We start from the raw sequence: 72,089 nt of genomic DNA, 5'->3' as shown, positions 1-72,089 counted from the left end.
ATTAACTTGAACTAATGTAATTTACCATTATTTAATCTAATTTAATCATTCTAAATCACATTCCAATCAAATCTACCATAAAATCATGTAAATTCTAATTAGCATAAAACATTAATCAATCTCTGAATCGGTCACCGATAAGGCTTTTAATTCGCAGTTCAAAGTCAAAACATGAATAGATCATTTTATGGCAAACAGATAAAAACACAAAGATAATGCAATACATATGCAATTAATTCCGGATTCCTTCTAAATTACTGTTAGGCATAATTAATCATGGTTTAGCATTAATCGAAGGTCGGGGTTATTACAGGGGTTCTTGCCGAAGTTGCAGAAGAGAAATGAAGGGAAAAAGTTGTAAAAAGGTTGGAGATCGAGGTAAAGAATGTGGTGGTTGAAGGAATGGTGAATCTGGTTGGATGGCCATGGCAGCAATGACGTGCAAGGTTGGGGCTTTGAGGGGACACTGGTGTCAGTGTTGGGTTGGTCGGTATTGGGAGAAACGACAAAAAGAGGGGAAGAGAACATAGGAAGGATAATTGTGTAATTTGACAAAAATTCCCACATCTTCTCAATTATTTTTTAAATTTTCATTTATACTCTTATTACTTTTTTCATTTATTAAATTACACTTCTTTTAACTTCTTACCATTTATCTATAATTTGAAGTTCTATTGTTTCAAAAAAAAAAAAAAAAAAAACTCCAAAAAAATATATTAAATAATTGAGACTAATTTTATCTCTAGACTCCACTATACTAAAAACACTTCAACCTTACACTACTTTTGTGATTTAATATCTGATTTGTGTTTCACTTTCTAAAAAATAATATCAAACTTGTGTCTAAAGTCATGAAAGCATGGGAAATTCTATAGGATCTTGTTATACACTTTTGTGGTGTGTGTTAAAATATAAAATAATATTATAAAATATATAATATTATTAAAAAATATTTAATTTTATTTTTTAATTACAAATTATTATAAATTATATTAAAAAATAACATAATATTTATCATAAAAATATATAATAGATACATAGGAAGGAATGTGTATATAATGGTGTTCTGAGAAGTTGATAAAAAATTAATTTTTTGACTTTTTGATTTTTTTTAACAAAAAAATGAATTATTTTGGATTAAAAAAAAAACTGACTTTTTTTATTAAAAAAAATTAAAAAATCAAAAAATTAATTTTTTACCAATCTTCCCAAAGTGTCCGTTTTCCTCAAAGGTTTGGATGGATGTGGTCCCCCCCCCCCCACATGATGGGATGGACGTATATGTCATGTTGGTGTACCTGAGATGAGAGGACTTTATTGGACGTATATATCATGTAGTCTGGAAAGAGACAGATGCAATAATTTTGCTGTGTACTATGATTCGATTCGTTCTATCCAATCTCTTTTCATTGCTTGCCTACCAAGTTCTTTCTTAATAGTATTATTAAATTGGGTGAGTGTTTGAAATTTGCTTCTTCTTTTTTTCTTTTTTCTTTTTTTGTTAGTTTTTTTGAAAAAAAAATTTATCAAAGATAAAAAAAATTTAAAAAAAGTTATGGCTTTTTCTTTGTTCCCGAACAGCGATTTTTCTTAAATTTTTTTTAAAAAAAATACGTTCAATTTCATAAGTTTAATATAATTAGAACAAAATTCATTTTACCTCTATCATATAACCCGATAACATTTTGCCCCAATTTTTTAAAAATAACCAATGTCCCCATGAGTTTTACATTTTCATACATCCTCTATTATTTGTCTCTAATCAAAAATTATTAAGCACATAATTTTTTCTTTAAATGAGTAGATATACAAAAATACTTTATACACCGATTTCATTTTTTATTTAAGCAAATTAATTTGAAACAAATAGTAAACATAAATTAGACTTTCTCAACTTATATTACAATGTTCATATTAGATATATGTCTAACACTTTATTTGATCTAAATGTATATAAATCTCTTTATATAAAAAAATTAATTATTTCGTGATTAACTTTTTCTATTTGAATATTCATGTTTTTGTAGTTGAATGCATTTAATAAGGTAAATTGGCATACTACTTAGTTTTCAAATTTGATTTAAACAATTTTAATCTAAAAAAACGGTACCTAATTGATAAATATTAAATAAATGTAATTTTAGATTTTAATAAAGAATTCTAATATGAACATAAATCAATCTAAAATTTATGTTATGAAACAATTTTGTTTTTCAAGTTTTGGTGTGTACACAGGTTCAATGTGAGAGTCATACATTATTAATAACAAAAACTTTAAAAACTGTCTAAAATGCTAGACTCCAATGTGAGAGTCTAAAACGTGAGTCTAAAATGCTTGGATTGTGACAATTCTTACTCAATGTGAGAGTCTAAAATGCTTGGATTGTGACAATTCTTACTCAAGCCTTGACTAAATTTAATTTGAGTTGGTAAATTGTCCCCTTAGTCTTGACCAAATTTAAAAAGGTTCTAAGGACATTGTGGGAGGCAAAAATAAAAGAGTTTCATTCTAAACAGAAAATATGCAAAATTTGAGTAGGATACACTCTAACGAGCAAACTAGCTGGTCTATAAGACCAGAGGACCAAATCCAAAGGTCCAGGATCAAAAGAGTCCAAGTCCAGACCGGCAGGTCTAGAACCAAAAGATCAGGTCCAGAGGTCCAAAACCAGAGGGCCAGGACTAGAGGTTCAGAAGGCATGGCTATCAAGGGTAGACTTGGCCATAGCTTGGCCTTACTTTATGGGCCAATTGCTCTTAAAAATCCGCACTAGTGGAACATGATCCCACAAAAAGTAGACTAAACATGAGAAGTGGTAGGGAGAGTAGAACTAACTCCAACAGTCACTTTGAAAGTTATATAAAGCCATACCAAGTAAGGAAAAATGTAGACAATTAATGACCACAACTTTGGGCTGCTCTTATTCTTATATTTTCTTAGTCCATAACTTTCAAGTTTACTAACTTAAGTATCGGAAAGTCCCTTGGCTGCCCACCAGTCGAGTTCTTCATATATTTTTTGAGTGTTTCAGGTAAGGTTCAATCATGTTCATACCAAAGCGCCACCGCAGTTAAGGTGATTCAATTTTTCGCCACCATAGACATAATATTTTACAAGCTTAAATTACTCAAGTTGAGCACTCAAGTTCTACCTTTGCTAGGTCATAGTGTAAAATAAATTTTGTTCTAAATTTTATGATCTATAAATTTGTACAATGTTAATTAATATCCTTATCATATATCTCAAAATTTAAAAATAAAAATAATTTTATAATCTAAAAAATTATAAAATATTAATATATGTCATTATCATATATATTTAGCCGTGCATAGGCTGGGTTGAATGCTACTATAATTATATTGAATTTCATTAAACTTCTAATTCATATAACACTTACTCATTTTTATTTAAAAATTGTTTATTCATATTGAAGGCAAATACTATCATCTCTTTTATAAATAATGTTTATTTTTATATTTTCATACCATTAGTTCTTGTTCCCATAACCTTACTAAAATGGAGATCAATATAATTATTATGAACTTGTATTTTTTTCCCAAATCTCAATGTAGCTTACCTAAGGCTGGGCTAATCTGTCACAACGAAATGATCCGAATCAATCCATCATAGAATAGACAATTTCAATATTCCGAATGAACGAATGTAGATGCATTTTTCCCAATCCATTTAAGTTAGGACGGATGGAAAATGGGAGGCCATCCCACCTAACTTGATCAGCCAACACCTCTAAGAAAATGATTTTTGGCTTTTATGTTGTGTTAGAAAAAAAAAAAAAAACTTTTTATTTATTAATTATATTTGTTATTTATGAAATATGAAATTTGGCCTTTTTTTAATTATAAAAAAATGAAGAATAAAAATTTTTGGTCCAAAATAGTAAAAAAATACTAAAAAATAATTTTTAAAAATCATTCAAAATAGTAAAAACCAAACTGCCAGACCAATCTGTATCCATTCGCCAACCAGCATGGAGCACTCAATCTGCATCTACAAACTAATTGGACAAATGTAGATTAATTTTTTCCAATTCGCCTAATTTTGAATGAATAATAGGTAAGAAGCCACTCAATCCAATCCAATTCAAGAGCATCCTAAGCTTACCTTCTCAAATTTATTGTAGAATTACTGATAGTGTAATAAAAAATTTAAACAGATAGTCAAAAACTTAAACGGATAAAATATTTGAACAGATAGTTAAAAAAATAAACATATAGCTTAAGGGGTTAAATTAAAAAAAAAAAATGTCCTTCAAAATAATAAATGGATTTCTCATCAAACTATTTCACAAAAGTTGGACCTCTCACCGACAAAAAATTATCCCCTGTACCTAATGCCTTAGACAATTGCTAGATTGTTTTTCCATCAATTTTCTCTTTTATTTATTTATTTTAATCACACAGCAATGGATAAAACTTATCAATTAAATTCTGAATACATGATTTTTTTTAATTCTTCATATATCAAATAATTACTGGACATAAAACTTAAATTTAAATTCAAGAGAGTGGAGAATGAACCCAACTTAATAGTCTCCTAGCCAATTGGCACTGAATCAATCCATCCCAAAACCCCTAAAATGTAAAATAAAGAAGAAAAAAAATAAAAATAAAGCACGTTAATTGAAAATTAAAAATAAAACAAAAAAACAAAGTTTTAAAACCAATTAATTTACAACAAAAGTCAGGACTATCTTGTAATATAGTGAAAGTAAAATAAAATAATTTTTTAATCTATTCATCCATTTTTAGGGGTTATTTGGGATAGTTGGAGCTTGTCTCCAATCCACTTTATAGTAATTTTATATATGAAATTATACATCATTTCTTACATTATTTTATATAATCACAACTCACAAGAAAAAAAACATGCACAATAATGATATTCTCGAGGAACCTCTAAAGTTTAGATTTATTACTTGAATTATTTTTTCAATTGTTGAACAGTAAGTTCTTTTATATTTCGATATCATATTACAAATGATTAATCACTTCACACACTGAGATGTATCTACCATTTGAATGTTTTTATTATTTTTTCTTTTTGGGTTTAGATGTTGTTATGCGATTCTTTTTTGGTTAGTCGTCGTTGAATTTCTTTTATATAGTTGATATTTTAATTTAATTAAGAGTGTTTATTTTACAATCTTATAATTTAATATATATATATATATATATATATCATATAAAATCATTATATCATAATCTAATTATAACATATTTATATTTAATTTTTTTAATAAATTTCTATTTCTACATATTTTTATTTTCCAAGTGAATATAAAAGAAAATTAAATAGTTAGAATTACTTTTTATTTTATGCTACTATTCTTCTTATAATTTCACTATTATTTTTAATGTCAAAATGAGTATTTATTTTATTATTTTATAATTTAATATATATTATACAAAATTATTATATGATAATTATACTTTTATAATATGATAGAACTAAAATTATTAAAATACACAAATAATTTAACTAAATTTAATATATATATATATATATGTATTCAATAAACAAATTTATATAACGATAATGCCAATATTATTAAAATAAATAATTAAAATCATACTAATTAAAATATTTTTTTTATAACTCATATTGTAACATCAAATATTTATAAAAAAAATTAGTACATAGATTGCACGGTACTGCTAGTTTCAACAAAAGCAAAGCATCATCAAAATCCAGCACTTGTACTGTGGGGATATATTTTCTGAATACCAACACGTGGTATGGTGACGCCGACGTGTCAGCCGACGTGCCACGTGCCCTGGTAGTTAAGCCGAGGTAATCTCGGAGAAGCCGAGGTCATCTCCGAAGATATCGGAATCCGAGATAAGGGGCAAGAGTCCTAAGGCAAAGAGGGGACTTAACCAAGATAAGAATAAAGCTCTTAGAGAGTTTATCTTTATCTCTTAAAGAGTCCAGAGTAAACAGTAAATTGAAGTTCATAGAAGTCATACTTCTAGTGGGACTTGGATTGAGTATATTATAAAAGAGAGGCACCCCCGTGGGTCTAAGGTATGCAATTTATGTTTTGAGTATTCAGTTTAGTACTTGATTATCTTTGAGAGATATATTGACTTGATCGTCGGAGTGCCCCCGGGTGGAAGAACCACCGCCGGAGCTTTTTCTTTCTGTTACAGGTTGCTAAAGCCATCTATTCTGCCTGTGTTCTCCAGCTGATCACTAAACGGCAGTGTGGTCAGATTTTCACTCACACAATTTGGCGTCGTCTGTGGGAACGAAGGAAGAATAGATGGCCAGTAACGGACAGCAGGAAAATATTGGGGATAACGCTCCCACTGGGAGTGGCAGACCAATTGACCTTGACATTGAAGGAGACAACCACAATGCAGAAGCCCGTGACCAGGGTCACAGAGAGAACGACGTCATCCCAGAAGGCGACACGTCAAAAAGAGCAAACCAAGGAAAGTACTACAATGAAGATAACCTCCAGGTATGGAGGGACAGGTGCCTACGGAGGGATGAGGAAGTAAAAGAACTGGCGAACAAGTTGTCAGACCTTCAGTCAGTCGTCAACTTCATGATGCAGAATAATGTTATGCAGCCACCATACCCGCTGCAAGATACGCCGATCCCAGCAACCAACACCCAGAAGGGTGGAAGAAAAACAATCCCCGAGGTCCCTCAGCATACCAGGAGCGGAAGGCATTCTCATCGGCCTTCCAGGGAAGTCGAACGAGAAAAGCCGAGGCAAGAAGAGTCCCGAAGGACACACCACATGAAGAATCCAGACCCCAAAGAACATCGACATGTTCAGGGGCAAGTACTCCATTTTGACACAACCCATGAAGAAAGATCCAAACGGACCCACCACGAGGCCGAAAGCAGTGTACCAAAAAGACTAAAATCTAAAGACAGCCGAGCTCCAGGGAGGAGCAAAGAAGACTTAAGGGACTACCTCAAGAGGAGGCAGCAGAATGCAGAAGCCAAGGTAAACTCCCCAGTAAAACCGAAGACAGCCCTTCTCGGTGGAACTGGACAAATTCGAACCGCCCAAGAGATTCAGTATGCCGAGGTTCCAAATCTATGATAGTAAGTCAGATCCAAACTTTCATGTTGGGCTATACCTAAATTCAATGGCATTATATAGCGGGAACGAGCCGTTGCTCTGCAAAGTATTCCCCTCATCCTTTGGGGAAATTGCATCTGATTGGTTCCATAAGTTACCAAAAGGAAGCATAAAGACATGGGAAGGCTTGGCCGAGATGTTTGTGGCCAGGTTCGTAACCAACAAGCTGCAACCCCTGAGGGTTGATGCTTTGATGGCTCTAAGAATCACCAAGGAAGAAGGCCTTAGGGCCTATGCGAAGAGGTACTACGAGGTGTTCAATCGAATACCCGAATGCAACCAGGAAGTAGCAGTCGTGTCTTTCAAGAACAGCCTGAAAGATGACTGCCCACTACGGAAGTCTTTGGCAAAAACATTGCCAAAAAGCATGGAAGAACTCATGGCAAGAATTGAGAAATACGCCAGGGCCGAGGAAGATACGTCGGGAAACAAAGAGGTGAAACAAGAAAAGGGAAACGGCTCGCCAAAGCGAGGCCGAGTCAACAATGGGCTGACAAAACAAGAAATAGAATTAAGAAATAAACAGGCGGTAACAACGGTATTCCGGATCCCAATCCATAAAATCTTAGATCGGATTCGAAATCAACCTTATTTCAGGGCTCCGGCAAGAGCACCGGGGGAATTCATGGGAAGGAACGTTGGTAGACGTTGTGCCTACCACAATGAAGAAGGGCATCCAACTCAAGGTTGCAGAGCCTTAAAAGCACACTTGGAGGACCTAGTAAGACAAGGCCTTCTGAGGGACCTGGTCGATGAGGCCAGAACAAGGGAAGAGCAGGCAAAGTTGCCTTAAGCACCAGCAGCACCCCCTCCCCCAGCACAGCTACCACAAGCAGGAGAACCGAGGGTGGTTAATGTGATCCACTCAAGGGTCAACGAAAACAAAGTCAGAGGAGAAACCCAGAGGGTAAGACATTTACAGCATATCTACCAAGTAGGGGAAAAGAGACATCGGCCAGAAGAATGCCAAGGGCCAATGATAGCCTTTACTGAAGCCGACTTAGAACTGGTCCAACATCCGCATAATGATGCCTTGGTAGTATCCCTCCAGGTTGGGGAGTGCCAAGTAAAACGCATCCTAATAGATCAAGGCAGCTCCTGTGACATCATGTATGTCAGATGTTACAAAGAGCTAGGCCTTCACCCCGATGACCTAGAACAATCAAATGGCCCGATGGTCGGCTTTAATGGAACACCGACATGGCCACTAGGTGCAACAAGCTTAGAAGTACAAGCCGGCACTAAAAAGATCAGGACGGAATTCCTGGTAATTGACACGCCCTCACCATACAACATCATCTTGGGAAGGCTGTGGTTGCATGCAATGGGGGCAGTTCCCTCGACGTTGCATCAACTACTCCGGTTCCCAACAGAGCATGGGATTGAAGAAGTCAGAGGGGATCAACTACAAGCCAAAAATTGCTCCATGGCAGCAATAAAATCCACCTGTAGTATACGGGAGCCAAAGAAAGCAGAAGTTGAAGATGAGGACATGGAAGTCCTAGAAGACGTCGGGAAAGAACCAGCCGAGAAAAGCGAAGAGGCGCTAAAGAAAATCCTCGTCCAGGAGGGCGACGAAGAACGATTTTTTCTTCTCGGCTCAGGCTTAGCTAGAGAAGAGGAAAAAGAACTGGAAGATTTTTTAAGGGCAAATATAGAGGCGTTCGCCTGGACACCTTATGAAATGCCTGGCATTGACCCCGAGGTCACTTGCCACAGTCTGAATGTCGACAGATCGGCAAAGCCAGTGATTCAACGAGCTAGAAGGCCGACGTTAATGCACGTCGAAGCAGTGGAGGAAGAGGTAGACAGACTCCTTGAAGCCAGGGCCATCCGAGAAGTTCAGTACCCAACATGGCTGTCCAACACAGTAGTAGTAAAAAAGAAGAATGGCAAGTGGAGGGTTTGTGTAGACTTTACCAGCCTCAACAAAGCTTGCCCGAAAGACAGCTTCCCTCTGCCTAAAATCGACCAACTGGTAGACGCCACTTCGGGACATGAAAGGATGAGTTTTCTAGACGCATACAGAGGGTACCACCAGATTGCCATGTACCCTCCAGATGAGGAGAAGACCGCGTTCATCACCCCGAAAGGCCTGTACTGTTACAAGGTAATGCCTTTTGGGCTGAAAAATGCAGGAGCAACCTATCAGAGGTTAGTAACAAAGATGTTTAAACACCTGATTGGCAAAACAGTAGAAGTTTACATCGATGACATGGTCGTAAAGACCAAGGAATCAAAAGGTCATCTTGCCGACCTAAAAGAGGTCTTTGACATACTCAAAAGATATCGGCTCTGACTCAACGCCTCGAAGTGTGCCTTCGGAGTTGGGTCAGGTAAATTTCTAGGATATCTGGTAACAAGAAAGGGCATTGAGGCCAGCCCAGACCAAATCAAGGCCATCCTGGAACTACAGAGTCCGACATCGGCAAAGCAAGTTCAAGTGCTCACTGGAAGGGCCGCAGCCCTAAACCGATTCATCAGCAGAAGCTCAGACAAGTGCAGACCCTTCTTTAACCTGGTGAAAAAAGCCACAGACTTCCTATGGACAGAAGAATGTGAAGCTGCCTTAGCCGACCTAAAAAAGTACTTGACCACAACCCCGGTCCTTTCTAACCCAATTCCAGGGGAGGAATTGTTTTTGTACTTAGCAGTCTCTGAACATGCAGTCAGTGCAGTGCTAATCCGAGAGGAAAAAGGGGAGCAGAAGGCTGTCTATTAGGTACGTAAGACTTTGGCTGACGCAGAAACAAGATATCTACCACTGGAAAAATTAATGCTAGCCTTGGTAATGGCTTCAAAGAAATTGAGCCATTACTTTCAGGCACACAAGATTGTGGTCCTAACAAAGCACCCACTGAAGTCCTTATTACATCAAGGAGACTTAACAGGAAGGGTAGCAAAATGGGCAGTAACACTGGGCCAGTTTGACCTAGAATTTAGGCCAAGAACAGCAATAAAGGGCCAAGTTTTGGCCGACTTCGTCGCAGAACTCACACCTGAAGCCATCACACCTCGGGCTCCGTCAAGCCAAGATGAGCATCGCCCCAACAAGCAAAAAGAATCCCAGTCAAAGACAAAAAAGCAAGAGAAAGAAAAGCTCAGACCATGCAGCATCTACATCGGCGATTCATTCAGACTATTCGTCGATGGAAGTTCAAACCGCCAGGGAGCAGGAGCAGGAGCAGGAGTACTGCTGATATCTCCAGATGGAGAAATTGTGGAACAGTCCATCCGTCTGGGGTTCAAAGCCTCCAATAATGAAGCAGAATATGAAGCATTAATTGCAGGGCTAAAGCTAGCAGCAGCAGCAGAGGCAGACGAGGTAATTGTTTTTTGTGATTCACAACTGATTGTTAACCAGTCAACAGGAGAATTTGCAGCCAGAGACGAAAGAATGTCGGCATATGCAAAGGAAGTCATCCGACTGGCAGCCCTATTCCAGAACTGCAGATTACTCCAAGTTGGCCGAGATGACAACACCCACGCCGACGCGTTAGCCAACCTGGCCAGTTCAATTCAAACTGGAAAAGCAAGGACAATTATGATCGACTACATGTCGGCCCCGAGCATAGATAAACAGAGCACCGAACAAGAAGCAATGTGCGTGGGCTTTGGACCAAGCTGGATGGATGCAATCATTGCATTCCTAAAAGAGGGGAAGCTGCCAGAAGACCATAAAGAAGCACATAAAATTAGGCTGAAATCGGCCAGATTCAGTCTAACAGCGGAAGGCCATCTCTACAGGAGATCCTTCACTGGACCACTTTTAAGGTGCGTACACCCTTTGCAGGTTGAAGATTTTCTTTACGAGATTCATGAAGGAATTTGTGGAAGCCATGCTGGGGGCAGATCGTTAGCCCACAGGGCCATTACCCAGGGGTATTGGTGGCCCTACATGCAAAAGGATGCCGAAGCCTATGTAAAGAAGTGTGAACAATGTCAAAGGTTTGCACCTTTGATACATCAGCCAGCTGCCGACCTAAACCCAGTATCCAGCCCTTGGCCGTTTGCCCAATGGGGCATGGATCTGGTTGGACAACTTCCCCAGGCAACTGGGCAGAGAAAATACTTGCTGGTAGCAACAGACTACTTTACAAAATGGATAGAGGCAGAACCTCTTGCCAAAATCCGAGATGTGGACGTCAAGAATTTTATATGGAGAAACATTATCACAAGATTTGGGATTCCAAGAGCAATAGTTGCCGACAACGGAACACAGTTCGACAGCAAACTTATCAAAAACTTTTGTGCAAAATTCAAGATCAAGAATTACTTCTCAACACCGAGTTTTCCTCAAAGCAATGGGCAAGCAGAGGCACCCAACAAAGTAATCCTAGATGGAATAAATAAGAGGCTCCAGGCAGCAAAAGGAAAGTGGGTGGACGAGTTGCCCAACGTACTTTGGGCATACCGGACTACGCCGAGAAGATCAATAGGAGAATCCCCCTTTGCCATGGCCTATGGCACAGAAGCAGTCATCCCATTAGAGATCGGCATCCCAGGGATCAGAACCCAGGGAGTAGAGAATGGCACCAATGACATACTCTTAGCCCGAGACCTGGATTTATTGGAAGAATGAAGAGAGAAAACTGCAATTCAGCTCGCAGCATACCAGCAACAGCTTGCCAGAGCTTACAACAAGAAGGTTAATCCAAGAGATTTTCAAGTTGGCGACCTAGTCCTAAGAAAAGTCGTCGGGAACAAGAAGGATCCCAGGGAGGGCAAGCTTGGCCCAAACTGGGAAGGACCCTATAGAATTACTTCAGTATTAGGCAATGGAGCTTATCGGCTTGAGGACAATGAGGGCAAAGCATTGCCCAGACCTTGGAATACTTGTAATTTGAAATTTTTCTATCATTAGATAAACATCATTGTTTGGCCGATATCATCAATAAAGTCTTTTCAGAATCCTTTCAACGTGTATGATTGATAAAGTTATGCATGGATGTTTATTGAAGACATATCAAACTCAGGCAAAGCTAGGCCGAGATTATTCCTTAATTCACTTGTTGAAATTTGTAGCAATTTACAAGTTGGAATTAAGCTGATTCCTTATCTTCACTTGTTGAAATTTGTAGCAATTTACAAGTTGAAGTTAAGCCGAGATTATTCCTTAATTCACTTGTTGAAATTTGTAGCAATTTACAAGTTGGAATTAAGCTGATTCCTTATCTTCACTTGTTGAAATTTGTAGCAATTTACAAGTTGAAGTTAAGCCGAGATTATTCCTTAATTCACTTGTTGAAATTTGTAGCAATTTACAAGTTGGAATTAAGCTGATTCCTTATCTTCACTTGTTGAAATTTGTAGCAATTTACAAGTTGAAGTTAAGCCGAGATTATTCCTTAATTCACTTGTTGAAATTTGTAGCAATTTACAAGTTGGAATTAAGCTGATTCCTTATCTTCACTTGTTGAAATTTGTAGCAATTTACAAGTTGAAGTTAAGCCGAGGTTATTCCTTAATTCACTTGTTGAAATTTGTAGCAATTTACAAGTTGGAATTAAGCTGATTCCTTATCTTCACTTGTTGAAATTTGTAGCAATTTACAAGTTGAAGTTAAGCCGAGGTTATTCCTTAATTCACTTGTTGAAATTTGTAGCAATTTACAAGTTGGAATTAAGCTGATTCTTTATCTTCGCTTGTTGAAATTTGTAGCAATTTACAAGTCGAAGATAGGACCGAGGTTATTGCTTAAGTTCTCATAGCAATATGTGGGTTGTTTAAACCCCAGGGAAGATGCTTAACACTTGTTGAAATTTGTAGCAATTTACAAGTTCATGTTAAGCCGACATATGATCACCCACTGAGGTATACAGAAAGTTACAGGTTAAAGTAAAGGCTAAGTATATTGTTCACTACTTGTTGAAATTTGTAGCAATTTACAAGTAGGTAATACTAAGATTACCATTTAATGCTTGTTGAAACTTAAGAAGAAACATGCAAAGTTTACATTCCAAAATATATGTTCTAAACTTGTTGAAATTTATGAAAAGATTGCAGGACAGTATCTTGCCGAAGTAAAAGTTTTATGGTTATACCCAAGGTATGAAACCCCGAGAAGATTGCACAAAGGAAGCAACATGAAGAAGCATGCAAAAAATTTTCTAAGTACAAGACTATGCAGAAGCAGTCAACAGAATATCACAAGATTAAAACATCCAGAGGAAGAACTGTTGCAGTTACATATTGAAGAAACCACGTCGGCCAAAAGAAAGAGTTTTGCATTATCCAGAAAGTAAAAAAGTACAAAGCGCAAAAAACAGAAAGAGAAGGAAAAAAGTACAAAGGACAATTTTTTCAAAGATTCTTCAGTGTTAGCCACTGCAGGGACTGGGACCTCGGACGACTCTGGTGGTACCTCGTCGGCCACTTTTTCCGCTTGTATCTCGGCATCAATCTCTGCGATTGTTGACTCAACACTTCTTTCTACCAGGAGAAGATTGGACGATAGCTGCCCAGTGGCAGTCTCCTTGGGTGCCCCCTCTACCTCATCACCCTCCTCATCCAAAGTTAAGTCCATAACCTGCTCAGCAGGAGGAGGGGACTTGGCTTCGGCAGCATCCTTGGGTTTTCTCACCAAGGCCTCACCATCATCTTTTTCTTCATCTTCATCCACGGCATCGGCCTCAGACTCTGATTCACCTTCAGGAGGAGGTGGAGGAAATGGTAAAGGAATAGCGTCGGCCTGACGCAATGGCGAGTCAGCAGGAAGATCAAGCTTCTTTATCAAGGACATCCAACCAAGGGAAAATCCCCTGTTGCATGCCTGCCTGACTTGAAGCTTGTAGTCTTCTGCGACGTCGGCCATACCTTGAGCATAGGCCTTTTCATCGGCCTCTTTGACTTCGGCCTCTTTGTGGCCAGAGCCTGCTGGAGTTCTTTCTCCGCTTAGGCCTTCCTAGCCTCAGCCTCTCTTTTCTCGGCTTCAGCTACTTTTTTAACGGCTTCAGCAGCTTCGGCCTTCTCAAGAGCTAAAGTTTGGACTTTCGTTGCAGCCTCGGCCTGATCCTCCAGTTTTTTCATTTTTGCTTCAAGGGCCTTTATCTCTCTCTTCATTGAAGATGCTTCCCTCTTCATATCAACCAATCTTTGACGATTTTCAAAGGATTGCATTGAAAATGAATGGGCGTGTTGGATAGCCTGAATGAAAACAGAAGTGTCAGAAAATTTTCTCAGAAAGAAACAGAAGGAAAAAACACAAATACAAACAGAAATACTTACATGAACAGAATGTTGGAGCATGAGAGCATAATTCTCATACTCACTAAGCTTAGCATTTCGCTCCAAATCATTTGGAAGGAGGAGAGCAGTGCTAAGGGCGACACCAACGTTAATATCGTCGGCACTTTCACTGGCCATGATAGGCCTGTCCTCCAGGGTTAGTTCAGGAGCCCATGGAACATCGGGCTTCTTTGACGCCGAGGTCGTCGCAGACGATGACCTTGGCCTCTTTGATTGTGTAGACCCTGAGGGTTGGCCCTCAGCAGACCTCTTGGTTGAAGTAGAGGCTGATTTTTTGCTTTCTGCTAGTTTAGAAATCGGCAAAGCATCCTCAGCCTCGGCATTTGTAGCCTTGGCCTTAGGCTGAGCCTTTTTAACTCTCTTTGGTTTGGGTGGGAGCATTGATTGCATTGGTGCGGCTTCGGCGTCAGTTGGAAGATCGGCGAGAAGGTCTTGAACGACAGGCCTTGGACGAACCATTTCGGCAGTCTTTACAAGCCTTCGTCGATGTTTACGTTCAGGAATTGGTATTAAGTAGGGGGCCGAAGTTGATGGAAGATCGGCTGGGTCAGATGTGGACTCTTGATCTGTTCGGGATGTAGAAGCAGTTAAGGTTGTGGCTGTGGGTGGAGAAAGACTCTTCTTCCTTTTTCTTGGGACGTCGGGTAAAGTGGATTTGTATGTAGGGATGAAGTTTAGTAACAGTGGGGCCTTTCGTTTATGGATTGGAAGGTTAAGGAGTGTTTTTAGATCTGTTCCTGGGAAGAAGGATTGACGAAAATTTTTCGGTGGTTGATGAAGATCTGCAGGACAAAGAAACAGACGTCAGAAACAAAAAAGTATTAAGGACTTAAATAAAAACAACTAAGTGTTTACTCAGGGCTCTTACTCTTGCCCTCTGTAATTGTTCGAGGAAGAGGGTAGAGGTGGACATCTTCATCTAGACCAAATTCTCAATTTCCAGAAGCAATGAGAAAATCATCTCCAGCCCCCTTGTTGGAGTCTGGGAGGTCGACTACGATTTTGTACTGAGTAGATCTCGGTTTAAGGTAATAAACGAAACCCCTATCCTTCAGGTCAAGAGGGCACATGGTATAGCAGTATTGAAGGTCGGCCAGGGTAATTCTAAGGTTCTCTTGCCTAGCTAAAGCTATAATACCATTGATCACCCTATAGGAGTTAATAGTAAGTTGCATGGGGTTCAGCTTATAGAAATAAAAAACATGACGGAAAAGAGGATGAAGTGGAAGCCGAAGTCCACATTCGGTGAAAGCTACTATAGGGAAGGGCATCGTATGGACTGTGGGCATGATGGTATCACTGTCCCCAGCTAGTTTAAGGTAAACATCGGCTGGGATTGAGAATTCCTGCCTAAAGTATTCAAGTTTTGTTGGGGTATTTACCCTATGCCTCCACATACCCATTATGTCAATTTAAAATATGTTTCAGAAGATGGGCGTTTTTAAGAAGGGTTACAAGAACCTCGGTAAAGATCAAAGAAATGGCTGATAAGGCTTATTTCAATTTTCCCTAAATTTGAAGGTTCTACGTACAAATCCCAAACCTAAGAACTATGAAGATCAAGATTGAAGGCACAGATCTGGGGCAGATACAAAAAAGAGAAAACAAAGACGAAGTTTCAGAATCAAGAACAGTGGCAAAGAGAATGGTAAAAAAGTATAGAAGTTTAAGGTATAGCCACAAATTCAAGATACAAATAAATCCAAGGCTTCGAACAAGATCAGTAATGACAACAGGCAGACAAAAGCACATAAAGAGAAATCAACATTGAAGGGAATGAATCTTACCGGAACGAATGGAGCCGGGGCAATGTTCGCCGAGCTCAGAAACCGGTTGCAACAGCAAAAAAGGCTTCGTAAGAATGAGGGATTAAGAGCAGTTCCAGAAGAGAGATCGAAGCAATGGCAGATTCGAAGAAGAAAGAACTTTCAGAGAAAGAAAGAGCAAGAAGGCAGAATGAAAAAGTAAAGGAAAGATAGAGGCAAGGGAAAAGTTTTGTCAAAAATGTGAAACGGCGGCAAAACTAGGGCAATTATTACGCCTAGAGCAACGCACGCGTCAGACGGCGCAGACGAACGAACAGACAGCTTTCAGGCGCGTCACTGACACGCTCCAATGAATACAAAACACGTGAAAAGAACAGTTTGATATGCATGACAGCTCATGCGCGTGGGAGAGTACGACCAAAGCCTTGTTCTCCGAAGAGAACACGTCGGTTGAAAGTAGATAATCTTGGCTAAATCAATTTTTGAGCCATTACTCAGAAAAGAAGTGACAAAATATCGGAATAGGTTCCATCACCTCAAAATGCCGAGGTAATAGAACCTAGGGGGCAGTTGTGGGGATATATTTTCTGAATACCAACACGTGGTATGGTGACGCCGACGTGTCAGCCGACGTGCCACGTGCCCTGGTAGTTAAGCCGAGGTAATCTCGGAGAAGCCGATGTCATCTCCGAAGATATCGGAATCCGAGATAAGGGGCAAGAGTCCTAAGGCAAAGAGGGGACTTAACCAAGATAAGGATAAAGCTCTTAGGGAGTTTATCTTTATCTCTTAAAGAGTCCAGAGTAAACAGTAAATTGAAGTTCATAGAAGTCATACTTCTAGTGGGACTTGGATTGATTATATTATAAAAGAGAGGCACCCCCGTGGGTCTAAGGTATGCAATTTATGTTTTGAGTATTCAGTTTAGTGCTTGATTATCTTTGAGAGATATACTGACTTGATCGTCGGAGTGCCCCCGGGTGGAAGAACCACCGCCGGAGCTTTTTCTTTCTGTTACAGGTTGCTAAAGCCATCTATTCTGCCTGTGCTCTCCAGCTGATCACTAAACGGGCAGTGTGGTCAGATTTTCACTCACACATGTACTATTAAAGAATTGTGTTTGGTTGTGTTTTCAAATCATAGTTCTACATCTTGATTCAAGTATGATGTTTGGAACGTGGTCTGAAATTATGTTTTCAAAACTTTGCACAAAACACTCTGGCTCAAGCGCGGTTTTCGGAATTTTTTTTTTTCAAATTTGACCTAACCGGTCGTCCCACCGGTTGATCGAAACAGTGACTTTTTTTTTTGGGCAGTTGATATATTAATTTTTATATATTCGGAAAAAAAAATTCTGAATTTTTAAAATTTTTTTGTGTTTTAAAATAATTTTGAGTTATATGTTTGGTTATGAGTTGTAAGTTTTTGTATCAATATCATATGTTACATCAAAAATTCCCCACTCAATTCAAAACTCTTTTCAAAACTCTTCACCAAACAAATTTTCTACAGTCAAACCATAATTCTAAAACTCACAAACTCAAAATATAACTCATACTTTCAAATCATATTTACAAAATTCTACCAAACGCAATATTTTTTTGGAATGGATTAAATAGTGTGAGAGATACTACAACAAATCAATCACTAAACTTGCATTATGTCAATCACATAGTGGCCCAACTCAACAACCAAAACTAATAAAAGCTATTAACTCTGATTGGTTTGGAGTTTTCCAAAATAAAATTTTGAATTTGTATTTTTGTATTTTTAATATTTTTTAAAAATATATTAATATATTTTTTTTCAAGTGTTAGATCCACTTAATATTAATATACTAAAAAAGTAAAAAAAAAAAAAAAACAATTGTACAAAAACCTTTAACAAATTTATTGAATACAACAAAATACGAAAATATAGAGTTTTTATTTTTTATTTTTTATATTTTTTGTATTTAGTGAATTTTTTGAATTATTTTGCAAATATTTTATTTTTTAAGCGTATTTAGATTAGGTGTATCTAAAAAATAAAATAAAAAAATTGTGTAAAATATTTTTTAAAAAATCAATAAAAATATAAAAATATGAAAAACTTAGTATCAACTAAATTGCCTAATGCCTTAGACAATTGTTACATTAGACTTTTCATTAATTTTCTCTTTTATTTATTTATTTATTTTAATCACAACAATGGGTAAAACTTAGTATCTATAGCGATTCTAGTTTAAGACTCGACCCATTTGACATTCTGAATTCGGGTTTCATAGCTTTGTATTGTTGTTTTTGTCTTATTCCTCTTTTCTCTCCTTGAATTGGGATGTGTTGGTTGTGTGTGGAACAGATTGGTACCTTATTTTTCAAAAACCTTGATGTCTAGAATTTTGCCTCTACGCTCGAGCGTCACTTCTTGCGCTCGAGTAATCTTTGTGAATTCTCAGTACTTTTGCATATCTGCAAAACTACTCAGAGAGTGTATTCTACGTTCGAGTAGTGCTTCTTGCGCACGAGCGGTTGTGAGCTCGAACGACTCTTCTTGAGCTCGAGTGGTAGGCATCTATTTGTTAAACTATTAGGAGAGTGTATTCTACACTCAAGCGACACTTCTTGCGCTCGAACGATAACTATTTTTCTGTCTGGATGCTCGAGCGTTACTTCTTGTGCTCGAGTGGACTGTGCGTATATCAGTCCGTAATCACTTTTTACATCACTTTTTCATATCTCTCTCTCTCTCTCTCCAAACTTTCTAAAAACCCTAAGTTGAGACCACCTCTCTCTAAAACTCATATTCTATCTTCTAAAACACTTGGATCTATTGATTTCTCTACCCTACTTCCTTTGAGAAAAAGGTAAAGCTTATCCAGAGTTTCGTTTTCATCTTAATAGAGTTAGATTTCAACTTCTTTGAGGTTTATCCATTCCCTCATTGGTCTGCTAGCTTCGAGGTATGGATTCTCTACACTCTTTTATGATTTTTAACTTAACTATTTGTTTTTATAAAATAATCTTGTGATTTTGGAGGATTTTGAACAAACCTAAGGTTTTGGTTTAAAATCAAAAGAGGTGTTTTCAAATAGATGTATGGAAAATGGTTGTGAGATTGGAAATGAGGTTGGATTGTGATAGAATTGTTGATTTGATACTTAGAATGGATTTTAGAAGAAAAATGAGTTTTGCCCTAAATGTTGTAAATATTTATTTTGTATAAATAAATGGAATTGATGTTTGAAATGTGAAATTGGATATGTATTATAGCTCACATCTTGAATTTTGGAAAGTTTAATTGTATTGGAGATTTTATATCTGTTTTGAGCTATCGGTGGAAGATAACTATGATTATTGTAAAAATTGCATGAGGATTAGGTAAATTGAAACTAATTTCTCATTCATGTGCATTGAACATTGTTGCTCATTTAACACATTACAAATGTATATGATTTTGAGAAAAATGAGTGAATGTGAAAAAGAAGTGTGTATCACCAAATTAAGTTGGCCTGTGTATCTAGGGTAAAAGTCTCGAAAAACGTGCGTATACATGGGTGCCGATTTCCACGGACGAAATATTCGTAAAATGGCAATAGTAGCCCTTATGTAGCCTACGTTTACATGGGTGTCGTTCGATAGTTTCCCGCGGATGAAATATCCGTGAAAGGTTGTACCGGTTTGAAATTTCCCCCTTGTTTTCTATTGTAAATGACATGATTTGAAAATTGTGATATAAGTTGAGCATGGCATGGTCTTTGGGAAAGAAATATAAAACGTTTTGGCATGGGCATTGCATGTGCATTTTACGCTTATATCTTTGTTAAGATTTATATATTGTGTTGGATTATTTGTACTAGGTTTTGACTCACCCTATATGGGAAAACCATTTTCAAATGTTGGTGAGATGCCTCCGCAAAGGCAGTAGCTTGGGAGGATTAGAGCAAGAGTTTCATTTTGTTTACTTGTTGTTATTTTGTACAAGCCTAGGGCTTTGCTTGTATTAGATTTGAATCCATTTTGATGTAACCAAGTATAGTCTTGGAAAATTATAAGCCTTTAGGGCATATGATTATCTATTTAGCTTTCATTTCTTTCTCAATCTTGTAATACATGCTGTAAATTCAAGATGTACCGTTTATGAATATATATCGCATGTATCACCTTTTGTATATCAAGTTTTGATTAATGAAAGCATATCATTTCCCTTATGTTGCTATTTATTGGTTATTATGAGATGGGTAGGATATATTTATTTCGGGGCGTTACAATATCGATTAAATTCTGAATACATGATTTTTTAATTCTATATATATTAAATAATTACTAGACATAAAACTTAAATTTAAATTCAAGAGAGACTGGAGAATGGGGCCCACGTTAATAGTCTCTTAGCCAATTGGCACTGAATCAATCCATCTCAAAACCCCTAAAAAGTAAAATAAAAAAGAAAAAACAAATAAAAATAAAGCACGTTAATTGAAAATTAAAAATAAAACAAAAAAAAGGTTAAAAAAAAAGTTTTAAAACCAATTAATTTACAACAAAAGTCAGGACTATCTTGGTAATATAGTGAAAGTAAAATAAAATAATTTTTTAATATATTCATTCATTTTTAGGGGTTATTTGGGATTTACTTATTGTATATATTTTTAAACTTTTTATGAAAAAATATTTAAAAAAATAATAATAATATAACTCAAATAAGTAAACTTAGTAATAAAGCATTAAGGTTTGAAACATTGCACAAGTTTCATAAATATCACAATTACAAAGATAACCTTAGTTTGATTTAAAAAAGCAAAAATAAGAAAGATTGAAATGGGAGTTTTTTATTTTTATTTTTATTTTATAAAATAAAAAATGCTAAGAACACATGGGGCTATAGGCATAGAATAGAATGCACAACCCTTAACATTTTCCTTAAAAAAAAGTAGATAAGTCCAGTTTTAACTCTAGTTAGTGACCCACTCTTTTTCATCACAAATTAATTATAAAAAAAAAAAAAAAGAAGAAGAAGAAGAAGAAAGGTGAAAAGAGGGATAAGAATAGGACTTTGTGCTTTTGACCAACATTAGTTACATCTCAGCATCAAACTGAGGGAAACTTTGGAACGAGGCAATGAAATTTCAACTAAAGCAAAGCATCATCAAAATCCACTACTTGTACTATTATATTTCCCAAAACAGTTATGCTATATTTAGTTGGTGGATTTGGGAAGGGATTTGGAAAGAAAAATGAAAAAGGTAGGTGAAATGTGAATAAAATATGTATATATTTCACATAGTTTCACACACATTTTCCCTTTCCCTTTCTCTTTCCAAATCCCTCCCCAAATCCTCTAACCAAACACACCATTAGTGATTGTTTGGGATGATATAAATAAGTGTATTTTTTGTTTTTTTATGAAAAGATATGTAAAAAAGTAGAGAGATGATGCGATGAAAAAAATATAAAAAGATAAAAAGATGAATTATTTGAAATATGTCAAACTTAACCTTATTTTATTTTTTTGCAATAGATTAAATAGTGTGAGAGGTACTGCTACAAATCAATCTTATTGTAAGCTAAACTTGCATTGTGTCAATCACAGAGTGGCTCAACTCAACAGCCAAAAATAATAAAAGCTATTAACTCTTATTTGAGTTTTCAAAAATAAATTTTTAAAATTTTTAATTTATATTTTCATATTTTTAATATTTTTTTAAAATATTTTGATCCATTTTTTAATTGATAGATCCACTTAATATTAATATATTAAAATCGTAAGAAAAAATTGTACAAAAATTTTCAAAAAAATCATTGAATACAACAAAATATGAAAATATATTGAATTTTTATTTTTTTAATATATTTTTTGTATTTAGTGAATTTTTTGAAAATTTTTTCACAAATATTTTACTTTTTAAGCGTATTTAAATTAGGTGTATCTAAAAATAAAATAAAAAAATTGTGTAAAACATTTTTTAAAAAAAAATCAATAAACATAAAAAGAGACGAAAAATAAAAAATTCAATTTTCTCAAATGTGGATTCAATATTCTGGAACCAAATATGGTGATTTAAATCCCAAAAATAACAATTTGCCTATTCCAAGCAATCATATTGCTATAAATTGTTTTATTTGTACATAAATTTATTATAAAACTAGACATAATTTTTTCATATGAATATTTCACCTCATATTAAAGCGTTATGTCAGATTATATGATTGAATTATGTGTGTCTAAACTTTTTTTAATATTATACAAAATAATAAATTTTACAAATTTTGATATGTAATACAGAGCATCTTAATGACTTTGCCAAAATCCTTTTTTTAACTTGCCATAGTGTTAAAAAAAAAAAGGTAAATTATAAATACACCTCTTGAGATTTGATTAAAATACGAATCACTCTCTGTAATTTTGAAAATTACATTCCACCCCCTGAGGTTTATAATTTCATAACAAATCACTCATTTTATTGAATCATCAAGTCAATTAACATATTTTAATGATGTTAAAAATATGTTTCAATTAATAATTTAAGTAATTTTATTATTATATAGAAGAGCAATTATGAATTTTATTTTTTTAGTTAATTTTGTTAAATAAAAAATTCTAATAAGGGAGTATTTATAATTTTTCAAATCACAAGGAACAATTTGTATTTTAAGTAAATATCAGGAGATGTATTTGTAATGTACCCTTAAAATAAATAAATAATAAAAGTATTCTTTTAGCTATACCAGTATAATGGTGGCTCCCCATTGGCAAAACCAAGTGCTAAATTCAACCAATTTTTAAAATTTTCATTCATTGAAATGGTAGATCCAGTGAATTAAAGTTAATTTACGTAAGTGATGCAGTGAATTAAAGTTAATTACTTAGAGCATCTTCAATGCTGCATTAATTTTTTTTATTAAATTTGAGTAAAAACTTTTTTTGATATTAAGTGCTTCAACGGAAGATTTTGGAGCTTCATTAGAACACTAGTCGACCAGGCGAATGTCTGGCCAATGCAATTTTTTCATAAATTTTTGCCTTAAGGTTGTCATCTAGGAAGACATCTGGAGGGACATCTCGCAATGGCAATGGCAATGGCAATGAATAGTGATTTGATGAAAGACATATTTGTCCTCAGTTTGATAAAAGAAAAGTGAAATTCTCAATTTGATACCTACTTGATGCAACCGTTAGAGCAAAAAAATAACTCATTATTCATTAAATTTAAGATTTGAGTAACCATTGAAGATGGTCTTAAGCAATGCAATGAATGTTACTCCTGTGGAGTTGTAATTCTTGAGATGATGAATTATAAGTAATTAACCCATACAATTGTAATTATTATTTTTAATATTATTTACTCTGTTTGATTTTCATTTTCAGAATTCACTTTTAAAAAAATTCTATTTTTTCATTTTCTGTATTTTTTTATCTTTACTAAATTTTATTAATATTTTAAGCAACTTTTTAAAAAAAATTTAGACACATCTAACATAAATACACTTAAAAAATATAATATTTGTGAAAAAAATCTTTAAAACAATTCACTAAATACCAAAAATACAAAAAAAATAATTAAAATTTAGTATATTTTTTGTATTTATTAATTTAAAAAAATATTTTTCATAAATATTTTACTATTTAAATACATCTAAGTAAGGTGCATTTAAAAAAGTAAAAAAAATTTATTAAAAACAAAAAAATATGAAAAAAAAACTCAATTTTCAGAAAATTGAATTCCAAAAATTAAAATCAAACACACTGATTGGGTTTTGGTAATTTGTAAATTTTTTATAGTTTTAAAATTTTTGGTAGAGTTTTGATTTGTTAAAATTGTGAAAAATTTTGGTAAGAAATATGACGAGGGCAACAGAATGACCTTGCCAAACTTTGAGTGGCAATTAGTGTGTTTGTTTTTAATTTTCTAGGTTCAACTTTTTAGAAATTGAATTTTTTAATTTTCGTATTTTTTTATTTTTAGTGAATATTTTTAAAATTTTAAGTAATTTTTATATTTTTTTAAATACACATTACTTAAATGTATTTAAAAAGTAAAACATTTGTAAAAAAATATTTTAAAAAATCAACAAATATACAAGAATACAAAAAATGTACTAAATTCTCTTCTTCTTCTTCTTCTTTTTTTTTTTGTTATTTTTGATATTTAGTGAATTTTCTAAAGATTTTTTTTTCACAAATATTATACTTTTTAAGTATATTTATGTTAAGTATATCTAAAAAATAAAAAAAAAATCTTAGAATATTAAAAAATTTAGTAAAAATAAAAAAAAACACAAAAAATAAAAAAATTTAAATTTTTAAAAGGTGAATCTTGAAAATGTAAACCAAACAAACTGAATAGTTTTGACTTACCATTGGAGAATTATTTTGTGAAGTCTAATTTTTTTTTGGAATAATGCTTGGGACCCCCTTTTGGGGGTCATCCCCTCACCCCCCTTTGTCACGTGGCGGGTGGTGATTGGAGGAGTAGGAAAAAAAAGAAAAAGAAAAAGAAAAGGTAACCAATGAGAGAGAGGGGGGGTTAAAGGGGGTGGGGAGAAAAGGGGAATGAATCATTGTTGTTTTTTTTTACTTTGATAAGTCATTTGACTCCATCATTGGAGATGTTTACCATATTAGTGAGACTTTTTTTTAAAAAAAATTATATATTTTTATTGCATGCTATACCAATTAGTAAGAATATTTCCACTTTGAGACCTCTAAATACATGCACAATGATATGATAAGAAAGTAGAGTCTCACATAATTGAGTATGTGACAAATTAAAAATTAACACTCATCATTCTACACAATTGTGGGCGAAATTGTGGGGGGCTTTATTAGGGGGTCTCAAACATTTTTTTTATTTTTTTAATTGATCAGTAACAAAAATTTATGAATTTATATAACATTTTTCGATTAAGAAATCTGATTACGTATAATATTTTTTCTTAAGTAAGGTTAGAAATTCATATATTTATTCTTAAAAATTTACCCACAAAATGTGGTATGGGAGTTGGGCCCACCATCATTAAATGTGCAACAAATTAAAAGTTAAACACATATCATACTACATAATTGTAGGTAAAATTGTGAATACTTTTTAAGGGTCTCAAATACTTTTTATTTTTCTTATCCGTTAAGTCCATAAACCACTTAATTTTGTAGTATTTTAAATTTAAAAAGAATCACTAAATATCCTTGGATAATGAAATAAAAAAATTTCATTATAATTTTAAAATGGAGAGGATCACAATTTATTTGGTAATATCCCCTATTTATTAAAATGTGAGTTAATATTGCACATACCATTTTACTCGTTAAATGGTTTTAGCTTTTTTATTTCCAAAAATTTAAAATTCTAAAACTTTGGTAATATAGGCCATGGTTTCAATCTCTAAAATTGTTTTCAATTCTTTTTTAAGAAAACTAGAAACTAATTTGATAAAAGTAAATATCAAAAATGTATTTTTATTTTTTTACAAATTATTTTTCCATCTAAAAAGATAAAACTATATAAAAATTATAAGTGGTTTGATTGTAGCGCCCTCAAAATAATACATATACACCCAAACATTCATGACATCCATAGACATAAGAGAATAAAGCATATTTCTATTTATCAGAGTATTTAGTACAAAAAGAATTACATGTTGACAGCAAAAGTAAATGCCCTATGGGCTTACAACTTTCCAAGCCAACACTTGGGTTCAACAAAAGAAGAATTCTAATTCTGTATACAAAATAAGCCCCTGGCTTGATATACATGTAATACAAAAAAATAATCACAAAATAAGCCTTCAGCTTCTAAACCTCCCAAGCTACATCCTTGGAGGCAGTATATCACCTGTACCTGAAAATGATTTCCCATATAGGGTGAGCCAAAGCCCAGTAGAGATACGCTAAACCAAATATGAGCAATAACTAAAATATTAGCATTTGATAAATGTTTAACTCATATAAACAAACGTACATCTCTTTCATAACCAATCCATATTCACAAATATATTTCAATCTCTTTCCATTTCATTATCCAGACCAATTCATAGATATGGTTCTTTATTCATCCAAATAGTTTATACTGAGACTACAACTCATATTATCAACATTTCAATACTTCAATTCATCTATGTTATGCAAACGTAATTAGGATTTCGGGACTTTCACCCTGGACACTCCGGCCAACTTAGTTATCAATGGAGTCTATTCCCTATCTCCTCCCAAACAGGTTTGAGAGTACATCCCCTATCCCCTCCCAAACCATATACATATACAATGTATTTAAACACTTATCATATACAATGATCAATCCATACACATATTCAATGTATTATTCCAACTGTCATATTCAATGACATATTCCAGGTGATTAGTTTCAGTTTTCCCTAATCAACATACAGTGTCTACAACAATCAAGACTATCCTCCACTGATAGCCCAAAGTAGTTATTTCTAAACAGATAATAAATTCATCAACAGATAAATTATCAACAATTTCATAGGTGAGTGATTAACTAATCCAACTATACCATTCAATCTCATACTTTCCCAATTTCATGATTTTCATCTCAATTTCACATTTTCATGATTTTCCCAAATTAATTATACAAATTAATTAATTACATTACATTAGGGCTTTTCCCTTTTTTCCCAACTTTAGCCCTAAGGCTCAATTTCATCAATTCAACAACAATAATTTTATTTTCCAAGGTCTCACATACACATGGAGTTTAACAATCTAAAACCCCCTTTTTATAACTTCAAATCAAAACCCTAACTTCCCAAAATTCCCATAACTCATCATTTAATCAAAATGGCTAAAATTCATGTCATAACTCATAAGATAGAGTAGTTTATCCCTACTTTAAAAAAAGAGACTCAAAGGAGATGAAGGTGAAAACCCAAGATGCTCCAAACACCAACTTTTTCGGATCAAAGAGGAGCCCACGCCAAGCTCTACCTTTCTTACAAAGGGATTAGGGTAGAAGACTCCTAGAACTAGATGTATTTGTAGAGAGAAGGTGTATGTAGAGAGAGAGGAGCAGCCGGGGTTAGGGTTTGAGTAAAGAAGATGATGAAAAAGTAAAGAAGAAGCTGCTGTTGCAAACTGATATATTCGAACCTCGCTCGAGCGAAGGAGTGGTCGCTCGAACGACCAGACACAAAGAAACCTCGCTCGAGCGCAGAAAGCCTCGCTCGAGGCGCTCGAGCCAACAACACGAAGTTTCAAGTCTGCAACCCAGAAGCACGCACGAACGAAGAAAATCTCGCTCGAGCGAAGAAACTCAAAACATAGTCCTCGCTCGCTCGAGCCAAGAAACACAACCTTCAGGTCAAAAGAGAAGCAGACGCATGCTCGAGCGCATGACCTCTCGCTCGACGAAGAGACACACCAGACCAATCTTGCTCGAGCGAAGAAAAGCTCACTCGAGCCAAGGCTGCGTCTAAAAATAAAACTTGAAGACCCACAATACTCGCTCGAGTGTACAAACCTTCGCTCGAGCGAAGAAGCAAAAACACAAGGCTCGCTTGAGCGACAAAGTCCTAGCTCGAGCGAAGAGACAAAAAACTGGACAGCAATCATTTGTTTCAAAACACACCCAACCTGTTACAAACCTGCCCAACACATCCCAAAACTTAAATACAAAGAATTAAAGGACGGAAATGTAACATACACAACATTACTCAACCGAGGAACCCAAGCCCGGAATACAGTACATAAAGGGGAAAACCTGGGATTGCTATATTGATTTTTTCATTTTTTCAGGAAACTAATTTTTAATTTTTTTAACAAATAAATTGAAACAAGTTTCTTAAACGAAACCAAACACTCTGTTTGGTTATCTAGTTTCCAAAATCAGATTTTGAGATTTCAATTTGTGTTCTTTTATTTTTAGTGAATTTTTTTTAATATTTTGGTTAAGTTTTTTATTTTTATTTTAATCTAGTTATACTCAAAAAGTAAAATATTTAACAATGTTTTTTCAAACATTCAATAAATACTAAAAAATACAAAAAAAAATAACAATAATATAAAAATTCAGTACTTTTTTTTTTTGTTGAGAAATAATGGTCCTTTTAAAAAATATTTACAAATCCATGAAAAAAAATTGTAACTTTAATTATAAAATGGGAGTTTTTTTTCCAGCTCTGTCATTCTCAGTTTGTAGAAGAATAAGGGCAATGAACTTTCAATAGGAAAACGACTGGTAGCTTGAAATTGGTGGCTCGATTTTGGCTCGAATGGCAAAACGACGTCGTTTTGCCATTTTTTTTTTCCTTCTTTTTCTTCGTTTTCTTTCTCTTCCTTTTCTTTCTTTCTTTTCTTCTTCTTCTTCTTCGTTGAATACAGGCGAGAGAGAGCAGAGCAGAGGCGAGAGAGAGAGCTCGTCGGACACAGCTCGTCGGCGTCGTTGAACACAGCTCGTCGGCAGCTCGTCGCTCAGCCCCGTCTCCGCCCGCCGCCGCCTCCGCCTCCGCCTCCACCTCCACCTCCGATTTTGATGGCTCCCTCCAGTCCAGTTCTTCTTCTCCTTCTTCTCTTCTTCTTCTTCTTCCTTCTTCTTCTTCTCTTCTTCCTCTTCTCCGAATTCGGGCCAAATTTGAGCCTCCGAATTCGAGCTACGAATCAGAGCCGCTTTCAATATTAGTGTTCCAAAAATGCGCTGGACGAAAATTTTGTAGAAGAATAAGGGCAATGAACTTTCAATATTAGTGTTCCAAAAATGCGCTGGACGAAAATATCCCCAACAGGAACGTTTTTCACTCTTTAGGTGATTTGAAAACATTAAAATTTAATAACTTTTGATTTATACTTCCATTTTTTTTTTGGTGCAAAATTTATATTTTTATAATCATTTCATCGAGATCTGTTAAATAAGATCCATGAACAATGTAAAATCTTTATTTAAAAAAATCATAAAATTTTATTGGGAAAATTTTTGCTGACTTTTGTACAGTGAAAATTTCACTATCTATTCACCCAAAAAGAAAATTCACTATCCAAACTTCGTGAAATTTTTATTAAAAAATTAAAATCATAAACTTGAGAATCAATTACAAAAATTAAGTCCCTAATTTCAAATTTATATATAAAAAATTCAAATTCAATGTTCTAAAATGATGAATTTTAAGTACATTTTCACTTACTATCTTAATGAAATTCTCCAATACGGTGAGTTTTTATTGTGCGATACAGAGATAATAGAAAAAAAAAATGGAAGAAACAACTGAGAGAGAAATAGAAGAACAAGGGAGGGGGGGAAGAAATAATATACACAAATCAAAGGAGATTGTGCAAGGAATCTCGTTATTACAAATAAACTTGATGAATATATGAAAATAATGATAATTAAGAGATGGTGGCGGGGACAAATAGTGGTGATGGCGGTGGTAGATAGTGGCTATGATCAATGATGACCATAGTTGATGGTAGCAATGGTGGACAGTGACAATAGCAGTAGAAGATGATGTTGGGATTGATCATAGTAATAGTGATGGTGGTGGCAATGGTGAATAGAGCCGATAACAAACTTTCAAATATAAACCATGAGAGAGAGAGAGAGAGAAAAGTAAATAGAACATCGTAAAAAAGAAAGTGATATGGAAAAGAAGATTTAGGGTTGCAAGGTATTGTGAAATATTTTGTTATTCTTCTAAAGTTTGAAATCTTTATATCAAACAACTTTTATTCTACTTAAAACTCTTACACAAATTTGTGAGTAAAGGGCTGCCTTTTAAATTTTCCAATTAAAATTGGTAAAATGTATTTTTTTTTAAAAGAAAAAAAAAATTGAATAGCAACACTGTGTTTGGTTTCAATTTTTTAGATTCAATTTTTTGAAAATTAAGTTTTTTTGTTTTTCGTTTTTAGTGAATATTTTTAAGATTTTAAGTAATTTTTTTTTTTATTTTTTTTGATGCACTTTATTTAGATAAATCTAAAAATAAAATATTTGTAAAAAAATATTTTAAAAAATCAATAAATACACAAGAATATGAAAATGTATTGAATTTTTTATATTTTTGATATTTAGTGAATTTTTTAAAGATTTTTTTCACAAATATTATATTTTTTAAGTGTATTTATGTTAGGTGTATTTAAAAATTAAAAAAATTACTTAAAATATTAACAAAATTTAGTGAAAAAAAAATACGAAAAATAAAATTTTCAATTTTTTTGAAAAGTGAATCATGAAAATTGAAACCAAATATTATTCTGTGTGTTTGGTTTAAGTTTTTTGGATTAAGTTTTTTGAAAATTAAATTTTTTATTTTTCGTATTTTTTTTTATTTTTAGTGAATATTTTTAAAATTTTAAGTATTTTTTAAAACTTTTTTAGATGTACCTTACTTAGATGTATCTAAAAAGTAAAAAGTTTGTGAAAAAATATTTTAAAAAATTAATAAATACATAAAAATACGAAAAATATATTGAATTCTTATATTTTTTTTGTATTTTTGGTATTTAATGAATTTTTAAAAGATTTTTTCACAAAAATTATATTTTTTATGTGTATTTATGTTGGGTGTGTCTAAAAATTAAAAAAATTGCTAAAAATATTAAAAAAATTCAGTAATAGCAAAAAACACAGAAAACAAGAAAGTAGAATTTTCTGAAAAGTGTTTTTGGAAAACCAAAAACAAGCAAAGTGATTAAATTTTTTTTCTTAATTCTGAAATGATTTTATAAAAGTATTTCCGACGGTTTATCAAAATTTTCATCAAATTTAAGTAAAAAATTCATTTGATATCAAGTGCACCAACGGAGATTTTTAAAAATTCATCAGCACACCAGTCGACCGAGCGGATGACCAGGCGAATGTTCGGCTGGTCGAACAATCAGTATAAATTTTTTACAATTTTTTTTCTTGAGGTGGTCATCCGGGGTAGAACGGACGGACAACTAGGCAGATGTTCGGCTGGTCGACCGGCCAGTATAAATTTTTTAAAATTTTTTATCTTGAGGTAGCCATCCAAGGGATATCTGAAATAAAAATATAATGATAATGAATAGTAATTTGATGAAAAGTATATTAATTCTCAATTTGATTAAAAAAAAATTAAAATCTTAAATTTGATATATATTGGGTGAATCTGCTGATAAAATAAAATAAAAAAGTATATTAAAAAAGCAGGTAACATCAGCAGGGAATCACTCTTTTCCATATTTTGCGCCAAGGTTTTCTGAGAGAGAGAGAGAGAGAGAGGAGTGATTTTGATGGTCAATCCTAGTCCACTTTCTCTCACTTCTGTGGATGACTCTCTCTCCCTCTTCTCTCATATAGTTTATGTGTATTTATACAGAATGACCCATGAATGAATGAGTAGTGTGGTCATTCTGCAGTATATTTCTTTTCATCATGTGAATTTATTCAGGTTCTGCTTATGTGATAATCGAAGCAATTCAAGCCTCTGCATCATTGTGAGACTCTCTCTCTCCACCTTTATTAACTTTGATCATAAGAATTATGCTTGATTCTCACTATGGAACGCTTTTTTAGTTGCTGATTTTATTCTTTAAGCTTTTACTAATAGTTTGATTGTTTGGAGCCGTTTGGTTTCTCAGAAAATTCATGAGAAAGAAACTTAATTGAACAAAATTTCCACTGATAGAAAGCTTGTAAGCCACTATAAATACTGTGTAGATGCATTGCTTTGGATTGACATCAATTGAACCTCTTGTTGTGTACTTATTAACTTCTCAACCCAATCTGAAAATCCCTTTATAAATTGCCTACTGTACTGATATGATGAAAAGTTAAATCTATGCAATTTAGATGTGTTTAATTTTGTCCTCTTAATTCTGTTTTTAACTCTCATTTTCTAAGAGCCTGGAGTTAACGATCGGACAAATCTCTACTAACCCTTGGGTTGATTCGAACTCGAGGCTCGTGTCTTATCCTCGATTCTTTATCGCTTGGCTAACCCCTGGATTTGATCCATATGCATTTCTACAATAGGAATATTGCAATCTTTTGATTATCTTTTTGTTTTTGTTTTTGTTTTTTTTATCTTTGTTGATGAAATTATGTGTATTTCTAAATTGACCTATTTGCAGTTAGATTTTGGTGAACTAAAGTGAGTAGAAAAATCAAACTGCAATCACCACATCGCCCTTAATTACTTATTGATCAGCCAAATAGATAATTTGGTTGCATATATTTTAACCCGTTTTGCTACGTTTTTATATAGTATATGAGGTTTATCTTCTCTATCTATTGTACAATAATTAATGCCTTTACTGACCACAGCCTTCCAAGGTTTAATCCCTTTCTTGTTTTTGGGAATGCCTTTTGGCATTTTATTCTAAAATTGCTCTCTCTCTCTCACACACACACACTCTTATTTTCAATTTGATGTACAAAATGCCTTTTCAACAACATAATTCTTGCAATTTGTGACATTCCTTGCCATTACATTACCATTTTTTTTTTGTATTAATGTTGAGATTTTCATTATATGCATCTCATGTTACTCATCTATTTGCTAAGTTGGGTTTTTTTTTTTTCTCATTTTTTTTTGGGGTGGTTTTTTTTGTCTATTTAGGTGTTTTGGCTTTTTTAGTTAATGCATATTAAAAAAGTTGCTTTTCTGTGAGTGAAAAAATTGATGTCACATTTGATTTTTTTAGTTATTAATGACAAACAGCTTGGTGACTTTTTGACTTTTTGTTTTTTTAGCCAAATTGTAGCATTTTACTTGTGTCCCCATGCTGGAAATTTGTGTTAATGTATATAATAAGATAGTGGCATGTATATAATATGATAGTGGTGTTGGTGTAAGATAGTGACATGTATAGAATATGATAGTGGTGTTGGTGGTAGATAGTGACATGTATATAATATGATAGTGGTAGATAGTGGTAATATATAATATGCAAGTGGCATATAATGGGTTATAATGATGTTTGTAATATCTCCTATATAAGGAGTGTCATTTGGTCTTGTAAGATAAGAAGTTTTGAATATAACAGAAATATATTCATTCTTCCTCATATTTTCGGAGTTCTTCTTCCTCATATTTTCTAAGTTGGTATCAGAGCAACAAAAAACACAGCAGCCCTAAAACCGTCATAGCCATGTCGGAAGTCACATCCGAAACCACTTCAACCTCTGCCGCTGCCATTCCGGTGAAAACGTCCAACTCTCACTCTGTCCAAATCACTACCATCCGCCTAAATGGTGATAATTTTCTCCGCTGGTCACAATCTGTCCGGATGTATATCCGTGGGCAAGGAAAGATCGGTTACATCACTGGTGACAAGAAGGCTCCTGCTGTTAATGATCCGCTGTTCGACAGTTGGGACGCTGAAAACTCCATGGTTATGACATGGTTGGTCAATTCCATGGAGGAAGATATAAGCTCTAATTACATGTGCTATACTACTGCACAAGAATTGTGGGATAATGTTAGTCAGATGTATTCTGACCTAGGAAATCAATCTCAAGTTTTCGAATTAACTTTGAAGTTGGGAGAGATTCGTCAAGGAGATGATTCCGTCACCAAATATTTCAATTCGTTGAAAAGGTTGTGGCAAGATCTTGACATCTTCAACACATACGAATGGAAATCGGTTGACGACTGCAACCACCACAAGAAAACTGTGGAAGATAGCCGTATTTACAAGTTTCTTGCCGGCCTCAACATTGAGTTCGATGAAGTGCGAGGAAGAATTATTGGCAGACCTCCTCTCCCATCCATTGGCGAAGTATTTGCCGAAGTCAGAAGGGAAGAGAGCCGAAGGAGCGTCATGCTTAAGAAAAAATGTACTGGTGAATCAATTGAAATTTCTGCTTTAATTAGCGATGCTGCGGCCAACAAGGCTGCAAATTACCAGCGCAGGTTTGATGATAAGCCACGGGTCTGGTGTGATTTTTGCAACAAGCCTCGCCATACACGCGAAACGTGTTGGAAGATCTATGGCAAACCTGTCAACTGGAAAAGCAGCAAACAAGGAGAGAAGAATTGTGGCTTTCCTACCGCTAATGAAGCCGATTCAGGTCCCTTCAACAAAGAGCAGATTGATCAACTCTTAAAGTTGATAAAATCCAACTCCTCATCCGGTACTCCTAGTGTTTTGTTGGCACAAACAGGTAGAAATCCTAAAGCCTTCTCTTGCCTAAACTTCTCTCCGTGGATCATAGATTCCGGTGCCTCTGATCACATGACTAGTTTTTCCCATTTATTTAGTACCTATTTCCCTTGTTCTGGTCATGACAAAATCAGAATAGCCGATGGTAGTTTTTCACCTATTGCAGGAAAAGGATTTATTAAACTAACTGAGAAAATTAATCTCAATGCTGTTCTTCACGTCCCCAACTTAGCCTGTAACCTTTTGTCTGTCAGTAAACTATCTAAGGATTCTAATTGTCGTGTTACATTTTTTGAATCCCATTGTGAATTTCAGGACCAGAACTCGGGGATGATGATTGGGCGTGCTAGGATGCTTGAAGGTCTTTACTACTTTGATGAAGTACCTGTTAGTAATAAAAAAGCTCAGAGCTTTAATAGTACTAGTTCAATCTCTGTTCGAGAAAAAATAATGCTATGGCACTATAGGCTAGGACATCCTAGTTTTCTTTATCTGAAACATTTATTTCCAGAATTATTTAAAGGGATTGATTGTTCTTCTTTTCATTGTGAAAGTTGCATTTTTGCAAAATTTTATCGCTCTACTTATTTGCCAAAACCTTACCAGGCTTCCAAACCTTTTTATTTGATTCATAGCGATGTTTGGGGCCCTTCTAAAATCACTACTCTTTCTGGTAAAAGATGGTTTGTTACATTTATTGATGACCATACCCGCTTATGTTGGATTTATTTGATGAATAAAAAATCTGACGTGAAAAATTTATTCACAAATTTTTACAATATGATTGAAAACCAATTTCAAACCAAAATTGGTATTTTACATTCTGATAATGGAACAGAATATTTCAATGAGCAGTTGGGTGAGTTTTTGGAAAAAAAGGAGATTTTTCATCAATCTACATGTCGGGATACCCCTCAACAAAATGGCATTGCAGAACGAAAAAATAAACATCTACTTGAAGTAGCACGTGCTATAATGTTTTACATGCATGTTCCTAAATATTTATGGGGTGAAGCAATTTTAACAGCCTCTTATTTGATAAACAGGATGCCTACAAAGGTGTTAACATACAAAACACCTTTTGATTGTCTCAAAACTTTTTTTCCTGACACGAGGTTGTTTTCTGATTTTCCCGCCAAAGTTTTTGGATGTACTGCCTATGTTCATGTTCCCAGTCAATTTCGTTCAAAACTTGACCCCCGTGCTATAAAATGTGTTTTTTTGGGTTATTCCTCAAACAAAAAGGGGTATAAGTGTTTCGATCCTCAAACCAAGAAATTTCATGTGAGTATGGATGTGTCATTTGTGGAAACAAAATCCTATTTCCCCAACACTTCTCTTCAGGGAGAGACAAGTGGAGTAGAAGACCGTTTTTGGGATATTTCTATCCCGCTCCCCAATGTCATTTATCCTACACAAAAACCACATCTGTCTGATAATGATCACTTAGGAGAACCAAGTTCTATGGTGCCTAGTCAAGAAGATTCTTGTTTAGGGGGAAAAGTACTACAAAATGATCTAAATCCTGAGCTTCAGGTTTATACTAGGAAGCGATTTCATCTGAGAAATAATGACCCGAATGTCCATCCTAATGACCCGAATGTCCACCCGAGTTCTGGCATCGAAATTTTAGGTAATCCTCTTTCTTCTATTTCCGACCTTGATGTTCCTATAGCAATTAGGAAAGGTGTCCGAAATTGCATTAAACATCCTATTGCAAATTACCTCTCCTATCAAAGACTGTCTAAAAACCATAGAGCTTTCACATCTAGGATTTCACACTTGTTTGTTCCAAGGAATATACAGGAAGCATTGGATGATCCGAATTGGAAATTAGCAGTCATGGAGGAGATGAATGTTTTAAGGAGAAGTGGTACTTGGGAGATAGTTGATCTACCCAAAGACAAGAAAACAGTTGGGTGTAAATGGGTGTTTACGATAAAATGTAACGCAGATGGAAGCGTTGAGAGATACAAGGCGAGACTGGTGGCTAAAGGCTTCACTAAAACTTATGGGATCGACTATCAGGAGACGTTTGCTCCTGTTGCTAAAATAAATTCCATCAGAGTACTGTTATCTCTTGCAGTAAATTCAGATTGGCCTCTACATCAACTTGACATTAAAAATGCATTTCTCAATGGTGATCTTGAAGAGGAGGTGTTCATGAGCCTACTGCCGGGATTTGAGCAGAGACTTGGAAGCGACAGAGTATGCAGATTGAACAAGTCATTATACGGACTCAAACAATCACCAAGAGCGTGGTTTGAACGCTTTGGGAAGGCAGTTATCAGTTGTGGCTTCTCACAGAGTCAAGCAGATCACACAATATTTTATAAACATTCAAAAAACAGTAAAATTGCAATTTTGATTGTTTATGTTGATGACATCATTTTAACTGGTAATGATAAAGCAGAGTTAGCAGCCCTCAAAGAGAAACTCGCAAAAGAATTTCACATTAAGGATCTGGGAGCCCTCAAGTATTTCCTCGGAATGGAATTTGCAAGATCCAAGGAAGGTATATTCGTTAATCAGAGAAAATATGTTCTTGATCTCCTTGGAGAAACAGGTATGCTTGGTTGTAAGATAGTGGAGACTCCGATCGAGCCTAACTTGAAATTACAAGCTGCTAAGGCTGAAGAAGTCAAAGAGAGGGAACAATATCAGCGACTTGTAGGGAAATTGATTTACTTGTCTCATACGCGGCCTGATATTGCCTTTGCAGTCAGCATGGTAAGTCAGTTCATGCACTCACCAGGGGCAGAGCACTTTGAGGCCGTTTATAAGATCTTAAGATATTTGAAAGGAACTCCAGGGAGAGGCTTACTGTTCAAGAAACATGGACATCTTCAAGTTGAAGTATACACAGATGCAGACTGGGCAGGAAGTGTTACAGACAGGAGATCAACATCCGGATACTGCTCCTTTGTAGGTGGGAACCTAGTTACATGGTGGAGTAAAAAACAGAATGTGGTAGCTAGAAGTAGTGCAGAAGCAGAGTTCAGAGTTGTTGCCCATGGAATCTGTGAAGTAATGTGGATTAAAAGAATTCTTGAAGAATTAAAGTTTTCTCACCCGACACCTATGAAGGTCTATTGTGACAACAAAGCAGCTATATCTATAGCTCATAATCCAGTTCTACATGATCGCACAAAACATATAGAAGTGGATAAACATTTCATCAAGGAGAAAATCAATGCTGGCATAATCTGTATGACCTACCTTCCAACAGGTGAACAATTAGCTGATGTGCTAACGAAGGGACTACACAAGAAGCAATTTGATAAGCTGACTAGCAAGCTGGCTATGGAAGATATCTTCAAACCAGCTTGAGGGGGAGTGCTGGAAATTTGTGTTAATGTATATAATAAGATAGTGGCATGTATATAATATGATAGTGGTGTTGGTGTAAGATAGCGACATGTATAGAATATGATAGTGGTGTTGGTGGTAGATAGTGGCATGCATATAATATGATAGTGGTAGATAGTGGTAATATATAATATGTAAGTGGCATATAATGGGTTATAATGATGTTTGTAATATCTCCTATATAAGGAGTGTCATTTGGTCTTGTAAGATAAGAAGTTTTGAATATAACAGAAATATATTCCTTCTTCCTCATATTTTCGGAGTTCTTCTTCCTCATATTTTCTAAGTCCCCAAATGACCCCTTAGTTTCACAAAACAATAGAATGCTTTCATCTTTCATTACATATATTATGATCTCCTACTTGTTATAAAACTGATAGGTTTTGTATTGACACTGAATCCTTAGTCTTTACCATTATAAAAGCATTAAGATAATGTCCCTTGTGTATTGAATCCATTTGGTGTTTGGAAAAGTTCACTAGACAATTCTTCACATAGATGATATTAGAAAATAACGCTTATTGAATGTATTCCATGTATTGCACATATAGCCCTAACATGTTAATGTATGAAGAATGACCTTTTGAAGAATTTAATTTTTTTTTTAATTTCAACTGGTATTTACTATTTAACTTGATTTTGTTTTTTCTTAAAACTTAATAATAGTGAGAACGGTTACATTTTATAACTTTTCTATATGGTTTCTTTTTAAACTCAAATTGATAGACATTAAGTTCACTGGTTTTTAGTTCAAAAAAAAGTTCAGTGGTTTTGACCTTTATCATAACTAATAATTGCACTGATTTTAAAGGATTGGAGAAGTCAAAATGATTCATTTGAAGGACCAAATTATGTGGCACTGGTAGATAGGGAAAAACAACAAATTGCATCTCTGTATTTATGAGTGATAATAAGTATTACCCTTAAGTTATGGCACAAATGAAGTGGGTTGTTAGTTGTGCAAAAGACGCAAGATAGTTTCCCACCATCATTTTGCTTGTGGGAAGGGGTGGGTTAATGGTAAGGGTGGCTGTCTGTAGTGGCTCATCACGTTTGGATGAATGAAGGGAAAAAAAAGAGAAAATTAAAAAATCCTTTTGTTATAAACACGATTAACAAAACTCTTGCTTATTTTATGACATGTATAGAAAATAAAGAGACATGAATGGAAAAATAATTGGATATACACAATCAAATATTCAGTAGCTGCCTAAAAGATGCTTATAGCAATATTATGCGGACATGAGACACAGATACAACATGAGATGAACATCCCGACGTAGCAGTTTTAAAAAACCAGGACAATGACACAGCCAGAACATGTTAAAATTATTCGTTTTTACATAACAATCAAATTCTTCGTATATGAAATATTGAAAAATAATTAATTTTCTCTGTTTATATATTGGAAAAATGTTGAATAAAAAGGCTTACCATCTTAATTTTTGAAGTCTTGAGTATTCATACACAAATTGGAATTTGTAAGGCTTTGAGTTTCAATAGTAGAAAATCTAATGGAGGGATTAATACATATAAACCCGTACTTTTTGTTTTATACATGTCAAATCATAATTGACATAGAAATATATAAATGGAACCTGGGTTGATGACATTGGGAAATTATTAGTACATGCAATGATGCAACAGAAGAAAAAATGTCACACAGCAACTGTCACATTAATCTATTGCACAAATGCTTAAAGTTTGGTGTCAAATTGTCAATGATTGGGAATATACTGAAAGTTCCAATAACCTATTTGGACGTCTAAAAATCTAGCTTGGTTCTCATAATCAAGAGCTTTCTATTGTCAAATATATATTTGAGAAATGCTAGAGACCCACACTAAATTCACCCATAGTGATGTGGCAAGGAAGTTGGGCCCTATATCATTGGATGTGTAACAAATCAAAAGTTGACAACTATCATACTCCATCATTGTGGGTCGAATTGTGAAAGCTTTTTGGAGGTCTCAAACAATTTCTTACGTACTTTCAGCCTGCGATTTTGGAAGTCTTTAAAATTTCTTATGACTATCATTTTCAAATCATGTAAGTTGTTACAATCAACAGAATTTTATAATTGCTAGCCTGCTGCAATCATATGTAGATGGTCATTCCAGAAACTTTGTACTGAATCCTTAATTTATTACAATCTGCTGGTTGAGGTTTCTGAGTCTAACTGTGCCTTCCCTTCTCTTCCCCCAGCACAAAGATAGTAGCAAGGTGCCCTATGTTGCTGTATCCCTCTATCAATTTATGATATAAAAGAAGAATCTTGTGACTACTAGATATGAAAAATCAAGGGCATTTTTGTGTTGTTTTTCTGTGCTGACTGCTGAAGATACATCTTAGTATTTTATGTCTCAAGAGCATCAAGTTATTGTTTCTTGGTAAAATTTGCTTTAGGATGTGTCCTTTTAATTTTTGATGGTATCGTATGACTGGGAAAAAGGGGAATAAAGGAGGACATGAAGAAAAGGATAGTGGGGAAATCAAGTTTCTCTTGTCTATAGTTTTGGGTCATCTTAGTCTATATGCTACAAAGGTTCTTATGGAATCTGCATTCTTAATGTTACAATGTATTGGCCTATTCTTTCATTTTATAACCTTTTATCACTCTAATACATTAGTGGTTAGTCTCATAATCTTCCAATTATTTGTTTTTTTCCTTTCCAATTTAATTCTCTCGTTGGTTCTCATGTTGTATGTACTATATAGTGGAAACTTTTTTCCTTTCATTTCAATTTTTTTCCCCCTTTTTTGCAATTGCTGATTATAAGTACTGTAATAATGAGACTGCAGTTAAAGTCATTTGGACTGGATGGGTAAGACAATTCATTTGTCTGGGTTTCCATACCTTGTTTCTGCGGAAAGAGTCAAGGAATTCTTAGAACAACACACAGGCAGAGGAACTGTAGTAGCTTTAGAGGTCAAGGAGCCGAAAAGAAAAGGGTCAAGAGCATTTGCCACAGTTCAATTTGCAACTGCCAGCAGTGCTGATTACATTATCTCCTTGGCTAGTCGAAGGTTATATTATGGATCATCTTATTTGAAAGCTTACCCTAAGGACTTCGATCTCGTTCAAACGAAGGCATATGTGCATGACATGGAAAGTGTGACTTTGTATTTTGGATGTCAGATCTCAAAGGAGAAGTTTTCAGTGCTCTGGAAGAGGGAAAATGTCTCTGTGAAATTTGGTTTTGGCCTAAGAAAACTGTATTTCTTTCTGTCCCACTTTTTTGTTGAGTACAAGCTTGATCTATTTTATGAGAACGTCTGGCAGATTGAGCTTCGTCGTCCCCGTGATAAAACTTCAAAGTTTCTGCTCATTCAGGTATGTTCCACTAAAATGTTTTCCGTTAGCATTCATCTATGTAGCACGGACACGGACACGAGACACGACACGGACACGCGAAAATGCAATTTTTCAAAAAATAGGGGACATGACACGCTGGGGACACGTTTAATATATATAATTTTATTTATTTATTATATATCTAAAATAAAAATAAAATCATTAATTCTTATATAATCAAAATAATAATAAAATTAATAAATATATTTTTTTTTAAAAATTAATAAAAAATGAGTTTTTTTAAATAAAAATAATTTATTTTATGAATTTTAAGTTTAACATAAAAATAAGGATAAAGAAAAAAGAAAAAAGAAAAAAAAAGAGGGGGAGAGAGAAACGTTGAATCAAGAAAAGAGAGAAGAAAAAAAATATAAAAAAGAAACGATAGAGGAGAGAGAGAGTGAAGTCAAAAAGCCAAGGGAGAGAGAGTCAGAAAAGGGAGAGACGAAAGGGAGGAGGAAAGGAAGAAAGTGAAGAGGAGAAGAAGAACAGAGATGATGGAGACAGAGAAGACGAAAACGAAGAGAAGAAGAGACGAAGAAGAAGAATACCTCAGCTTCAGCTTCTTGGATTGATCTGAACAGGTTAGGCTTCCCCTCTCCCTCGATCTCTTTCTCTCTTTCTCTGTCTTCTCTCCTTCGATCTCTCTCTTTCTCTGTCTCCCTCGATCCCTTTCTATCTTTCTCTGTCTCCCTCGATCCCTTTCTCTCTTTCTCTGTCGATCAAGGAAAACAGTTAGGGCTTCTTCGATCCACCTCACGAGTGTCCGAAAAGTGTCCCGCCGTGTCCATGGCATGTCCGACTGGAAGATTTCAAAAAAAAAAAAAGGAGACACGTTAGAGAGAGTGTCGGACACGTGTCTACCGCGTGTCCGACGCGTATCTGTGTCCGTGTCCGACACGTGTCTGACACTCGTACGCAGAGCCTGGGAATGTGTCGGTGCTTCATAGGCATTCATTATTTGCTTTTCTTTTTCTCTTGCTGCTGAATAAACTGAATTTCTTGTGACAGCCTTTTTATGGATTACATAGTGTGAATAACTTATGCAGCTGGGTTGTGTGCAGGGACGGATCTAGGATTTTTTTTTGGGGCGGGAGGGGGAGGGAGGGGGCGGCGGCAAAAACACGTGTAACTTTTCATCGAAAAAAATTATTATAAAATTTTAAATTTTGATTTATACCAGCACAAAAAAATAAATAATATTACTCTTAATCAGACATCCTTTGTTAACATAATTGAGAACAAAAATATAATTAGACATATTTATTGTCTGCATTAACTCAACAAAATATTAACTATTACTATGTCTCTGTCTCGTAAAGTTAACTATTTGAAAATGTTGTAATCGCCACTTTTTATAATATATATATAAAAACATCTATGATAAACTCGATATCAAAACCTTAATTAATATCTTTCTCAATAAATATGATTAAGTAATTTACTACAAAATCATCTTCCATCTTATTATGCAATTTACTTTTGAAAAAAAGTTTATAATTGAAAATGTATGTTTTTATGAGTATAATGATAATCCATTTCAATAAGCGGTATTAAATTTTATTATCTTATTTTAAGAATGTCATGTTGAAGTAGACGATTTGTTTATTTCCAGACAATATTCTTATTTCTAGAGAATGAACAAACAAGAATGAATATAAAATAAGATGCATAAGCAAATTAAAGTGTGATTTATAAAAGAAAAAAACATAAATGACATAAGAATAGAAAACAAGAATAGTAACAAATAAAATAATACAAGTAACTTTAAACAATATAGAAATGTAACAAATAATACAGATAACAAATAGAATAGATCAATATTTGGTAAAACTCAATTTAGAAACTATTTTTAAAATTTTGTAATGTAAATAATTTGAAGAGTGCGAACTACTAAAATTTTGGGGGTGCGAAGTACTCCATTTTGAAATTATCTTACTAATTACTAGCACAATATACATAGTTTTTAAAAAAATTTGGGGGTGCAACCGCCCTGCCCGCACCCCCCTAAATCCATCATTGGTTGTGTGGCGATTTGGCTTCTAAATATGTAGAATTATTTTTAATTTGCCTATCGACAAGAAAATTAAGATATACATAATAACTAATCCAAAAAAAAAAAAAAAAAAAAAAAGCTTCACAAATTAATATGTCTCTACCATTTTGGAAAGACTAAAGCTTTAAATTTTACAATCTTTTTGAAGTGATTGGCCTTAGATTGCTACATTCTTGATAACATATGTTCGTTAATTCATGGTTTCAAGGGTGTCATAATAGGCATAGCTGATGGGACAACAATATTTTACAGGTGCTTTATAGTCTTGACAGGCCAATTGATAGTAATCCACCATCCTGGACACTGGGGAAGCATACAATACAAAATATGATAAAACATTGGAGGTTCTTAGGGATGTTTAGACTGTCTTGAAAGGGAGGACTTTTAAGAATATTAGTGCAAGGTCAACCTTTTGGCTTTCTTGACTTGCCCCTTAGGATGAGACCCAATAGGCCTTGTATGGGTGTTTTGGCATATCTTAGGATCTTTATTAGAAACTGTTATATGTCTAAATCAAACAAGGCTTGTGGAAATTGTCACTTGCAAGACGTTTGGACTTGGTAGCCACGGACCTCAAGTGCCTAAACTTTCAGAACTCGCATGTCACTGAGGACTATGATTTGAGCAATGGCATTGTGATAAAAATCATCCAAAGATTGGAGAAATTTTCTCCATATCTGGTAGGATTAAGTTTTCAATGTCACTCTTATCTAAAGAGGGTTGCAGCCTTGTCTTAGTGATCCATTTTTACTTTGTCAAGAAAACACCTTCAAGGCCTATAGCTATCAATGATAGGGCTTCATGACCTGTGTGCTAGTAGCTGTAATGCTATGCTTGCATAGAGGACTTTGACTTCTTTTTACCTAGGTGGCTGTAAAATTTAAGCATGAATCTCCTTAATTCAGATACATCTTGATTGTTGCACTAAGCCATCTGTAAGAGAAAAACGCCTAACTGTGATAACGGTCCCTATCAACTAAGTATTGTTTCCACTCTCACTCAGTTTATGATTTTGTTCAATGGGAATGTCAAAAGGTTTATACCCCAACATTCATATCTCCTTAAGAAGATCAAGCACATACTTGTGTTGAGAGATGAAAATATGATGTCTTGATCTAGCAACTTCAATACCCAAGAAGTAACCTTTCCATGTGAGGAGTGTTTGACAAACAAAGTGTGATCAACTTGACCTTGGTGATACTCAAATTGAGTATAGCCTTGGTAAATTTCTCAAACTAGGCTCTTGGTGATTTTTTTAAACCATACAAAGACTTATTTAGCCTACAATCATCACTATCATTGGGAAGTGGAAACCCTAGGAGAATATCAATTTAAACCTCCTCTTCCAAGTCACCATGGAGAAAGCATTTTTTACATCAAGCTACTAAAGTGGTCAATCCAAGTTAGCTACCGCGGAATAATGAGTGAAATGAAATTTATCTTTCCTACAAGAGCAAAAGTTTCTTGCTAATTCATTCCATAGGTCTAGTAAATTTGGAGAGGCCAATCCACTCATATACTTATCTTGCAAATTTGGAGAGTCCTTCCCTTGTCCACAACCACACCCATTTCTAACAGTTTTTAATCCAATGTGAAATTAACTCCTTGTATTTTCAACATGGAGTAAAGAAGAATACACTAGCTTCTTTGCATTGAAAATTTGGGCTGGTTTGATGCTTGCCATTCCTATTAGTGGACAATCACTTCAACTTGTTTTCTTACTTGTATATTACAACTAAAGCTTATTTTTTGTGCAATTTAAATGGTAGTTGGTTGGTGCTCCTCGGATCTATAAGAAAGTTGAAGAATCTATTTACAGCTATTTTAAGGAAACTTCTGATGACCAATGGGTCAGGGAAACTGATTTCACTCCATCGAATTGCATTGGCCAATCTTCTTCTTTATGTTTGGAGCTTCCATGTGGTGTTGACCTTTTAAACTTCAGCGAATATTTTGCTTTTTATAAAGAAAATGAAGGCCCATTCATTTTGGAGAGAGGTTTAACTTTTTCTTGCAATTTGGATCTAGTACCCATTGTGGGTCCTCCTCATGGACTTGAAATGCCATATAAAATATTATTTAAGATCTGTATCTTGGTTCAGCAAGGGTGTCTTCCAGGACAAGCACTTGATATTAACTTCTTTCGGTTGGTTGATCCCAGGAGAATAAACATCGCGTTTGTAGAACATGCCCTAGAGAAACTTTATCATTTAAAGGAATGCTGTTACGAGCCTGTAAGGTGGCTTGATGAGCAATATAGAAAATACCTCACCTTAAAGAGACTTCCTAGAACACCTGCTATTACTCTGGATGGTGGATTGGTGTATGTACACAGGGTTCAAATAACCCCATGCAAAGTGTATTTCTCTGGTCCAGAGGTTAATATGTCCAATCGTGTATTACGCCATTATTCTGAAGATATTGATAATTTTCTCCGGGTTTCTTTTGTTGATGAGGAATGGGGTAAGTTGTTTTCAACAGATTTATCCCCGCGGGCATTTTCTTCAAATGAGGATAGAAGAACTAGCATTTATAGAAGGATACTGTCGACTCTTAGGGATGGCATTGTTATTGGCAATAAGAAGTTTGATTTTCTTGCTTTTTCTTCAAGTCAATTGCGGGATAATTCTGCATGGATGTTTGCTTCAAGATCTGGGCTTACTGCTGCTGATATAAGAAATTGGATGGGTGATTTTCGTCAGATAAGAAATGTGGCAAAATATGCTGCCAGACTCGGTCAATCTTTTGGTTCCTCCACAGAAACTTTGAGCGTCAGTAGGCATGAAATGGAAATAATTCCTGATGTAGAGGTTGTAACACGTGGAATCAAATATGTTTTCTCTGATGGAATTGGGAAAATATCTTCTGACTTTGGTCGGAGAGTGGCCAAGAAATGTGGCCTTAAAAGTTCAACTACATCTGCCTTTCAGATTCGATATGGTGGGTACAAAGGAGTTGTGGCTGTTGATCCCAATTCATCAATGAAATTGTCTTTAAGAATGAGCATGTCTAAATATGAATCAGACAATACAAAATTAGATGTTTTGGCATGGAGCAAATATCAGCCTTGTTTCTTGAATCGCCAATTGATCACTCTTTTGTCTACCCTTGGGGTTCGGGATCATATCTTTGAAAAGAAGCAAAGAGAAGCAATAGAAGAACTGAACACCATCTTAACAGATCCGTTAATGGCTCAGGAAGCTTTGGAATTGATGTCTCCAGGAGAGAACACCAACATTCTCAAGGAAATGCTTTTGTGTGGCTATAAGCCTGATGCTGAACCATTCCTTTCAATGATGTTGCGAGCATTTAGGGCTGCAAAGTTGCTGGAAATAAGGACAAAAACAAGGATATTTGTTCCAAGAGGAAGGTCAATGATGGGATGTCTGGATGAGACCAGAACCCTGGAATATGGGCAGGTATTTGTGCAAATTTCTGGGGTTGGTCATAGGCCATTTTATGATAATTCTCTTCTCATGCTTGGTGGCTGTGGCTCAGACCAGCATAATCGTATTGTTGAGGGGAAGGTAGTTGTTGCTAAAAACCCTTGCTTGCACCCAGGTGATGTTCGTGTCTTAAGCGCCGTTAATGTGCCAGCTTTGCACCATATGGTGGATTGTGTAGTTTTTCCACAGAAAGGAATGAGGTAAACAATGTCATAGTCTCTTGCTTTCGTCATGACTATATCTCATATAATCTAATGTTCCAGAAAAAGAAAAAAAAATGTTTAATGTTTATAACCAGATTTGTAATATTATACCAGATTTAGTTTGGTAGTTCTATTTCTAGTTGTCACTATTGATTTAGTTGTTACTTTGCACTTTTTATTTATAATTTTAAAGTTTAAGAAAAAAAGAAAAAAGTAGAGAATTCTAAGCTCTCCAAATTATCAATCTCGTCTTTGTTTCTACTTTATTTTCTTCTACTTGTTCTTATATATAGATAACTAAACCAATTTAATATGTTCTGCCTTATGCGTACATATAAACATAATAATATTTGTATGTATAATGTGCATGTGTGGATATGTGATATATCCTTGCAAAATGCTTGCACTATAGCATGTCATGGGTGCCTTGTCATTCTTTCAAATGGACTCGCTTTTTCCCTGATGCGTCTTTTTACTTTTTATTACATGATGCCCCGTAGTCACTACCCATTTTTCAATTTTAAAGTATTCATCATAATGAGATTTGTTAATTGCTGATATCATGCATCACTTTATCTTAGTCACCAGTATTATATGCATACAGGATGGGTTTTCAGAATGACTGACTAACTATCTTGACTGGAATTTCTTCTATGTAATTTACAATAACTGACATTGAAAAAATACATTGGCATTGGAAGGGATGAGGAAGACACGTGACTGGTTTCTATGAAACATATCTGGTCTATGCTGAAAGCGTTCTATCAGGTTGGTTGATGCAGACAAACACATGTCAATGTTTGTGTCTATCAATTTGCTGATCATGAGGCTGCCAGTTGATAAGCACAGGTTTGGACTTAAACCTACAACTGCAGCATCATGTGGAACTGCAAGCACATACATCATTCTGTGAATGATACTATTAGATTTTGTTGTTATTTTAGAAATGAGGGTACTTTTGTAATTTGGTCGACTATTTAATATAAATATATGGGTCCAGGGATGAGAAGTGTAGTTCAAAAAAAAAAAAAAAAAACCCCTTTCTGTGTTACTTTTTCTTTCTTTTCTCTTCCTTCCTCTTCTTCTCCCCCTCTTTTATTTTTATTTTTTATTTTTATAACTGATACCTTATCTACCAACATCAAGTAGTGTTTTTAGGGGGACTTGGTGAAGCTCTGGGTGTTTTTGATAGTAGAAGTTATAAATCTAAGAAGCACGGACACTTCTATGTAGGAACACTTTTTCAACGTTCTTGATTGGAATTTTAAATTCTTGTTATCAGATACTTTATAGACACCTCACGGACACTTCTGTGACACTTAACCCTCCAAACAAAACCACGTGATGAACCTCTTATGGAGTAACAATGTTCTCCATTCTCAAAATCTAACTTCTACACTAAATATGTCTTGAAACATTTATAACATGAATACATCATGGGTATTTCAATGTTCTACAATTATTTTTGCATCGTATAGAATGCAATTGTTATGTGAATGATATCTTAACTTTGAAGTTATGAAATATATGTCTTTTTAATTTCAATTAGTGCTTTTTAAAATATTTTTTATACATTTGAATATATTAGCCATAGATTTGAACTATAATAAATTTTAAAAATATAAAATTTTAATGTATCTCATGCATGTCATGTCGTGCATTTTAATCCAAATTTTCATGTCGGCATGTATGTGTATGTATTACTTAGTAGTTATGAACTAATTGTACTTATCTGTGATGTTTCTTCCGAGCTACAGTGGTAAAATTTGCTTTTTTTATTTCTTCTCCAATAACTATATCTGATAGCTGTTAAAATCTTTCTTTGTTCTTAATTGTTACTAATTTTAGCCGACTCTAATGGCAGACCTCATCCAAATGAATGTTCGGGGAGTGATTTGGATGGTGACATTTATTTTGTCTGTTGGGACCCTGATCTGATTCCACCGCGGCAAATCCAACCCATGGATTACACCCCTGCACCAAGTATGTTGTCGGATCATGATGTTACAATTGAGGTATTACTATCCACAAATTTATATGTTAAAGCAGTTTTCTTGATTTGTAAATCTATAAATTATGAGTACCAACAAAAAGAGGGTGTATGCATACTACTCTATGTTGATGCACTTTTTTTCAACCTATCATAGAAATTCTTTTTCACATGGGTTTAATATTCCCAACTTCACATGGGTTTTGTGTTCTATCTCTCTTTTCCTTCAATGCTGTCATATATTATCAAGAAATACGATGTTGATCTCAAAATTTGCTTGGCCATTTTTTTTTCTTCATAATTCCTCACTTCAAAATGATTTGAGATTTGATTTGTTATTTCATGTTGTACATAATTCACCATAGTTAATTTTAACAGTGAAGACGCTTTGTGTTCGGGCCTTCATTTTCTTGCTTTTCTTATTTGTTGAAAAAGATTTATGTGACTGCTGTTATATATTTCAGTTTACTTGTATATGTGCATGTGTGTATGAGCATATATGAATGTGAGTCACACATGCCTGCATAAAATAGCAATTTTCAGGTTTCCTTGAGGTAGATACACAAGTCATAAAATGGTTTACAAATGGAAAGCTTAGAGTCATTTCCTCCATTTGCAATTCTTTTTTAAACCTAGGCAATTGGAAATTTTTTGCATAAGATGTATAATTCAAGTGAAAATAAATCAAAGATTAACGCACTACATTTAGTATGAACTTCCAAGCAGTAATAGGAGGAACTTATCTAGAAGTTTTTACTGGCATGACTTGGCATCATGCAGCATTGGTTTTGACAACACCTGGCTCAATATGTATGCAAGCATCGACATACCTTCTTAAGCCTTAACCTTAAACCATCACAAACTTGCTGAACTAGTAAGATTGACAGGAAGTCTTATGATTGATTGAAATATTACAGTTCATTTGAAATCTATAAAAGGTGTTAAACTTTTTATGTACCAAGAGTGGGAAAGAAGAGTCATTGTTCCTCTTTTGTAATTAAAGAATAGATAACTGGTGGATCTGTCACATTATGTAATTTTTGTTGAAACTACAATGTGCTGAGAATTCTGGTGTGACTGGTTAGGTGAGCTTAAATTTGTGTGCTGTTGAATATTAACCAATACGATTCTACAGGTGCGCCACTGGGTGGAATCATGGAACCTTGCCGAAAGTGCTTGCAATAAATCAAGATTAAAATTATAATAGGATAATGAATATGAGGATGTGATGGAGTCCAATTTTTGTTTTAATTTTGCTGTTTTATTTATCAGGGTAGGAGTTGTGGACAGGGTGGTATGCAGTTATATTTATTGGCTTTAAGATGTACTTGGCTAATCGAGCCCATCAATTTTCCTCACATAGCCTTGTTAGAACTCTCACCTAAGTTTATTTAAGTACTTCATTAGGACCAAAGGTGTACATATTTTTCCTTATTCATGTTGTATGGATAATTAGATAATTTGAGCATGCAAATTGATGATTATGGAGAAAAAAAATTGTTGGCAATTTTGTGTTTCAAAATTAGTAAGCCAAGTTTCTTCGGGATCAAATTGAAGTCTAATATTATATATAACATTGTGCTGAAAAAGACATGTATAATGGAGTTGTGAGTACAATTAAGGTCAATTGCAGGAGAAACTAGTGAATTCTCAATCATTGTAACATCAAGTGTCAGCTATGAATCAGGATGATGTCCCATGGTGTGTGTCGTTCACAGATGAAATTGTTCTAGCAGATGAAATTTTTGAAGGAAATAATACTAAATTGGAAATCTGGAGAGAAGCATTTGAGTCAAAAAGTTTAAATTAGTAGAAATAAAACTAAATATGAAATGTAACTTTAGTAATAACAAAAGTATAATAATGGAAAAGTGAAGATTGAAAATTAGGAAATTACAAATAGTGAACATTTTTGTTATTTAGGCTCGATTATTAGTAAGGATGGTGAGATTGGAGATGATGTGGTCTATAGAATCAAAATAGATTGGCTCAAGTGGAGGATTTTGCTGGACATATTATGTGATCAGCAAATACCCCAATAAAACCGAAAGGAATTTTTTTATAGCTACAAGGCTAGCGATGCTTTAGAGCACAGAATCTTGGGCATTTAAGATTAAGAAACAACACGGTCATAAAATGAGTTTAGCTGAGATGAGATTGCTTAGATGGATGTGTGGTAAGACTAGAAAAGATATAATTATAATTTAATATATTCGCAAAATAGTAGGAGTAGCACTAATTAAAGATAAGTCAAAAGAAAACATTCTAAGACGATTTGATCACCTACAGATGCAGCAGCAAGGATGAGTGATGATTGCCGTAAATGAAATTGTTTGGGGGAGGGAAAGACCTAAACTGACATGGGATACGGTAGTAAAAAAAATATGAATTTTATTTAATTTAATCAAGGATATAACGTTGATAGAGAAGAATGGAGAAAAATGATTCATGTAGCCAACCCACTCGATTGGAATTTGTGACACAGGGCTTAGTGTGGTTATTGTGCTGGAAATATGTTCAAAATAGTATTCTGATTTTAAGTTTGGTACTTATTAAAGATGAATTTTCTCCAACTAAACTTATGCTTTGTTACTATTATTATGATTGTAGTCGAAAGAGGGGTGGAGGTCTTATCAAAGCATGCCTCAACACTCTTTAGGGGTGATGGATCCTAGTAACAGGGACCTCAATGATCACGACAGACATGTCATTCATGTAGGATATTCAGGACCTGTTTCTCTAATGGCTTATTGAGAGATGATGTAGGGTATTAAGGACCCCAATGATCACGGTAGACATTTTATATTTACAGACCCAAGTATCCAGTGTTTCCTAGGTGTTAAAGATGCCAGGTATTAAAGGGCATCATCTATTTCGCTGTTGAAGTTTGTAAAGATCTATTTTGCCGAGAAAGGTTTATTTGGTTTTAAGCTACTGAGACTCACACACATTGAGATATCCAGTGAAGATAATCCACTCCTTTGATAGCCCTGGAAGATAAGGAGACTTATTTGGAAGGCCATACCTGTGGCTTGATGTGACATGATATTAGATGTGACTGTTGCACTGTTGGCCCAATAACATTCCTAAACTAAGCTACTAACAAAATTAAGATGAAGTAAATAATTAAATTTTAAATCAATAATAAACTGGAAGTAGCTGGGAACTGCATGGAATCACGCTTGAATATTTAATGCTTGACTTATATTCCTGTACAATTGTGATGTTTGATACAACTCCAAGTTATCATGTTCAATGCTTACTCAAATGTTCCGTCCCATTCCCAGTAACATGTTTATTTGTTATATTCAACACACCACATTTTTTTCTTGTAGGAAGTCGAGGAATACTTCACGAACTATATAGTGAATGACAGTTTAGGCATCATTGCAAATGCCCACACAGTTTTTGCAGACACGGAACCTTTAAAAGCAATGAGCGACCCTTGTATAAAGCTTGCACAGCTATTCTCGATTGCAGTTGACTTCCCAAAGACTGGTGTGCCAGCTGAGATACCAACTGAATTGCGGGTCAAAATATATCCTGATTTTATGGAAAAGCCTGACAAGACTACCTATGAATCAGAAAGTGTGATTGGGAAGCTTTTCCGAGCAGTGAAAGACATTTCGCCACAGTCGAGCTCTTTCAAATCCTTCACGAGGGACGTGGCAAGGAACTCATATGATCCTGATATGGAAGTGGATGGTTTCGAGGATTACATTGACGATGCTTTTGATTACAAAAGTGAGTACGATTACAAGTTGGGAAACCTAATGGACTATTATGGGATCAAAACAGAAGCCGAAATACTCAGTGGTAGTATTATGAAAATGTCGAAATCTTTTGACCGGAGAAGAGATGCAGAGGATGTTGGCTTGGCTGTGAGGTCATTGAGAAAGGAAGCTAGAACCTGGTTCAACACGAGCAGAGCTACATCTGATGCTGAATCTGACGATGTATATGCAAAAGCATCTGCTTGGTACCATGTTACCTATCATCCTAGTTATTGGGGTCAATATAATGGTGGAATGAACCGAGACCATTTCCTTAGTTTTCCATGGTGTGTTTATGATAAGCTGATCCACATCAAGAAGGAGAAATCTAGAATGGCTCTCCAGCTGTCCTCGCTTCAGAGGCGGCTCCAATATGGATTGAGCTTGGGATAGAAATTCAGTATCACACCAGTTCCGTGTTGTGTAAAATTTGAAGCATTTTCATTTTCATGTGTATTTATCTATTTTATCTTTTGATTTGTGTTATGGGTGTGTAGTTTATTCGATATAAATGAACTGTGCTGATGACTGGGAAATTGTTATCGGAACAATTTGTGATTTGTTTTTTCTTCCTTTTGTTGGAGTACTGCATCTTAAGTTCTTGTTCATTTGGGGCGTTTATCAATCAGTCTTATTAATTAACCTTATTTATTTACATATCTTAACTGATAAATTTATCACTGTAAATTTATTCATAAAAATAAAAGAGACTGATAAATTTATCACTAGAACATAAAGAGTAAGAGTAATAAGTTCCAAAAAAGTTTCAAATCTAAAACTTACTGGTAATTTACTCTCTTCATTTTTGAATGGTTTGGAATGTTACACTACAAGTTTAGGAGGGCTCTAATTGTGGGATATGACGGTCGTCTTCAGAGGATTTATACACATTATCCATATTTCAAAGCTTTGACGAGTTTATGAATATTAACAGGGCAGTGGAAATGGATATGAGAAATCAAAATCAACCCGAGTATTGACACAAAGCCGGTTCAAGCAAAGGGTTTTCAATGTGGAATCTCAAATGGGTGACTCGGTATAGTGATCCCGGTATTCCCTGTTATTGTTTAACCGTAATCCGGACTCGGTTCCGTGGATTCGTTGTTGTTTTATTCTCATTTCTATCCCTTACTCTTTGTGTTAGAGTTTTGGGTTGTGTTGGGCAAGTTGGGAATAAGTTGGTTGTGTTTTAAAACTTAGAAATTTTGCCCAGGTTTTGGTCTCTACGCTCGAGCGGCGATTTGACGCTCGAGCGGGTTTTTGTTGTTGCCTTTCCGCTCGAGCGGTAGTTGGGACGCTCGAGCGTGAATTTCCTCCTCTCAGCATTTTGGTCGTCTGCAGAAAATTCTGGAAGAGTGCATCCGGCGCTCGAGCGGATCTTTGGACGCTCGAGCGTGAACCTGTGTCTGACGCTCGAGCGGGGTGTTGTACGCTCGAGCGGACCTGTTTTATAACAGTTCGTGAAATCACCTTTTTGTTCACTTTTCAACATCCTTTCTCTCTCTTACTTTTCCAAAAAGCTATTTTGAGAGCTCCTCTCACTAAAACCCTAACTTCTCTCTTAGGATTGATCTAGTAGGAGTTATTTTCTCACCTTGGGCCTTTACAAAAGTTGTGTTGATCGTCGAGGGCTATCATCTAATCTGAAAATTTCGGGATTTGGAGCATTTCCGTTTCTTCATCTCCTTCGTTGAGCCCCATCATTCGAGGTAGGGATAACCTACTCCATCTTATGAGCTTTGTCTTTGAATTTTAGCATTTTGATATGTTGGGGGTTGTTGGGTAGTTTCGAGAAAGTTTGGGCCTTTGTGTAATTTTACAAAAGTTGGGGTTTAAAATATATAAACCTATATACATGTTAGGTATAGAGAAATGAAATTAATGTTGGTACATTGATGGGAATGGAACCTTAGGGTTGTTTTGTGAATTATGGTAATTTGCCCTAATTGGTTTAATTAATTAATGCATATAATTAATTGAAGAAAACGAGGAATTGAATTGAGAACGTTGAAATTGGGAATGTATGGGATTAGAGAGTGTAGACGAATCTTTTATTGCTCATCTAGTTGAAATGTTGATATATTATCCATTTGTGCATTTATTTCCTGCTTAGAAATAATTGCTTTGGGCTACCGGTGGAGGATAGTGTTGATTGTTGTAGACAATGCATGATGATCAGGCAAACTAAAACTAATCAATCGGATGTGTCATAGAGTATGACGGTTGATAGAATACATTAACTTTATGTATTGAGTGATTGTGTATATGACCAATGTGTTTATATGCAATATGTGTAGACGGTTAGTAGAATACATTAACTTTATGTATTGATTGATTGCGTATGTGATTCTGTGTTTACATGCGTTATTTTGTGTATAGAACCTTTGTGTTTATATGCATTGTGTAGAGGAGGAGATGGGGGATGTACTCCGCGGTTTAGGGGAAGATGGGGGATGTACCTCTAAACCGGATAGGATTGGGAGGAGATGGGGAATGAACTCCGTAGATACAGCTCATATGCTTGTCTAGAGAAGTGAAGATACAGCTCTTATGCTTATCTTTGAGAAGTGTAGATACAGCTCATATGCTTGTCTAGTGAAGTGTGGATACAGCTTATATGCTTATCTGTTGATGTGTAACGTGCTTATCTGTTGTGGTATTGATATAGCTCATATGCTTATCTATTGAAAAGTTGGTTTGATTTGATACAACACTAAAATGTATATCATCATCGTTTGTGAAGTATGGAAGTAGTTTATGTGTTACTGATACAACACCATAATGTGTATCCACCGTGAATTTTGAGAATGTTCTAGTGATGAATTATAATCTCATCAAAATGTTTTGGCCAGAGTACTGAGCCTTGTTTTCAAACCCAAAGTTGAACAAGAAATGAAAAGTGAATTGTAACGTAGACTTGGTTGTCTTGGAATTGAAATAAGATGTAAATGGAAGTGTAAGCATCGACCATCTATCAGTTGCTAATCTTTTAATCATTGTTCATAGTCGGTTTAGTATATCTCTGCTGGGCTGTGGCTCACCCTATATAGGAACATCATTTTCAGGTACAGGTAGCATGCCACTTCTGAGGACATAGCTTGGGAGGCTAGGGGCAAACTTGCTTTTGTTGCCTTATTTTCCTTTTGATGTATTACATGTAAATTCAAGCCAAGGGCTTAATGTGTAACCGAGTCAATACTCTCTTTTGTAATCAAGTGTTAACTTGGAAAGCTGTAAGCCCGTAAGGCATTTACTTTTGTTGTTAACGTGTAATACTTTTGTAACGAAGTACTCTGATGAGTTGAGGAAATGTGGATCTTTTGTATATAAATGTATGTTTATATTGATGGGTTTAATGCTATTATTTTGAGGCCGTTACAACTTGGTATCAGAGCTTACCGGGTTCGAATACTTTGGGTACGTGGGAAGTGATTAGGATCACAATGGGTTTGTCTCGCGTGATAGAGACTTAGATGTAGTGTCATATGCTATGTGCTGAATTGATAACATGTTTATGTGACTATGTGGGTATGGGATTTAGTTTCTAGGATGTTGATTGGATCCTTGGGTTTTTGGGAGTCCTGTTGGAAAGGCACTCGATCAATGCTGTTTCTAACCGGAACTCTAGTAACGCCTCGGGACTATCATTATCCGGAAATGAAATTCGTAAATGCTTATGTGTTTATGTGCTTACGTGGAGTGAATTACAGTTGTCCATATATTAGGACGTGAGTGTTTAGCTTCGGCACATGTATGAGTGTGCTAACGTGTCTCTGTTACTCTTACTAGGATGCCTAGGCGAGGAAGTTGTGATTTCCCTCCTTCCGCTCGGGAAGGGTTGCGGAAACAGTTTGTGGAGTTACGCCAAGGTACTACACCTTTGGTGCGGTTCGAAAGATGGTTTGCTAACCTGTCGAGGTTTGCTCCAGAATTGGTGGAGACGGAGGACTTGCGCTGTTTTGAGTTTGAGAGTAAGCTGCGTGACGACATCCGTGTGAGGATAGCGGGGTCTTGGCAAAAAAAATATAGTGTGCTTGTTGAGGCGGCTGCTCATGTTGAGGCAGCGGTGTTAGCTATGGGACAAGATAGGGAAGAGCCCGTGGTGATGGGTGTTGGCCAGGTTAGGAAGGAAGCCATTGTGGGGACTCCGACGGTTTATAGGTACTCTAGGCCCAGTAAGAGGCATAGGGATTTAAACTCGCAGCAGGGAGATTGGGCTAGAACTACCCTTCCAGTGTCGGATTTGGGTTCGGGAGAAAGTAAACAGAGGGGCGTCATTTGTTTCAGATGTGGTCTGCTGGGCCACAAGGTTTCGGTTTGCCCACAAAGGAAGGGGGCTGGTTTGTCAGTTCGACCAGTAGTTGCACCACCAGAATCTTCTAGCCAACCGGGTATTGGGCCAATCGAACATATAGTGGGGGAGCAGTCATTGGGGCCTTCATCAGCCTAGATTCTGAACCAGTCTCGTGCTCAGGCACCGCCTACTTGTTGGATGTGTAATCAGCCGGGTCATATTCGACGTTTCTGTACTCCGCTGGGAGCTTCTTTAGGGGTTTCGCAACCTAGCCAGGCTCAGTTTCATTCAACTGGGCAGGAACAGTATCGTTTCGGGGGACTAGCAGGCCAGATTACGAGGGCCTCAGTAAAGTCGAGTTCCCAAGCCCCAGTTGGGGAAGTTTGTAGTTGTTCCAGGTGTGGACAGAGGGGGCACGTCAGTAGTTCTTGTCCGTGATTGGTAAGCTCGTAGATTGTTTTGTGTTTGGAGATGGCAAATTTTGGCGGTCTAGCGAGGGACGGCAGTGGTGGTAATACCGAGGGGTTGGTTTCGTTTTGGCTAATCCGTTTTGTAATCGGTGAATTATTGGTTTGTGATCATTGAGTTCCGTTGTGTAACCAATGTGTTTTGGGAATGTTGAAACATCTGAACTGTTTGTTTATCTATATATATACATATATGCTTTGTTTGTTAATTTCCCTGGAATGGGTGAATTGGAGCATGTAGTAGCTCTGAAGTTTTATTAATGTATAAAGTTGCTGTAAAACCATAAAATTCTTTTAGTATTAGGCGTGTGACTTGACTTGGGAAAGATGAGGGCTGAGGAGCCATGTTTTCAAAATTTGAAAGAACCACCGAGGGGTGCGTGTCCTAGCCAAGGCAATATTGGAGCGAGAACTGTTTTACTTACAGAGTGTGTGGAATTTCATGGGTACTACCCACTTAAAATTTTTGCGTGGCATGGCTTTTGGTCTACTGTTGGGAGAACTCGAGAGGATGTGAAGTGTACGATTAATACTAGATGTAACACGTATTTAATATGGTGTCCTGCGGGGGCATAGCGCATAATTTTGTTAAGGTTAGACGTGTACCTTCGTGGTGAGTAACGTTACCGAGATTGCAGATTGCAGGTGTACTGATTGGCCGCTTTAAGTGAGGGGATGTTAGTCCCTATATAAGGGTGTGATTGTTGTATCGGGAGCGATGTGTTGTGGGTAGCTGGTACTATATCTCGGGCAGTAGTATAATGGGCGTTTCCCTAAGTTTCCAAATTCCTTTATTTGGGTCGAATGTGATAGGTTCGTACCTTAGCACTGGTCAGGTCAGAGGATGTTATCAGAAGGGTTAATTGGGTATATAGCCCGTGGTTAGAGTGCGACCCGTGGATGGAGTCACAGTGGTATGGTGTTTGAGGATAGAGACGTGGATTAATGGTGAGGAGGGCGAGAACCTTTACTCTGCTGGATAGTTAGAAGAGTGAATCCTTGAAAGCCTTGTTGGCGACTTGTAGTGGTGTCGGGGTTTGGGTCATGGTGGTTGTCTAGCGGTAACATTGGGGGCTTGCAAAATAAGGAGGTTTTGCCTAGTACAGTTGTATATGTTAGATGTGATGGTTTCACGAGTTGCGTGGTGTTGGCAAGATTATATGAGAATGTTCAAGGGGATGTGAGATTTGTATCTCGAGTTAGTGGGAATGGTACCTGTATGTTGGTTCGTGTTTTGGGTCTTGCTAGTCAGTGAGTCCGTGGTGACCCCATTGGTTGTGTAGGGGTAGCGTTCGTGTTGTGATTGAGGTTGACCATGTTGGTCTTCAGTCAAGGAGGCGAGCAGGCTAGCTAGGTAGTCATGGTGGGGGTTGGTGATTCCCTTAGACGCAGTGTTGATGCAGTTCAATTTTAGGAGATCTGGTGAGATTCCAAAATTTGTGGTTTGTGTAGAGAACTCCGTGGTTGGGGTTAGTGGTTTTAACGGCACGTCAGGGTGTGGGTTACGGAATGTAAAGTTTATGAGATTGATTAGTCAGCTTGTCGGTATCGGGCTTTGGGTTGGCATTAGTCGTCTTGAGTTTAGTCTCGTTTGTTGTAAACTTTGTATGTTGATTAGGGAAAACTGAAACTAATCGGACATGTTTGTCGTTGAATCTTACGGTTGGAATAATACATTTAATATATGTATTGATTGATCATTGTGAATGATTAGTTTTTTATACATTATGTATGAATGATGTTTGGTTTAATATTGATGCAGCACTATAATGTGTATCATTTGTGTATTAAAGGGAGGCGGGATGAAAATTGCAAAACCATGATTTTCTTATGCCTTATGTGTTGTTAGTACTGTCGTTATTTCTATTAACCATCATTATAGAAATGTTATATTCTGTGTCGGTTGTGGCATCACTGTGTGAGTGATGGTTGTGGATAGTGCTGTTGTGGAAAGAAATGGAAAACAAAATTTTCCCAGTGTTTGGGCCATCTGGGGGCGTTGTTGAAAAGTTGATTTAAATTCAAGGATTTTAAAGAATTCTAGATTAATCTTTTTGACAAATAAACTGTGGATAACTCTGCATTTGGGTAACACCGTATTTGTGAAAAAAAAAAAAAAGAAGAAAAAAGTTTACAAAGCTTTTGAGTTTTCGTATGGAAAATGCAAGATTTATCCCGGAACGTTAATGTTGAAAATTTAAACATCTTTGAGAAATGCCTCTTGAACAAGAAAATGTTTTCTTACTATCTACTCTAAAGATTTGCTTTGGTCGTGTTGTTGAGTAGTGACTTAGCTTGGGGTGCTAGTCGGTTGTTGGTCAATTGTTTCGGGGGAGGTTTGGTTTGTTGAGGCTTGCGTACCTAAGGTGTGGTCGTTTAGAATGTGTTTCCTTGGTTAGTATCTTCCTTGGTAAGAGTGAGTCGGAGGTTTGTTGTGAAAGTAATTTCTTTCATTGGGGCTCAGGTGTTGAGTGCTCTGTGATTTGTTGGCCTTGTGTTTAGGTGTCTCCTTAATTTCGAGGACGAAATTCTTTAAGGGGGGGAGGTTATAGTGATCCCGGTATTCCCTGTTATTGTTTAACCGTAATCCGGACTCGGTTCCGTGGATTCGTTGTTGTTTTATTCTCATTTCTATCCCTTACTCTTTGTGTTAGAGTTTTGGGTTGTGTTGGGCAAGTTGGGAATAAGTTGGTTGTGTTTTAAAACTTAGAAATTTTGCCCAGGTTTTGGTCTCTACGCTCGAGCGGCGATTTGACGCTCGAGCGGGTTTTTGTTGTTGCCTTTCCGCTCGAGCGGTAGTTGGGACGCTCGAGCGTGAATTTCCTCCTCTCAGCATTTTGGTCGTCTGCAGAAAATTCTGGAAGAGTGCATCCGGCGCTCGAGCGGATCTTTGGACGCTCGAGCGTGAACCTGTGTCTGACGCTCGAGCGGGGTGTTGTACGCTCGAGCGGACCTGTTTTATAACAGTTCGTGAAATCACCTTTTTGTTCACTTTTCAACATCCTTTCTCTCTCTTACTTTTCCAAAAAGCTATTTTGAGAGCTCCTCTCACTAAAACCCTAACTTCTCTCTTAGGATTGATCTAGTAGGAGTTATTTTCTCACCTTGGGCCTTTACAAAAGTTGTGTTGATCGTCGAGGGCTATCATCTAATCTGAAAATTTCGGGATTTGGAGCATTTCCGTTTCTTCATCTCCTTCGTTGAGCCCCATCATTCGAGGTAGGGATAACCTACTCCATCTTATGAGCTTTGTCTTTGAATTTTAGCATTTTGATATGTTGGGGGTTGTTGGGTAGTTTCGAGAAAGTTTGGGCCTTTGTGTAATTTTACAAAAGTTGGGGTTTAAAATATATAAACCTATATACATGTTAGGTATAGAGAAATGAAATTAATGTTGGTACATTGATGGGAATGGAACCTTAGGGTTGTTTTGTGAATTATGGTAATTTGCCCTAATTGGTTTAATTAATTAATGCATATAATTAATTGAAGAAAACGAGGAATTGAATTGAGAACGTTGAAATTGGGAATGTATGGGATTAGAGAGTGTAGACGAATCTTTTATTGCTCATCTAGTTGAAATGTTGATATATTATCCATTTGTGCATTTATTTCCTGCTTAGAAATAATTGCTTTGGGCTACCGGTGGAGGATAGTGTTGATTGTTGTAGACAATGCATGATGATCAGGCAAACTAAAACTAATCAATCGGATGTGTCATAGAGTATGACGGTTGATAGAATACATTAACTTTATGTATTGAGTGATTGTGTATATGACCAATGTGTTTATATGCAATATGTGTAGACGGTTAGTAGAATACATTAACTTTATGTATTGATTGATTGCGTATGTGATTCTGTGTTTACATGCGTTATTTTGTGTATAGAACCTTTGTGTTTATATGCATTGTGTAGAGGAGGAGATGGGGGATGTACTCCGCGGTTTAGGGGAAGATGGGGGATGTACCTCTAAACCGGATAGGATTGGGAGGAGATGGGGAATGAACTCCGTAGATACAGCTCATATGCTTGTCTAGAGAAGTGAAGATACAGCTCTTATGCTTATCTTTGAGAAGTGTAGATACAGCTCATATGCTTGTCTAGTGAAGTGTGGATACAGCTTATATGCTTATCTGTTGATGTGTAACGTGCTTATCTGTTGTGGTATTGATATAGCTCATATGCTTATCTATTGAAAAGTTGGTTTGATTTGATACAACACTAAAATGTATATCATCATCGTTTGTGAAGTATGGAAGTAGTTTATGTGTTACTGATACAACACCATAATGTGTATCCACCGTGAATTTTGAGAATGTTCTAGTGATGAATTATAATCTCATCAAAATGTTTTGGCCAGAGTACTGAGCCTTGTTTTCAAACCCAAAGTTGAACAAGAAATGAAAAGTGAATTGTAACGTAGACTTGGTTGTCTTGGAATTGAAATAAGATGTAAATGGAAGTGTAAGCATCGACCATCTATCAGTTGCTAATCTTTTAATCATTGTTCATAGTCGGTTTAGTATATCTCTGCTGGGCTGTGGCTCACCCTATATAGGAACATCATTTTCAGGTACAGGTAGCATGCCACTTCTGAGGACATAGCTTGGGAGGCTAGGGGCAAACTTGCTTTTGTTGCCTTATTTTCCTTTTGATGTATTACATGTAAATTCAAGCCAAGGGCTTAATGTGTAACCGAGTCAATACTCTCTTTTGTAATCAAGTGTTAACTTGGAAAGCTGTAAGCCCGTAAGGCATTTACTTTTGTTGTTAACGTGTAATACTTTTGTAACGAAGTACTCTGATGAGTTGAGGAAATGTGGATCTTTTGTATATAAATGTATGTTTATATTGATGGGTTTAATGCTATTATTTTGAGGCCGTTACAACTTGGTATCAGAGCTTACCGGGTTCGAATACTTTGGGTACGTGGGAAGTGATTAGGATCACAATGGGTTTGTCTCGCGTGATAGAGACTTAGATGTAGTGTCATATGCTATGTGCTGAATTGATAACATGTTTATGTGACTATGTGGGTATGGGATTTAGTTTCTAGGATGTTGATTGGATCCTTGGGTTTTTGGGAGTCCTGTTGGAAAGGCACTCGATCAATGCTGTTTCTAACCGGAACTCTAGTAACGCCTCGGGACTATCATTATCCGGAAATGAAATTCGTAAATGCTTATGTGTTTATGTGCTTACGTGGAGTGAATTACAGTTGTCCATATATTAGGACGTGAGTGTTTAGCTTCGGCACATGTATGAGTGTGCTAACGTGTCTCTGTTACTCTTACTAGGATGCCTAGGCGAGGAAGTTGTGATTTCCCTCCTTCCGCTCGGGAAGGGTTGCGGAAACAGTTTGTGGAGTTACGCCAAGGTACTACACCTTTGGTGCGGTTCGAAAGATGGTTTGCTAACCTGTCGAGGTTTGCTCCAGAATTGGTGGAGACGGAGGACTTGCGCTGTTTTGAGTTTGAGAGTAAGCTGCGTGACGACATCCGTGTGAGGATAGCGGGGTCTTGGCAAAAAAAATATAGTGTGCTTGTTGAGGCGGCTGCTCATGTTGAGGCAGCGGTGTTAGCTATGGGACAAGATAGGGAAGAGCCCGTGGTGATGGGTGTTGGCCAGGTTAGGAAGGAAGCCATTGTGGGGACTCCGACGGTTTATAGGTACTCTAGGCCCAGTAAGAGGCATAGGGATTTAAACTCGCAGCAGGGAGATTGGGCTAGAACTACCCTTCCAGTGTCGGATTTGGGTTCGGGAGAAAGTAAACAGAGGGGCGTCATTTGTTTCAGATGTGGTCTGCTGGGCCACAAGGTTTCGGTTTGCCCACAAAGGAAGGGGGCTGGTTTGTCAGTTCGACCAGTAGTTGCACCACCAGAATCTTCTAGCCAACCGGGTATTGGGCCAATCGAACATATAGTGGGGGAGCAGTCATTGGGGCCTTCATCAGCCCAGATTCTGAACCAGTCTCGTGCTCAGGCACCGCCTACTTGTTGGATGTGTAATCAGCCGGGTCATATTCGACGTTTCTGTACTCCGCTGGGAGCTTCTTTAGGGGTTTCGCAACCTAGCCAGGCTCAGTTTCATTCAACTGGGCAGGAACAGTATCGTTTCGGGGGACTAGCAGGCCAGATTACGAGGGCCTCAGTAGAGTCGAGTTCCCAAGCCCCAGTTGGGGAAGTTTGTAGTTGTTCCAGGTGTGGACAGAGGGGGCACGTCAGTAGTTCTTGTCCGTGATTGGTAAGCTCGTAGATTGTTTTGTGTTTGGAGATGGCAAATTTTGGCGGTCTAGCGAGGGACGGCAGTGGTGGTAATACCGAGGGGTTGGTTTCGTTTTGGCTAATCCGTTTTGTAATCGGTGAATTATTGGTTTGTGATCATTGAGTTCCGTTGTGTAACCAATGTGTTTTGGGAATGTTGAAACATCTGAACTGTTTGTTTATCTATATATATACATATATGCTTTGTTTGTTAATTTCCCTGGAATGGGTGAATTGGAGCATGTAGTAGCTCTGAAGTTTTATTAATGTATAAAGTTGCTGTAAAACCATAAAATTCTTTTAGTATTAGGCGTGTGACTTGACTTGGGAAAGATGAGGGCTGAGGAGCCATGTTTTCAAAATTTGAAAGAACCACCGAGGGGTGCGTGTCCTAGCCAAGGCAATATTGGAGCGAGAACTGTTTTACTTACAGAGTGTGTGGAATTTCATGGGTACTACCCACTTAAAATTTTTGCGTGGCATGGCTTTTGGTCTACTGTTGGGAGAACTCGAGAGGATGTGAAGTGTACGATTAATACTAGATGTAACACGTATTTAATATGGTGTCCTGCGGGGGCATAGCGCATAATTTTGTTAAGGTTAGACGTGTACCTTCGTGGTGAGTAACGTTACCGAGATTGCAGATTGCAGGTGTACTGATTGGCCGCTTTAAGTGAGGGGATGTTAGTCCCTATATAAGGGTGTGATTGTTGTATCGGGAGCGATGTGTTGTGGGTAGCTGGTACTATATCTCGGGCAGTAGTATAATGGGCGTTTCCCTAAGTTTCCAAATTCCTTTATTTGGGTCGAATGTGATAGGTTCGTACCTTAGCACTGGTCAGGTCAGAGGATGTTATCAGAAGGGTTAATTGGGTATATAGCCCGTGGTTAGAGTGCGACCCGTGGATGGAGTCACAGTGGTATGGTGTTTGAGGATAGAGACGTGGATTAATGGTGAGGAGGGCGAGAACCTTTACTCTGCTGGATAGTTAGAAGAGTGAATCCTTGAAAGCCTTGTTGGCGACTTGTAGTGGTGTCGGGGTTTGGGTCATGGTGGTTGTCTAGCGGTAACATTGGGGGCTTGCAAAATAAGGAGGTTTTGCCTAGTACAGTTGTATATGTTAGATGCGATGGTTTCACGAGTTGCGTGGTGTTGGCAAGATTATATGAGAATGTTCAAGGGGATGTGAGATTTGTATCTCGAGTTAGTGGGAATGGTACCTGTATGTTGGTTCGTGTTTTGGGTCTTGCTAGTCAGTGAGTCCGTGGTGACCCCATTGGTTGTGTAGGGGTAGCGTTCGTGTTGTGATTGAGGTTGACCATGTTGGTCTTCAGTCAAGGAGGCGAGCAGGCTAGCTAGGTAGTCATGGTGGGGGTTGGTGATTCCCTTAGACGCAGTGTTGATGCAGTTCAATTTTAGGAGATCTGGTGAGATTCCAAAATTTGTGGTTTGTGTAGAGAACTCCGTGGTTGGGGTTAGTGGTTTTAACGGCACGTCAGGGTGTGGGTTACGGAATGTAAAGTTTATGAGATTGATTAGTCAGCTTGTCGGTATCGGGCTTTGGGTTGGCATTAGTCGTCTTGAGTTTAGTCTCGTTTGTTGTAAACTTTGTATGTTGATTAGGGAAAACTGAAACTAATCGGACATGTTTGTCGTTGAATCTTACGGTTGGAATAATACATTTAATATATGTATTGATTGATCATTGTGAATGATTAGTTTTTTATACATTATGTATGAATGATGTTTGGTTTAATATTGATGCAGCACTATAATGTGTATCATTTGTGTATTAAAGGGAGGCGGGATGAAAATTGCAAAACCATGATTTTCTTATGCCTTATGTGTTGTTAGTACTGTCGTTATTTCTATTAACCATCATTATAGAAATGTTATATTCTGTGTCGGTTGTGGCATCACTGTGTGAGTGATGGTTGTGGATAGTGCTGTTGTGGAAAGAAATGGAAAACAAAATTTTCCCAGTGTTTGGGCCATCTGGGGGCGTTGTTGAAAAGTTGATTTAAATTCAAGGATTTTAAAGAATTCTAGATTAATCTTTTTGACAAATAAACTGTGGATAACTCTGCATTTGGGTAACACCGTATTTGTGAAAAAAAAAAAAAGAAGAAAAAAGTTTACAAAGCTTTTGAGTTTTCGTATGGAAAATGCAAGATTTATCCCGGAACGTTAATGTTGAAAATTTAAACATCTTTGAGAAATGCCTCTTGAACAAGAAAATGTTTTCTTACTATCTACTCTAAAGATTTGCTTTGGTCGTGTTGTTGAGTAGTGACTTAGCTTGGGGTGCTAGTCGGTTGTTGGTCAATTGTTTCGGGGGAGGTTTGGTTTGTTGAGGCTTGCGTACCTAAGGTGTGGTCGTTTAGAATGTGTTTCCTTGGTTAGTATCTTCCTTGGTAAGAGTGAGTCGGAGGTTTGTTGTGAAAGTAATTTCTTTCATTGGGGCTCAGGTGTTGAGTGCTCTGTGATTTGTTGGCCTTGTGTTTAGGTGTCTCCTTAATTTCGAGGACGAAATTCTTTAAGGGGGGGAGGTTATAGTGATCCCGGTATTCCCTGTTATTGTTTAACCGTAATCCGGACTCGGTTCCGTGGATTCGTTGTTGTTTTATTCTCATTTCTATCCCTTACTCTTTGTGTTAGAGTTTTGGGTTGTGTTGGGCAAGTTGGGAATAAGTTGGTTGTGTTTTAAAACTTAGAAATTTTGCCCAGGTTTTGGTCTCTACGCTCGAGCGGCGATTTGACGCTCGAGCGGGTTTTTGTTGTTGCCTTTCCGCTCGAGCGGTAGTTGGGACGCTCGAGCGTGAATTTCCTCCTCTCAGCATTTTGGTCGTCTGCAGAAAATTCTGGAAGAGTGCATCCGGCGCTCGAGCGGATCTTTGGACGCTCGAGCGTGAACCTGTGTCTGACGCTCGAGCGGGGTGTTGTACGCTCGAGCGGACCTGTTTTATAACAGTTCGTGAAATCACCTTTTTGTTCACTTTTCAACATCCTTTCTCTCTCTTACTTTTCCAAAAAGCTATTTTGAGAGCTCCTCTCACTAAAACCCTAACTTCTCTCTTAGGATTGATCTAGTAGGAGTTATTTTCTCACCTTGGGCCTTTACAAAAGTTGTGTTGATCGTCGAGGGCTATCATCTAATCTGAAAATTTCGGGATTTGGAGCATTTCCGTTTCTTCATCTCCTTCGTTGAGCCCCATCATTCGAGGTAGGGATAACCTACTCCATCTTATGAGCTTTGTCTTTGAATTTTAGCATTTTGATATGTTGGGGGTTGTTGGGTAGTTTCGAGAAAGTTTGGGCCTTTGTGTAATTTTACAAAAGTTGGGGTTTAAAATATATAAACCTATATACATGTTAGGTATAGAGAAATGAAATTAATGTTGGTACATTGATGGGAATGGAACCTTAGGGTTGTTTTGTGAATTATGGTAATTTGCCCTAATTGGTTTAATTAATTAATGCATATAATTAATTGAAGAAAACGAGGAATTGAATTGAGAACGTTGAAATTGGGAATGTATGGGATTAGAGAGTGTAGACGAATCTTTTATTGCTCATCTAGTTGAAATGTTGATATATTATCCATTTGTGCATTTATTTCCTGCTTAGAAATAATTGCTTTGGGCTACCGGTGGAGGATAGTGTTGATTGTTGTAGACAATGCATGATGATCAGGCAAACTAAAACTAATCAATCGGATGTGTCATAGAGTATGACGGTTGATAGAATACATTAACTTTATGTATTGAGTGATTGTGTATATGACCAATGTGTTTATATGCAATATGTGTAGACGGTTAGTAGAATACATTAACTTTATGTATTGATTGATTGCGTATGTGATTCTGTGTTTACATGCGTTATTTTGTGTATAGAACCTTTGTGTTTATATGCATTGTGTAGAGGAGGAGATGGGGGATGTACTCCGCGGTTTAGGGGAAGATGGGGGATGTACCTCTAAACCGGATAGGATTGGGAGGAGATGGGGAATGAACTCCGTAGATACAGCTCATATGCTTGTCTAGAGAAGTGAAGATACAGCTCTTATGCTTATCTTTGAGAAGTGTAGATACAGCTCATATGCTTGTCTAGTGAAGTGTGGATACAGCTTATATGCTTATCTGTTGATGTGTAACGTGCTTATCTGTTGTGGTATTGATATAGCTCATATGCTTATCTATTGAAAAGTTGGTTTGATTTGATACAACACTAAAATGTATATCATCATCGTTTGTGAAGTATGGAAGTAGTTTATGTGTTACTGATACAACACCATAATGTGTATCCACCGTGAATTTTGAGAATGTTCTAGTGATGAATTATAATCTCATCAAAATGTTTTGGCCAGAGTACTGAGCCTTGTTTTCAAACCCAAAGTTGAACAAGAAATGAAAAGTGAATTGTAACGTAGACTTGGTTGTCTTGGAATTGAAATAAGATGTAAATGGAAGTGTAAGCATCGACCATCTATCAGTTGCTAATCTTTTAATCATTGTTCATAGTCGGTTTAGTATATCTCTGCTGGGCTGTGGCTCACCCTATATAGGAACATCATTTTCAGGTACAGGTAGCATGCCACTTCTGAGGACATAGCTTGGGAGGCTAGGGGCAAACTTGCTTTTGTTGCCTTATTTTCCTTTTGATGTATTACATGTAAATTCAAGCCAAGGGCTTAATGTGTAACCGAGTCAATACTCTCTTTTGTAACCAAGTGTTAACTTGGAAAGCTGTAAGCCCGTAAGGCATTTACTTTTGTTGTTAACGTGTAATTCTTTTGTAACGAAGTACTCTGATGAGTTGAGGAAATGTGGATCTTTTGTATATAAATGTATGTTTATATTGATGGGTTTAATGCTATTATTTTGAGGCCGTTACACTCGGTGCATGAGCTACCAACTAATAAATACAAAGACAAGAAAGTCTTTGGAAACATAAATGAAAAATTACAATTATTTGCGATCTTCTGACAAAACATAAATGAAAAATTACAGTAATTTGTCATCTTCTAACAAATTACAATTATATACACTGTCTACCATCTCCGTTGTTCAAAGAGATAGACTGATATAAATAAGATTTGGTTAATCTTATTTGTCATGTAACGTCGATTGAAAGGATTTGTCTAACTACTTTTTGACTAATAATGCAAGTTGCTCCACGTGTCCTGGATAAGATTGCAGTCGATCATGAGACAATTGTATGTGATAGTGGGATCCACTATGTTTCCATTCTGTTTACGAGATTGTGATATTCTTCATCAGTCTCTGATGGAGGGGAATCAGGATCCTGGTTGTATTGCTCATTCCGAAATTGTTCTACATCATCCGCGGTCATGGCTAGTTCCAACGGAAGATCCAAATTATTTCACTTTTTGAGATTTAATAACATGTAAAGAGTCTCATTAATTTGTGCAAGAGACCTTTGATATGCTATGAAAAAATGAGTTACAAATAGTATTCTACCATTTGTAACCATGAATGAGCCATGGATATTAAAAACAGCTTGTGAAACAGTCATTAGACGATCTTTATCCAAATAGTCATCTTCAATTTTTTGAATATTTCGTAATCTCTCCATCCGATGATCTTCATCCAAATAGTCATCTTCAAATTCGAAATCTTTTGGAAAAAATATTCTCTTTCTCGCAAACCAATTGTGCTGGTGATCCAAAAAGTAAAATATTTACTCCATCGGAAGCTCTTTACTACCCATAAGAGTATTACTTTTATGATCATTGGATACTCTATCCACTGGATTGGATCTAAAATTTGGAAAATAACTTAATAACCACACGTCATGATTTGCTATGATGGTTATTTTGGGAATTCCATTTTTAAAATTTAATTTATCATAGGATCGCTCTAAAGATTTGTCTAACCTTATCACGATGATCCTCAACTTGATTTTTTATTAAAAAAAAATTTTCTTTTAGAAGCAAATTCTTGCTTTTTCAAAAAGACAAATTCTTTTTATTTATTCAAAAACTGAATTAGAAAACTCATCTGATATGAGATCTAATAGCTGAAGAAAATTGTTTATTTTTTCAAAATTAAAATCTTAATTCCAATTCATTTGTTTAAGGATATTGAAACAAAAGTTTTGTAAATGTTTTAACTTAGCTGCTTGTTCAATTTGTTGGCCAGAACTCTCACGTGTTTTCGAAATTTCACTTTGTTGTCTACAATGTGAGTTTTCTAAACTCCATTGAGCTGTGTATAAATTTCTCTGGATATACCAGGGTTGAAAAATTTTTTTATTTCAGATTCTTCTAGTTTAGATGTCTGAATATTAGTTGGAACTGGGTTAGTTCTCATTTGACAAAAATTATTTTAATAAACAGGCATAGCTGGTACACTGTAAAAAGCTTTTTTTAGCTTTGGTCATGCTATCATAGGATTTATAACTAGCTCTTAGAAATCCGCAAACTTGCTTATTGCAATCATTCCATTCTATGTAAATTTTAGATTGTCTTCCTGCAAACACAACATAATGGGGATTGCTTTTTTAGTAATTGTCACTCAATCTCCTTGTGTGGGTTGTTTACCCTTGTTCATTTTTTCCTCTTGTACAAAAATTAAAATTACTTGTTTAGTAATTTAATTTTCTGAAAACAATTCCTACTAAGAAAATCTGCAAGAAAATTGTTAGTTCCTTTAAGATGTTCTACCTGAAAAGTATATTCGAAAATTTTATTATACCAGGCTAATCTTCTTCTTTGCCCAATAGGTTTTTTATTGATCAAGAAATCTCTTATTGCCTTACTATCAGTGCGTACAATAAATTTTTTTGGGGCTAAGTAGATATGAAAATTTTTTATTGTCAATTTTATTGGAAGTAATTCTTTTTCAAAAATAATATATTTATGTTCATTTGGTTTAAATGTTCTAGAATTATATTCACAAATTAGTTCTTCTTTTTGTAATTTTATGGGTATTGATTTTTTTCTTAGTCTAATCCCATTTTTTGATAAAGGTATCTCTTTATCATGCCATAATTTACTTGGTATTGCTTTAAGAACACATCCTCAACATGATTCAAAGGCATCTGTTTCTAAAATTAATTTATCACTTGTTTTAGGAAGATAAACGTCTAGTAAAGTTTTAACATTTTCTTTAATTTGTTTAATTAAAGCAACATCCTCTGTTGTCCATTCAAAAAGAACATTTTTCCTTAATTTGGTTAACCAAGGAATTTCTATTTTTGAAAGATTTTTGATAAAACTTCGTTTATAATTTATAATACCTAATAAACTCTATAATTGTGTTATATTTTCAAGAGTATCAGAAAAATCTCGTACTTTGGACAAAATATGTTCATGTAATTTTAAACCTTTCTGATCTAAAATTATTCTCAAAAATTCAATTGATTCTTTTTCTAGCTCAAAATAATTCCATGTTTTTGGAATTTTTCATAAAGTAATTTTAATTTTTGTTATGTTCCTCCCGGGTTTTGGAGAAGATAAGTATATCATTAATATAAACTGCACAACAATCCTTAAGATCGTTAAAGACTATATCCATCTACTGTTGAAATACCTGTGGTGCTATATTTAAACTAAAAGGCATAACATTGCAGTGGTAATGTATTGAAAATTGTCAATTTTTTTGACTTTTCAGTCAATTAAATTTGCCAAAATCCACTCTTAAAATCGAATTTGCTAAAGATTTTTGATCCGTTGGTTAAGTTAATCAAAACATCTTTTCTTGGAATAAAATATCCATCACATTTTAAATTTTCTTTTAGCCGTTTAGAGTTTACTACTATTCGGACTTTTCTTCTTTTAATTTCAACATGGCTTCTTACCATAAAAGCTTGATTAGAATGAAGGCTTCTAGTTTTTTCAATTAACTTTTTGGCTAAAAGTTCCAGAAGTTAAATATCAAATTCATCTATATCTTGTCTAGTATAGATCATAGGTCTTACTCTAATGATAACATTAGGGTCTTTCAATTTCAAACTACAATAACGCGAACTACGTTGCCATAGTTCTAATGGATTTTCACTAAAATTTTCTTCTAGAATTTTATAAATCCAGTGTGATTCATCAATAGTTTTGATAATGGGAGTTAAATCACCATGAGGAACGGGCGCAAACTCTTTATATATATTTATGTTGTTCTAACAATGGAATATGAATTAAGACATTATTTATGCTTAATGAAATGGCCTTTTTCTGTATTTGCATTGGAAGGTATTTATATATAAAATTATTTCCAAGAAGGAAATCGCCATGCATATAAGGAAAACATAAAATTTTTGGTATGATGAACTTACTATCATTTAACCAAATAGCTATATTTTTAGCCTTGAATTGTATGGAAGTATGGTTTTCATCAATTTTAATAACCAAAATTGGATTTTCATTAATGCTCATATTTCTTTTGGTATGGCATTCCATTTACATGAGCTAATTGTAGCTCCTGTGTCTATGAGAACATAGGGTTTATAACCTGCAAAATTAAATGTTCCCAACACATGTGTATCTTCTTTTTTCTTGGCTAGGAGAAAAAATAATATCATCATTTTTTGTTTGAAAATGATACATATGTGCAGACTTAATATGTTCAAATTGTGTTCTTGTTCCTGGAAAAATAGGAATTTGAACATTTTTCGAAACAATAGATTCTTGATTAGAATTATTACTCGATTCACCAATGCTT

At 35.7% G+C, this 72,089-nt stretch overlaps 1 protein-coding gene across 1 annotated transcript; it reads left to right on the top strand.

The window, feature by feature from the left end:
* The first annotated feature begins 31,248 nt into the window (after positions 1-31,248).
* Positions 31,249-52,956, top strand: LOC145801934 (putative RNA-dependent RNA polymerase 1). The gene is made up of 5 exons (XM_082893857.1): positions 31,249-31,522; positions 40,364-40,895; positions 44,742-46,618; positions 48,486-48,636; positions 51,947-52,956. The coding sequence occupies exons 2-5, from the start codon at positions 40,383-40,385 to the stop codon at positions 52,775-52,777; spliced, it is 3,372 nt and encodes a 1,123-aa protein (XP_082749983.1). The 5' UTR covers positions 31,249-31,522; positions 40,364-40,382; the 3' UTR covers positions 52,778-52,956.
* The last annotated feature ends 19,133 nt before the right edge of the window (positions 52,957-72,089 follow it).

The sequence above is a fragment of the Camellia sinensis genome, chromosome 11 (genome assembly GCF_055761805.1).
Source record: "Camellia sinensis isolate YWXY chromosome 11, ASM5576180v1, whole genome shotgun sequence".
Taxonomy (NCBI): Eukaryota; Viridiplantae; Streptophyta; class Magnoliopsida; order Ericales; family Theaceae; genus Camellia; species Camellia sinensis.
Note: the sequence above shows the minus strand (reverse complement) of the source record. Positions and strands in the feature narration are given on the sequence as shown.

Bases quoted from the DNA above. Each gene is read 5' to 3' on its own strand.
- LOC145801934 (XM_082893857.1), top strand. From the start codon at position 40,383: ATGGGTAAGACAATTCATTTGTCTGGGTTTCCATACCTTGTTTCTGCG. The intron at 40,896-44,741 runs GTATGTTCCACT...TTTAAATGGTAG, and splicing joins CAAAGTTTCTGCTCATTCAG to TTGGTTGGTGCTCCTCGGAT. The intron at 46,619-48,485 runs GTAAACAATGTC...CTCTAATGGCAG, and splicing joins TTTCCACAGAAAGGAATGAG to ACCTCATCCAAATGAATGTT.